Source organism: Theobroma umbraticum, unplaced genomic scaffold, assembly GCF_002168275.2.
Source record: "Theobroma umbraticum cultivar Fairchild unplaced genomic scaffold, ASM216827v3 scaffold_51.0, whole genome shotgun sequence".
NCBI classification, from domain to species: Eukaryota; Viridiplantae; Streptophyta; class Magnoliopsida; order Malvales; family Malvaceae; genus Theobroma; species Theobroma umbraticum.
Genome location: NW_018397260.1, coordinates 1,690,188 through 1,759,098, shown reverse-complemented (window position 1 = coordinate 1,759,098; position 68,911 = coordinate 1,690,188). Strand labels below are relative to the sequence as shown.

At 34.8% G+C, this 68,911-nt stretch overlaps 12 protein-coding genes and 1 long non-coding RNA gene across 20 annotated transcripts in view; 9 read left to right on the top strand and 4 right to left on the bottom strand.

Annotated features, from left to right (window-relative positions):
- Positions 1-94, top strand: part of UGT80B1 (UDP-Glycosyltransferase superfamily protein) — a 9,128-nt gene extending 9,034 nt beyond the window's left edge. For all 3 annotated transcript variants that reach the window (XM_021428373.1, XM_021428372.1, XM_021428374.1), the window contains one exon: positions 1-94. This exon is cut by the window's left edge and continues 368 nt beyond it. The gene's annotated coding sequence lies outside the window, so the exon portion shown is untranslated.
- A 320-nt stretch (positions 95-414) lies between these two features.
- On the bottom strand, positions 415-2,475 carry LOC110416403 (citrate-binding protein-like). Its single transcript, XM_089783538.1, is given in 5 exon segments — positions 415-810; positions 950-1,086; positions 1,089-1,149; positions 1,151-1,300; positions 2,404-2,475. Coding segments are annotated over 5 exon segments (816 nt in total).
- Positions 2,476-2,507: 32 nt separating this feature from the next.
- LOC110417375 (citrate-binding protein-like) lies at positions 2,508-3,662 on the bottom strand. The gene is given in 3 exon segments (XM_089783621.1): positions 2,508-3,213; positions 3,304-3,320; positions 3,323-3,662. Coding segments are annotated over 3 exon segments (753 nt in total). The 3' UTR covers positions 2,508-2,817.
- Positions 3,112-5,947, top strand: LOC110417376 (uncharacterized). The gene is made up of 2 exons (XR_002445309.1): positions 3,112-3,232; positions 3,321-5,947. It is a non-coding gene; the product is annotated as an uncharacterized LOC110417376 (long non-coding RNA).
- Positions 5,948-6,491: 544 nt separating this feature from the next.
- On the top strand, positions 6,492-10,784 carry LOC110416849 (Sphingomyelin synthetase family protein). The gene is made up of 4 exons (XM_021428969.2): positions 6,492-6,983; positions 9,368-9,762; positions 9,891-10,084; positions 10,191-10,784. The coding sequence occupies exons 1-4, from the start codon at positions 6,691-6,693 to the stop codon at positions 10,587-10,589; spliced, it is 1,281 nt and encodes a 426-aa protein (XP_021284644.1). The 5' UTR covers positions 6,492-6,690; the 3' UTR covers positions 10,590-10,784.
- Positions 10,785-11,735: 951 nt separating this feature from the next.
- On the top strand, positions 11,736-13,721 carry TY2 (thioredoxin Y2). Of its 3 annotated transcripts, none has more exons than XM_021428956.2 (5): positions 11,736-12,127; positions 12,336-12,424; positions 12,570-12,747; positions 13,241-13,311; positions 13,423-13,721. In XM_021428956.2, exons 1-4 carry the CDS (start codon positions 11,936-11,938, stop codon positions 13,304-13,306), a joined length of 525 nt encoding a protein of 174 aa, XP_021284631.1. In that variant the 5' UTR covers positions 11,736-11,935; the 3' UTR covers positions 13,307-13,311; positions 13,423-13,721. The 3 variants fall into 3 exon arrangements, with proteins under 3 accessions (XP_021284631.1, XP_021284632.1, XP_021284629.1); XM_021428957.2 differs by having other exon boundaries at positions 11,737-12,127; positions 13,545-13,721; XM_021428954.2 differs by having other exon boundaries at positions 11,737-12,127; positions 13,426-13,721.
- A 154-nt stretch (positions 13,722-13,875) lies between these two features.
- Positions 13,876-17,692, top strand: LOC110416839 (SET domain-containing protein). The gene is made up of 4 exons (XM_021428953.1): positions 13,876-14,938; positions 15,053-15,159; positions 15,908-16,006; positions 16,568-17,692. The coding sequence occupies exons 1-4, from the start codon at positions 14,164-14,166 to the stop codon at positions 17,570-17,572; spliced, it is 1,986 nt and encodes a 661-aa protein (XP_021284628.1). The 5' UTR covers positions 13,876-14,163; the 3' UTR covers positions 17,573-17,692.
- A 2,095-nt stretch (positions 17,693-19,787) lies between these two features.
- On the top strand, positions 19,788-20,757 carry LOC110416868 (uncharacterized). The gene is made up of 2 exons (XM_021428993.2): positions 19,788-20,117; positions 20,312-20,757. The coding sequence occupies exons 1-2, from the start codon at positions 19,890-19,892 to the stop codon at positions 20,492-20,494; spliced, it is 411 nt and encodes a 136-aa protein (XP_021284668.1). The 5' UTR covers positions 19,788-19,889; the 3' UTR covers positions 20,495-20,757.
- Positions 20,758-32,683: 11,926 nt separating this feature from the next.
- LOC110416402 (scopoletin glucosyltransferase-like) lies at positions 32,684-34,124 on the top strand. Its single transcript, XM_021428401.2, is given in 5 exon segments — positions 32,684-32,693; positions 32,861-32,931; positions 32,933-33,055; positions 33,057-33,767; positions 33,769-34,124. Coding segments are annotated over 5 exon segments (1,125 nt in total). The 3' UTR covers positions 33,979-34,124.
- Positions 34,125-34,695: 571 nt separating this feature from the next.
- LOC110416401 (blue copper protein-like) lies at positions 34,696-35,163 on the top strand. The gene is made up of 2 exons (XM_021428400.1): positions 34,696-34,861; positions 34,967-35,163. Exons 1-2 carry the CDS (start codon positions 34,696-34,698, stop codon positions 35,161-35,163), a joined length of 363 nt encoding a protein of 120 aa, XP_021284075.1.
- A 1,146-nt stretch (positions 35,164-36,309) lies between these two features.
- EC1.1 (egg cell-secreted-like protein (DUF1278)) lies at positions 36,310-36,747 on the bottom strand. Its single transcript, XM_021428399.2, has one exon. The coding sequence runs from the start codon at positions 36,730-36,732 to the stop codon at positions 36,310-36,312; it is 423 nt and encodes a 140-aa protein (XP_021284074.2). The 5' UTR covers positions 36,733-36,747.
- Positions 36,748-49,846: 13,099 nt separating this feature from the next.
- Positions 49,847-57,745, top strand: LOC110416281 (cellulose synthase A catalytic subunit 5 [UDP-forming]-like). The gene is made up of 14 exons (XM_021428232.2): positions 49,847-50,512; positions 51,116-51,311; positions 51,398-51,633; positions 51,723-51,825; positions 52,013-52,181; positions 53,117-53,383; positions 53,557-53,902; positions 54,190-54,327; positions 54,439-54,564; positions 54,691-54,903; positions 54,993-55,263; positions 55,549-55,745; positions 55,859-56,209; positions 56,801-57,745. Exons 1-14 carry the CDS (start codon positions 50,432-50,434, stop codon positions 57,380-57,382), a joined length of 3,276 nt encoding a protein of 1,091 aa, XP_021283907.1. The 5' UTR covers positions 49,847-50,431; the 3' UTR covers positions 57,383-57,745.
- Positions 57,746-57,885: 140 nt separating this feature from the next.
- Positions 57,886-67,883, bottom strand: LOC110416280 (uncharacterized). 4 transcript variants are annotated; one of them, XM_021428230.1, is made up of 15 exons: positions 67,610-67,883; positions 64,754-66,953; positions 64,278-64,601; positions 63,733-64,200; positions 63,296-63,634; positions 62,730-63,206; positions 62,336-62,629; positions 61,780-62,256; positions 61,257-61,661; positions 59,983-60,801; positions 59,749-59,904; positions 59,483-59,563; positions 58,967-59,347; positions 58,532-58,858; positions 57,886-58,433 (listed from the first exon to the last, which is right to left on the bottom strand). In XM_021428230.1, the coding sequence occupies exons 1-15, from the start codon at positions 67,721-67,723 to the stop codon at positions 58,147-58,149; spliced, it is 7,149 nt and encodes a 2,382-aa protein (XP_021283905.1). In that variant the 5' UTR covers positions 67,724-67,883; the 3' UTR covers positions 57,886-58,146. The 4 variants fall into 4 exon arrangements, with proteins under 4 accessions (XP_021283905.1, XP_021283903.1, XP_021283904.1 ...); XM_021428228.1 differs by having other exon boundaries at positions 59,749-60,801; XM_021428229.1 differs by having other exon boundaries at positions 59,483-59,560; positions 59,749-60,801.
- Between the last annotated feature and the right edge of the window lie 1,028 nt (positions 67,884-68,911).

The window sequence follows — 68,911 nt, the reverse complement described above, 5'->3', positions numbered from 1 at the left end:
ATTAGGCTTTCTTCTGTCACCATTTGTAAAATTTAGAAGTTATTGTACTGATAGATTAAGCTTTGATAATAAATACCTTCTCGTTGGTTGTTTAGTTCCTTTTCTTTTGGTCATTAATTGCATTGGCATTTCGCCGTTCTTGTTTCCTTACACTAATTTTCTTTCGGCAGTTGCAAAGCCTTTTAAGTTATTATCTGCTTGTAAGTAACTATGATACAAGTTGACCTAAATATAAAAGACATATATAGACTGATGCCAATGATCCAGACGTGAAGTTGCTTGAATTATACTACATATGTATACGATATCATGCTCAAGAAAAAGGTCCTAAGATATATAACAGATTACAGTAATAAACAACCATGGATCAATCTTTGAGTATATATGCGGGATTAGAATATAGCACGCTAGCAATCATTTTTTGAAGAGCTTAAGGTCTCTCCGCCTTGATTCCATGAAGTTGCTAGACTTAGCTGGTGCAGCATAAACACCACGTTTGAAATAAAGGTCACCTGGCCCCTGATCGTTCACTACAAACTTTTCTTCTCCATCAACGAAAACTATCACCTTCCTTTTGCCAACATCATGGATCACATTGACTCTGAACCACTTGTCGTAGAGATCGGTAGCTACCATGTTGTACCTATAGTACCTCATATTCCCGATGTAAATTCGCAATTGCAGAGTTGTGGCTCTTTCTTCTGCACCGTGAATTTGCACTATTGTGACCACAGAGGTTCCTTTTGGTACATAAGCATGGCCTTCAAATTGCCAGACTCCAGATGAATAGTCATCCACCACAGTTGAGTACTTAGAACCCAATTATCAAGTTATTTTGTTGCTCTTCTTAGTACTATCTATTTTCAATAATATTATCGCTAAAAGTGGTGATAGAACATATAATATACACTCATGAACAGGCCTTTCTTGCTTTTATTGTCTGTGTTACCGTTATGCGTATTTCTGTACTCGGCCTGGTTCCGCAGCCACGTTTGAAGGGCTTGTCTTTGTCATAGACCCATAAACTTCGAATTGTGTCAGAGTAATTGTAACGTTGGGAGAGTGGCTTGTCATATGGTTTAAGTCAAAACTCTCATCTGTTAATGGCACAGGAGTAAATCCATATGTAGGATCAGCACCACAAAAGGCAATGATCTTGTAAAGAACAAGCAAGAATTATAAGCAAAAGGCTGTAGCATTCGGAAGCCTTCACTTTGCGGCAGTATCGAAATTCAAAAGTTAATCCCAAGAACAAGTCACGGGAAAGTATAGTTTTGAAGATACCATCGATCTCCAAAACCTGGAACCATATATATTGTCAGATACTGCATGGGATTTGTCACTTACAGAAAGATGCCTTGTCGTTACTTTATTTTTCAGATATTTATTATTGCGGTAAGCCATTAAATAAAAAATTAGATAAAATGCAAGACTTCCAGAGTGGATTTTGTAAAAATTTCACAGCTGGACGTTTATGATCAAAGTAGGAAGAATGGAAATCTGTTCTGATCTCTAAATTGATTACATGACAGCCCTATCAAATTGCCCCTTGGGGCTCAGACTTTGGATTGGTATGTCACTTCACCTATATTGCTCTTCTCAGATACTCAAAAAGGTAACAGACAGCTTCTCCAATGAATATTATGGTGTCCCCTTGTTGACCCTATATTGCTCTATTGCGATCATTTCTTTGTTGAGTGACCTTGGAGTTTGATGCTTGTCTTCTCTAAAATAACCACAATTTCTAAATAAAGTTGCCTCTCATGTCTCATCCCTTCTTGAAATCAAACCCGTGATTGAAAATGTTGCTACCAACTTTGTTTTAATATGCAAGGAAGGATGGCTTTACTTAATTGTATGTTCTATAAGAAATGATGAGAATGTTGAGTTAGTTTTTGACCAACTTCTTCTCTGACGACGTATATTTGACTTAATGACTTTAGTAAGCATTATTAATTGATGCTACATCAGACTTGGAGCATGGTTAGAAACTAGAAAATTTAGTTATAGCTAGGACTTGTTTTCTGGTTGTTGTCTAGTTCTAGGAATCTAGCTGTGGTGGATTACTACATACAATTGTTTAAGTCTAAGCGAAAACCAAATGAAACAGTCAACCAGGGATTCATGGATATTCTCAGGGATTAATTGTCGTCTGTTGTTGCCATCCCCATATTTCCAAAGTAACGTCACAATCGAACATTACATCACATGAACAATTGGTGCCCTACTACGTCAATAATTGCTTTCTTGTTGTCCTAGCTAGCTAATTGACGATTCGTTAATAAGCCCTATTTTCAATATAATTTTAGGCAGTTTGGCTCAAGAAGATTCCAATTGCATTGCAGACGTCAATTCTTGCTCGTCTCAAAAAACTCATTACATACTCTTTCTTTCCCAGCTTACCGTGATAAATATTGCAGCAGTTATAGCACCAAAGAAGAAGAAGAACAACAACAAAGAACTAAGAAGGGGCATAGTCAGCAAGCCGAGGTAGAAAGAGAGAAAAACTGCAGAATATAAAATGTAAAATGACATTGCTGATTGATTATGGGCCTAAAACCAGGAGCAAGCCAGACCTGGACGTGGATCAATTCAACCAAAGGGGTATGGGGCGGGGGCAAGAAAAACCATGACCCCACAAAATTTGGTGAACCACTGCTTTTCAGGATAAGTAGTTGAGGATGCAAAGCGCAACCAACGGTACAAAATGAAAGGCACTCATTCTATAGTTTCAACAATAATAGAGCGAACCTGTATCATTACAAATTATATATGAGCTTTCCAGAGCTTTATTTGTCGCTTCACAACCACTGTATTCTAAGTCCACTTTGACTTCTTGTATATTTTGATGTCTCTCCACCCTGATTCCATATAGTAGCTTATATTTGCAGGGGCTGCATAAACTCCACACTTGAAATATAGATCATCTGGCCCTTTATCCTTTGTCGAATACTCTTGAACACCATCAATGAATACTGTCACTGTGCCTCCATCAACATCGTGGATTACATTTAATCTAAACCATTTGTCATACAGGCCAGTGTCCACCAAATCTCCACTGTAGTACCTCAGATTTCCATTATAGATCCTTAGAATCAAAGTGGTAGCACCCGAAGATGCACCATGGATTTGAGATATTGCAACCCCAGAAGATCCATTCGGCACAAAACCATCGCCTTCAAACTGCCAAACTCCTGATGAATAGTCAAGACCCTGCAACATGAACATAGCGGTTAGCGTTTCTGCTTCTCTGACCTTGGCACATTTATTTGTAAAACACAAGGAAAGGGAAAGAAACAATACTTTTATGCGAATTTCAGTGGCTGTTGGGGTTCATGTGGCTTGTCATCAGCGAAAACCCACAGCTTGTGTATGCCATGCTCATAACTGTAGCACTCCTCAAGTGGCACATTATATGGTCTTTGCAATTCAAAATTTGCTTGTGTTAACGGCACACGAGTGAAACCATCTGTGGTATCTGCTTCGCCTAGATTGAAGCTTTTCAGTAAGCACACAAGAACCAGAAAAAGAAGCATATAGCTAGAGTCAGTATGCATGTTCTCTAACTTTCTTTTACAATGGTGAGAGCTCCATGGAGAAAGGCAAGTACATATAACTGAAGTAGGTGGATTCCTATTATTTTCTTCTTTTTGTAATGTCATCTCTTGGACTTGATGAATGTCGGTTTTTCCAATTTATAAGGTAAATGATTCTCATTAGTATAAACTTAATATATCAAAGAAGTTGGATCCAGGTAAGTCCTTAAAGTTCTAACCTGTTATTCCATTTTATTGGCCAAAAGTTTACTATATTTGGACTGTAACTTTTCCTAAGAGCAATCCGGGAACGAAGCTTAATTTTCAAAGTCATACTCTATTGGTTTTAAACGTTTTTCCTATTTTATTCACAGCATATTGGTTTAAGAACATCAGGTAAAGAAGCTCTGGAACGTAACAGAGATGGAAAGCCTGGCTACGACTAACTCACAGAAGAGCTCAATGAATTCATTTGCAGCCAAATCATTGTGTTCTCTTATAACATGTGCAACCTGCGATTACCATATCAGAGAAATTGCTTGATATAAAAATACCAGAATACGAGGGGTGGCATCTTGACCGGACTAAAGGAGTAAGGCAATGTTGCGCCTCATCTGCTTCATCACCACCACCTTTCTCTTGTTTCTCAGTAGCTCTATCCTTGCTACCGCCATCTTCGCCGCTGTTTTGCTACAATTTGAAGTAAACAAAAGAACTAAAACGTGCTTTATTTGTTATTAAAGAAAATGCAAAGAAAGGAAACAAATCGAGAACCCCAGAAAAGGAAGGCCGAAAGCAAACGAAACGGGAATAAAAAAACCATAAAGACGATTTTAATGGGTTCGTACCATTTGCAGGAGTTGAAGCCGTTGCGAAAGAGAGAAAGAGTAAGCTTCATGGACCTCGGCCCTTGCCCTTGTCCCTGCCCTAGCCCCTAGCAGAAGAGAGACAGACAGACAGACAGACAGACAGTAAGGAAGAGAAGAAGATTATTTAGAAAGGTGGGATTTGCAACGTTTCGATGTGCTTAGAAAGCAAAAAGAAACACTGGGATTTCCCACTCTTCTACCACCGACTTGGCCTGATTTGTGAGACAGCGGTAGCCGTTACGAGATTTGACGCGCGGGAAGAAGAAAACAGAGTCATACGTTGGAAGAATCCGACGTTGTTAGGATTGGAATTGGGCCTAAACTTCTATCCAGAGAAAGAAACCCGTTTGTGAACAGTTAAAGAAAAGAAAAACAATGGCGGTAAAATTCAAAGGATGCTAATTCCGCCCCAACACACATTACTTGGTAAACAGGTTTGTCCTGCAACATTTTTGTAAGAGGAAAAGGATTTGCATGCCCATCTCGATATATAAAGTATAAATCTTTCTCTCTGGTTCTGGCTAATTTCTTGTTAGGAGAGTTCACTGAGAGTGGATTGAGTTTTTGGCGAGCTGAGATCTTCATTTTCTTTCTTTTCCTTCAAAAGGCTTGGGCATTTGACCTCGAAAGAGAGGAATGCTTGCCTATTTCAAGAATGGATTCAAAGCCCCTTGTTACTTGGGAATTGTTCCCTCTAGCCGACACCAGGCTAGAAGAAAAAAAGATCCAGTCGGTGAAGAGAGCAGCATTTCATTAGGATTGCCTCTTTCAGGGGAATATAATTTTATGTTCAAAGGAAAAAGTAATGCAGGTGGTGAAGGGAAGCAGGAGAGGTTTGAAATAGCCGAATGTAGCGATCAATATCAAAGGGAAGAACATGGCATGAACAGCCCCCAGGAGGCGGAGGTTGGGGGTCTTTCTTTGGAACTGAGTCTGGGTGGTTTTAATGATACAAGTGTTTACACTTACAAGGAGAGAGAGAGAATAGAGAATCCGGCAGTGCAAGAAGAGTTGCGTCTCACAGAAACAAGAGAATTAAAGTTGAGAGAGAAGAAGCGAGGATGTTAGTTTTGACGTCTGAACTGAGGCTCGGGCTTGATCCTTGCTGCATTAAAAAGAAGCTTACTGGAAGCGACCTTGGCAACATGTCAAGGCTCATGCTGGCATTAAAGTGCGTAGAATATCATGTCTTTCCATCGTGGAATGCTGAGGAAGGGTTGCCAGTTTCTGTGTGGGATTGTGATACACAGACCGAACATGAGCTGGTTCTCAAGCGGTGGAACAAGAGGGCCAACGTGTTTGTCAAAGAACTGGGTCATGGACTTCGTGGAGAGGAAGGAACTGAAGGTGGGGGATGAAATTGGCCTTTGCTGGGACACATGCAATTCAAGCTTCCAATTTTCTGTCGTTAACCCAGTGGCAACGAATTAGAGATTTTTTTTTAGTTATTTCTAATTTTTTTTAGGGTAATATGATGTAATTAATTAATTTCTTCATCTTCTGGTAATCAACTCTGAGCTAAATATATATAGTTTGTTCAAATTGAATGATTTGGTTGCTTGTGCTTATTTTTCGTTAGTTGGTGATAAATTAAGCCAATCTGATTTTTCATATTGTATTTTATATATGATATGTGAAAAATTAGCATGTATTTAGAACCATACTTGTACGTCAAGGTGGAGTTGATGCCCTCTACATCCTGAAATGAAACTTTTACCGTAGGATAGAATATTGCATTTGATGGTAGCTTTTAGTAGATTCCATAATTGTATTTTTAACACTATGTGATATGAAATGGTAAATATTTATTTAATTTAAAATAAAAGTGTATAAATTTTATTAAATATAATAAAAATAAAAATTTATTGTAAAAAATGGAGTTTATCCTTTTATAGAGAAGTTAGAACCTTCCCAATAAAACAAATTACTTCATTTAATATAAATGATTCATTAAGAAATTTTCCTATGATTAACCCTATGACTTGATAGAATTAATGTGATCATCAGGGAAAATAATTGTAAAGATTAATTGATTAGGTGAGTACTAATTACTTGTGGATAATTAATTGAACAAAATGGTGAGCAAGACAATCCGCTATTTCACGTTAGCTTAGCTTTGCCCCCAAAAAACCAAAAGGGATTAGCTTAGCTTAGCTTTTTCAAAATTCAAGATCCGACATCCTTCGACTTCCCACTTTTAACACCCTGTTACAACCAATCGAACCAAAGCATTGTCCAAACAATAAGCTCTTTCTCTCTCTCTCTTCACCGAATCGGCCAGCTCCATGCGGTGGCCGGCGGCGAATGGCGGGGGTCTGGGGGTGGCGGCGATGACCTACGTGGCGGTAGACTACCTGCGCAACGTCTCCACGACGTGGCACGAGCGTCTTCAACCCTTGCTCTGGTCTTTACTCGCGGTCATCGCCATCACGCGCGTGCCGTTCTACCGTCACTGGAACGCCGAATTTCGAGCTGCACTTCCTTTCCTTGCTTCGATCATATTCATGCTCTCTGCTCTTCTTTATGAAGCTCTCTCAGTTCGTTTCGTTACCGCTGTCCTTGGCCTCGATTGGCACCAGTAAGTTACTTGCTTCTTGTCATTTCCAAGTGTTGAATTAGCTTATATTCGATGTGATTTTATCTGATTTGTGTATTTCTCGGCTTTGTATTTTGTGGGTCGAGTTTGTTTTCTGTTGTTTCTTTGGCTCATTGTCAGTTTTATGGACTGTGCTTAGTGGCTGTGATTTGAGTTAGTTTTGGTGCATTAGGAAAGTAGTTAAAGGTGAATATGCCAGATTTGTTGCTTTCAAAGAGAGTTTTAAGTGCTAATTATGGAAAGATGGATGATTGGAATTACTGATAATAAATGCTGAGTAGTAAGAGCGATCAGCTTTGCTCCAGGTGTTGCAGGCTTGGAAACTTTGGTTCTTGCCTTTTTCAGTTTGTCAACTCACAGTCTGAATCCTGCTAGTTATAATTTGCAGTTTGTAAATCATCTTCCAATCAAACCTTGGGCTTTAGTTGCGTGATAATTTTACTTGGCTTTCATGTGTGATCAAACCATGTCAATGATTTTTTTATGGATTTCTTTCCAAAATGAATGCAATCTTTGTATGGCTGTAATAAATAGAGTTTGAGTTATCAAACCAGATTGCCTCGTGTCACATCCTCCATTATTGATGTTCTACACCATGTGCAAATGACAATTTAAGAATGTTTTTAAACCCTATAAAAAACTGGTAACATAGATAGAAGGATTTACCTTTAGAAAAATAGAAACAGATATTTAGAAGAAAGTTATTTATGGAGGTCTCTGACTCTGTTTTCTGTCAATAGGAACCTTGCAGTATAGTATGAAATTATGAATTTGAAACTTGGGTCCAATTCCGTTTCTATCCCAGGAACTAGAAACTTCCTACTTATACATGCAATTTCTAGCATTTTTCTTTACTCCTCAAATTCCACCATTTTGCAGAACTTAAAAAGGAAAGAGGAGAGACAAATTTGTCACTGACTCTTTTATAGGTAGTATTTTGAATCATATTTGGTTGTTGAGAGAGTCTTGTATGGCTAGAATTGATTCATATGCATGTAGGGGTTCTCCAGCCCTGATATCTAATTTTCCTGCAAGGGCTCTATTGATTTTGTTAACCTAAAAAGAGAATTTTTCTAAACCTTTACTCTTATTCTATTTTATGTTTTCTTTTAAGCCATTCTTTTCTGGTAGTGTGTCTTTTCTGTCTTGATGCACTTGCTAATAGCAGGGAATGGTAGTGTGGGGACACTAGCTATCACATTTGTGCTAGTCATCTTCCTGCACCAAATTTATCTAAAGTGGAATGCATGTATTCAACTGATGCTCTAGTTCATTCTCACTGTAATTTCTGTGAAAAGTGTCCTTTTATAGGACCAGTGGTTTTCTGGGTTTCTAACAGGCGTTCATTTCATTTCCTTCATGTCTCAACTCCTATATTTGAAGTTCTCTCCTTTCACTCAAAGCCAACTATCTTGGGTTTTATCATCGATCATAGAGGTGCTCATAGATAGCAACATGAATTCATAGATGAAAACATTTAATTTCTTGCTTGTTAAACAATGAAGGATTAACAGAGGAAAGAGATTAAGGATTTTACCTCTGTTACTCTTTTCCTGAAATTTGATTTAAGAAAAATCATGTGACATTTGGAAGTTTGAATCAGGACAAGATTTCAAATCTAGGACACCAAGCTGACCCAAGGAGGAGGCACATTTATGACTAAGCTTTGCCAAGTGATGGTTCACTTGTATGTGTTCTTTTTTAATGAAGACACCAAACATGCAAGATCCATAGTTGTTGTAGCTTTTTACACATGCCATCCGCATGTACTTTATTAGAGAATCGATAACATCAAATCATAAAATGATTCTATTTTCTGGATAATTTATTTAATGGGCATATGTTAAGTTTCAGATGCAGTGATTCAACTTTAGCATCCTCTCTGGCACATTAATAGAGATCTGGTACATAAGTTATTCGAGTTGCTAGAATAATTGATAACCAAAGCTAGTTTATTGACAAAATCTGTAGAACCACGTGGAAAGTTATTCTTATGCACCTTATTTAAAATGTTCTAGAAAGTAGGTAGAGTTACATGAACAGGCTCTGAAGAATAATTTGAGGAAAGCATGAGAATGAATCATTTTGTAATCACACAGTTGGTACATACAGATGAACTTAATTAATTAATCATTTTGTTCTTCAATGAGGATCCTCTACATTGCATAATGATTTGAAATTTTATACAAGAAATATAAATCAGAGGTGACACTTTCTCCATATTGCTTATTAATTTATAATATTAAATTTCTGCTTGATTCACATACTCTCTTGGGAACTAAGACAAAACCTTTTCTAAAACACTTCATGTGTAAATATATTTAAATTTTAATGGGACCATTGATTGAATTGGTAATATTTAACAGGGATACACCTCCACTTCCGGATACTGGTCAATGGTTGCTCCTGGCACTAAATGAGAAACTTCCTGAAGCAGTTGTTGAGATGCTGAGAGCTCACATTATTGGCCTGCACCATTTCTTGATGTTATTTATAATGTTGGCCTTCTCTGTGCTATTTGACTCTGTAAAAGCCCCTGGTCTTGGGTTAGGTGCACGATACATGTTTACCATGGCAATTGGCCGTCTTCTTCGTGCTATAACTTTTGCATCTACAATTCTGCCATCAGCCCGCCCTTGGTGTGCTTCAGCTCGATTCCGGGTCCCGGGACATCCTCATCCTTGGGCTCAGAAATATTATGTTCCTTATGCTTCAGATGCAAATGCCATTCGTCAAGTTATACAACAGGATATAGCATATGGTATGTTTTTTTTATATATATATTTGCTACTATGTTATAAGCAGGTCCTTAATTGTTATTGTTTTGTCTATTTGTAATTTCCCTGCCTCCGGGAGTTAGTCTTAAAATTTTCTTTTTTTTTTTTCCAGCTGATACTGGCAGATACCTTGGTGACTACCGTCCAGATTGGGGTTCAATGAGCTTCCTGATTGATTTTCTGCGACCCACCCCATCAGAAGGAACTTCATGGTACAGTCTGCTTAAAAAGGCAGGGGGTGGCTGCAATGACCTTCTATACAGTGGCCACATGCTGGTTGCTGTACTGACCGCAATGGCTTGGACGGTATTGTTTTAATACATTCAGAAACTGTACTGTCTCTTCTTCTAGTGGCTATTGGTAAATCATAAATGACCAAGCCATATTGGCCTTTCTGAATCCTAAATTGCAGGAGGCTTATGGGGGGTTTAGCTCAGCTCTCATATGGCTGCTTGTTATGCACAGTGCTCAGCGTGAAATAAGAGAGCGCCACCATTATACTGTAGACTGTATTGTTGCCATTTATGTGGGTATTCTTCTGTGGAAGATGACGGGTTTTATCTGGTCAGCTAAGGATGGAACTAGAGATAGCAGACTCACGAAGCTTGGGAAAATTCAAGGTAGACTACTCCAAGCTGCCAAGGATTCAGACATGGATGAAGTAAGGGAGCTTCTCAAAGATGTTGAGTTGGGCAGTCAGGATAGCCAGAAGAAAGGACCAAGCAAGGTTATGTGGTTGTTTGCTTGCGGGACTATTTTCTTCTCACTTACCATCGTTGTTCTGGCCTTCACATGGACAAGCGATGGCTGACATCCTCGCATCATGTTGTACCACGGTTTTGAGGTTAGAGATAATAGTGATTGTACACGATTCTTCTCCGATAAGGGACTTGTGTAGTTCTAATCTGTCAGGTTTTTTACTTCCCTGTTCTAACAGGGAAGTAAATATACATATTTTTTGAACATCTAATATTTCTATATTTTTATATTTCAAATACATTTCTCATATTCTTTTTTATTTTTTGATATTAAAAATTAAAAAAAATCAAATTTATAGAAAAATTTAAAATTTAATTCAAAATTTGGTCAAAAGTAATATTAACTTATTGATATAGTAACTTAATTAACATTAAATATATTACTATACTATGTTAGATTACTTAATATCTTAGTAATATACTATATCTTACTATGCTATGGTAATATAGTATAACTTACATTAATATAGTAACTTATTAATATACTATATGATAAATTTTATTAACATTTAATTAAAAATAAGTCACCTTAATCAATAACCAAAGTATAAAATAACAATAATTTATTGTTAACCTTATTTTAATTTAATCTAATCAGTCAATTAAGTCAATATCAATAACTAATTAATTATTGAAACATACAAGATCACTTCTTGTCAACAAAAAATTAACAATAAGGTTATACTATTAAATAAATTAAATTTGTAGAATTCATGTTGAAATCCTTAAAAAAAATTATGATATATATGAAAATGAAAAGGAAAGCTATTGCCAAAAGTAAATTTATATTAATTATAAAATAAACACAATGCCAATAATTTCTAAGCAAATCATAAAATAAATTAAAAAAAGTTAAAATTAGGTAAACTCATATTAACGGTTAAATCGGTTAAGAAAAACATTTAATCGGTTCAGTTAAAACTGTAGAAAAAATCAGTTAAGTCAGATTGATTAGATTTTCTGAATGAATTAACCCGCTTAATTTATTTTCCTTTTCTTGCTTGTATCAAATATGTAAAAGTAGGCCAAAATAGACACCACGTCACCAAATACAATTTTTATTTAGATCCGGTGCAACATTTCCATCAGACACTAATTCGGATCCCATCGGCGAACTCAAATCTGGCCAACATTTAAAAAGTCAAACAAACTAATGATGCTCAATTCTGAGCATCCAACGGCTTTAATCCTGATGCCGTTGTATAATAAAAAACCAATTATCACACCGAATCATCAAGTCGTTGTTGGTCAATTTCTACGTATCTGTCTAAAACCAAACAGATATTTACCTCTTTTTCTATTTTGGAGCGATTGATATCCAAACATCGGCTAAGCTGAAGCTTACATCGCCCAACACTTCTTCGGAACAGTAAAAATCGGCGTCTTCGAAGTCGAGGTAATGGCGATTTCTGCCTCCGCATCAACTCTTCCTGCGCTTAATCGCCAAAACTCAACCAAATTGTCCTCTTACTACTATTCATCGAAACTATCATTCTCTTCGTCTCTTCAATTTCCTCTTCGGTCTCACCCGATTGGAATCGGTAATAAGGCGATTTCTTCTTCCTCGCTGCCTCGGCACCGTCCTTTGGTGGTACAGCTCTTTAAAACCTCATTTCCTTTTTAAAACTTTTTAAAAGGAACGTCCTTTGAATTGAAACATTACTCTTAAACTAATTTACATTATCTGAGCTTTTAGGTTTAGCGGAATTTTAGTGAAATTGTTTGTTCGTAGCATTTTATTCGATTTAATTAATGTTTTTGCTAATATGTATGTCTCAATTTCGGTTACCTTAAAATAGGTTGAAGCAAAGAAGCAAACATTTAACTCCTTTGATGACTTGTTAGCGAATTCCGACAAGCCTGTTTTGGTTGACTTCTATGCTACCTGGTAACTATCTCTTAACTTGGATGCTAACCCTATTTTGTGAATATTTAGAATCGCTTAATTGGTTAAATTATGGTTTTAATTTTTGGGAATTCAGATCCTTTCTTTTTTCAAGGATTGAAATTCCAGGAAATGGCTGTTTTTGTAGGTGTGGACCTTGTCAATTCATGGTTCCAATCCTCAATGAAGTGAGTACTGCTCTGAAAGATAAGATTCAGGTGGTGAAAATTGACACTGAGAAGTACCCTAGCATTGCTGATAAATACAGAATAGAGGCATTGCCGACTTTCATCATATTTAAGGATGGGAAGCCATTTGATCGTTTCGTAAGTTTATTTAGTAGCTCAAGTTTTGCTTGAATGCTCACTCTTTACACCTGTGTTTATGCTTATGAAATTGCAAAAGTATTTTATTAGGCCTTCATAGAAGATTGGTGTCAGTTCATCTTGGCATACAGGGCATGGATTAATACATTGATTTATCATAAATTGTTCGGACTAATATGTTCTTTTCAAGATAGACCTGACTGTTTAAGGTTTATGGTTTCCTTTCTTCTTAGACCCTGTTATAGTCTTTTTGGTATCAGTAGAGCATTCATGTGTTGCATGTAATAGGACGTTCCTTTCGTCCCATCTGAGTAGTTGTTCTTCATGCATTTATGCCATTGTTAGACTGCATCAGTGATATGTGCATGTTTCAATTGCTGAATTCTATATCATTTTTGAATTAATTTTTGGTATTTCTTAATTCATGTGCAGTTGGTCTACATTTTAAGTTTAGATTTTTTTTCTTAACACTTTTAGCTCCATTTATTATCAGGAGGGTGCCCTCACTGCCAATCAGCTCATTCAATGCATTGAGAATTCTTTAAGTGTTAAGCAATAGCTGTGGTGAGCCTTTGATATGTTCCTATAATCGTTTTTTCCCCTTGATCTGCATGCTTAAGAAACACCCTTTACCATATCTTTCTCTGCTTCCTTTTCACTAATGTTTATTTTCAGCAGGTTCGACCATCTTCTGTAACTGAACTGTTGGATTGGAGTAATGAACGTACAGGAGATTGAGACAGCTTTCGTGTCCATGCTTTAGATATTTCTTGATATAAATTATTGTGTATGTGCAGATGAATTTTGTCCCTGCTTCCAAGGATTTTGACGACATAGAAAGACATTGTATGCTCTGCGATTGCCGAATGGTTGCATTTATCCAATGAGCATCTCTTTTTGGCTATTAGTAGAATACATTTATTGAACTCGGCATCAATGATAATGTTGATTTGGATCCTCTATTCTGCACCGGAGTCTACTTTTGTTAACATGATAACAAATCTTTATAATCTTTAAGACTATCAGGCACCTCACGTTCATCAAACTGGCATAGATGCTTTTAGTGTAGCATGGTTTTGTTTCTTCATTAGCATTCAACCCAAGAGTAAAATGGTGGTGATTTCTATGCGTACGGAATCTTCTTATAGTTTTTAATTTGGGAAAAGATGATTTTGAGCCAAATTCTTTGACTTGTCATTTGTGATTGAGTTAAATACGTTAATATTTGCACATACTTTTATCATTGAATCAAATACTTGATATTTAGACATAAATATTGACATTGGCTTTTCCAAGAGCGCTAAACAAAACCATGAGCTTTAAACATATCTCGTCAGTACTAATTACATAGTGGAGGCGAGAGTCCCATTCATTGGAATTTGGATAACAATTGACCTATTGGTAGAGTCATTTACCATGTCCATGACTGGAGTGGGAGGGAAACAAGAGGAAATGGAAATGGAAATGGAAATGAGAGCAAAGCAAGACTTCGACTCTGGACAAGACATAACCCCACCCATTCTTCCTATTTCCTTTTCCCTCTACGATTCTGTCCTCTCTTCCCATTGCTCCTCTTGCTTCTCCCGTCTCCCCCCTACCGTCGCCCATGTTCCCCGCCATGTGCCTCTCTATTGCTCCCCCGCCTGCTACTCCTCCCACTCCCCTCTCCATTCCTCCAGCGCCGAATCCCTCCTACCCCCCACCTGTCCTGACTCCTCCGACCTCCGCACCGCTCTCCGCCTCCTCCAATCCCTCCCCTCCACGCCTCCCCACCTCCACCGCATTGACGGCCTCCTCACCAACCATCATATGCTGACTTCGTCATCTCCCGAAGTCGCAGCCAAAATTCGGCAGGGAGCTATAGCCATGGCCGCCGCGAGGAAATCACGAAACAGAGATAACGAAGGACAAAGCGACGGCTTTTTACTGGAAGAGGCCGTCTTAAGCTTAATCATAACAAACGCCGTGGAAGTGCAAGACGAGAGTGGGCGCTCTCTAGGGATCGCCGTATACGATCTGAGTTTCTCTTGGATCAATCACAGCTGTTCTCCCAACGCTTGTTACCGATTCTCAATCTCGTCCCCCCATGCGACGTCGTCGTTTCGGGAAGATTCCAGTTCCACGCTAAGGATCGTTCCTAGCGTTTCAGGGGAAGAGTGTGATGCTTGTGGCTGTGTTGAGCACACAAAAGGTTGCTCTTTCTACTAATTTTTACTGCACACACTTATCTTTTTCGAATTTTTGTTGATGTGGATGAAATTCTGTTACAAATCTGTCTTTGATTTTGTTGTTTGATTTTATGCAGGGAATAAGGGATACGAATTAGGTCCTAAGATTATAGTGCGGAGTATTAAGAGGATTAGAAAGGGGGAGGAAGTTTGTGTTTCATACACTGATTTGCTGCAACCGAAGGTGCTTTGTTATTTTCTAATACCGTAATCTAAATGTTGATTTCAATATCAAGGCTTGATTATGCGAAATGTGAAATGAACATGTGCAATGTGGTTTGTTTGGTTTCATAATTCAATTGAATCCTGTCGCTTTTATGTGGGAACAATGTGAGCATTTGATTGCAAAATCCATAGCTTAAGAAATTAGGATGTTGAACATGTTTACTTATAGTCTAATGAGGATTCTTCTTGAATGGTGGAAAACTTGTCACAGATTGGGATAAAATGATCATTTATAGAAAATACTTAAAACAGTTAAAATTAATTTACAGTTCTACACTATGGGATATACTGATTTACTGGTTTTATTATAAATTTTTCTTTTGGTTTAATATCTTTTAATGGGAAAATTCATTACCTTCATTTCAAGTACTCCACACCCAAATTTTACCTTTACTGTATCAAAGAAAATATCTTAAATAATTTTAGGCCATTCAAAGATGGAAATTACTGGAATGAATGGAGGAACTAAAATGGTTGGGCTAAACAAGATATCTATTATAAATGTAGCTAATGTCTTAATTATCCTCAGGCTCGGTTCTAGCACCTTCAGTGGTCTCAAAACCAATAGAAATCTTTTCATTACCTACACTCAAGTTAAACTTTAGGGCAAGAAAGAAAAGATATCAAAAGATTGCTGGGTGGCTATGTTGTTGTCCCACATGTTCTGTATTCTAGTTCTAATTTCTTGTTTCACTTCCTTTTTTCAGGCAATGAGGCAATCGGAGTTGCGGTCTAAGTATCAATTTACCTGTTCTTGTAGCCGATGTAGTGCATCACCCACAACCTATGTTGATCGTGCTTTAGAGGTTAGAAACTGCATAAGGATTCTGTTTAATCAAAGTATTTTCTTTGCTGTTTGGACATGTGAGTCTTGTTAAAGTCAGCTTAGAAGCTCATAATGGATCAAGACCTTATTTTCTCTATCTCTTTAGAACATTTATTCAATTGTCTCCTTATGTAGCATTTTGTTTCTTTTGGCTTTCTACACGCTAGGAGGGTTGGATCCACATTTTTTTGGTTAGGGCATACATGATCTCCCTTATTGGAACTGGACACTCCCTTTAGCTTGAATCTGTTAAAAAGATTTATCTCCTAACCTGCCCGTTGCAGATAGGTGATTCACATTGAAATGCTCATTCATGACCTTCATGCTTATGAGACAAAAGATTATTTGGTATTTTATACTTATTCTGTAGAAAGACATTCTCCCTTTTCTTTTTTCTCTTGTTTAGCAGTGAACCCCTTGCAACTGTGGTACAGCAATTTACATCTGTTAATTTCAAGTTCTATATTTGCATCATTATTTGTTTAAGATGTATGAATTTTATAAACAAGAATTTTAAAGAATCATCTGCACTTAATTTCAGGAAATTTCTACTTGCAATCTCAGCTTTTCAAGCTCAAGCTTCGATCATAACCTTTATAGGGATGAGGCATCTAAAAGGGTGTACAGTTACATGGATGAAACTATAACTGAGTTTTTGTCAGTTGGTGATCCTGAATCTTGCTGTGAGAAGCTTGAGAGCATACTAAACCTAGGTCTTCACATTGAACAAGTAGAAAGCAAGGATGGAAAATCACAGCTAAATTTCAAGTTGCATCCTTTTCACCATCTTGCTCTTAATGCTTACACAACTCTCACTTCTGCATATAGAATCTGTTCGAGTGATTTATTGGCCCTCCATCCAGAGATAGATGAATGTCAATTGAAAGCATTTGACACGAATAGGACCAGTGCAGCTTACTCTTTGTTGCTGGCAGGTGCAACTCACCATCTGTTTTGCTCAGAATCTTCTTTGATTGCATCTGCTGCAAATTTCTGGACAAATGCAGGGGAATCTTTAGTAACCCTTGCTAGAAGCTCTCTGTGGAACTTGTTTGTGAAGTGGGGCTTTCCTATTTCAGAAGTGTCTACAATTGCAAAGCATAAATGCTCCAAGTGCTCATTGATGGACATATTTGATGCCAAATCAATCCTTAGCCAAGCACAGAGAGTGAATTTCGAGCATATATCTAGTGACTTTCTTGATTGTGTGAGCAACATGACAGCGAAGATTTGGAGGTTTCTGGCTCGTGGTTGTCATTACTTGGAAATATTTGAAGATCCTTTTGATTTCAGATGGCTTGGACAATCATGGGATTTTCATGCTGATGCGAACCGCAATGATGAGGATTCCAAATTCATAACAGAGGGTAGCTATAAACATCAGGCACAATGGTATACTAAGGAAAGAAGGATACACATGTACGAGGTTGGTATCCATTGCTTACTGTATGGAGGAATTTTAGCACACATTTGTTATGGACAGAATTCCCAATTAAGCACTCATGTTTTGAACATTTTGTATGGTGTAGATAGCATTGTACATTGATTCAGGAGACAAATTAACTTTGTGAACACAAGCAAATTTGGCATGCAAATGTTTGTGAGAGACAAATCTTAGAAACAATTTAATGTTATGTTTTCAGTAATTTAGATTTTTTATAGCAAAGTGACTCTTGCAAGCATATAAATACAATTAGAGTATTGCAGGTATTTGATGCAAGCCCTTCAACCATATTTCTTTATATTTGTTTTGACATACATTAAATTACAATAATATCTTGTGCTTTGAAGTAAAATCAATTTACCTTCTAAACTTTAAATTTCGACACTTAACTATCCGCGTATAATTTCGATTACTTTTCTACTTAACACTATTAATTTTATTTTCAAGAATTTTTTTAAAATATTTATTATTTTATTAATTTAATAAAATATTAAATAAAGTTTAAATCTCTTCTTTTTCAATTATAATGTATATATATATATATATATCTTTTACAATTATTATATTAAATAAGGTTCATGAATTATTCAGAATTGACGAAAATATAAGCGTGTGGGCTTTGAAGAAGGGGCTAAAATTCGTGAAGGAATTGGATTTGTCGTGGAGTTTGGATGTCAAATTGTCCTCAAAAGGCTTATCCTCCTTGCTGTATCTGTTACCATTACTATTGTATTATAAGCAACAAATCACAAAGTAACAACGTGGTCCATCATTTTCAGCATTCATACTCATTTAGATCATACACCTCCATCCCACCATCTAACCCTTTCCTTTATTATATCTTTTATTTCTCTTTTCCTTCATGCATGGCCCTCTCAACTTAAGTTGATGCCTTGTTTCTCGGTAACGCCATTGTTTCTAACTTCTTTATTTGCTTCACCAGATCCAGATCCCTGTTTCATTACATCTTCAACGACCCATCAGTCAAGAAGAGAGAATAAAATATTATGCTAAAGTTTTAATTATAAATTATAAATATTTTATATTTTAAAATAAAATAAATAATCATTTTAAAATTTATTAATAATTTTAATAAATTATCAAAAAAGCTGAAAATCATAAGGTGTACTAAAATGATACCCATTACCCAATTAATATTGCTTTTACTGAAATTGATAAACAATATATGAATTAAAAATGAGTGAGTGGAATATTATCCCCTTGCCTTGCCGACAGAAGATGTGTCTCTCAACTGCCATTCAGCTCTACCATTATCCATCTGTTGGATCAATTTCAGCCTCACCTTTATGGACCACCCCTTTTCCTTTGAAAATCGGATGAAAATCTACTGTCTCATTAATTAATTAAATTTGAAACGTTTCTGGGTCAGCTTCAATTCCTACGCAGGCCACGTTTACGGATTATAAAGGGCAATGGTTTTGTTTGTTATGCTACGTGGATTACCTAATTTTAGGGTCAGGTGTCATCACTCATCATGTTATCCCTTCTTCGATTAATCTTTCTTCAAATGTTATAGCATTAGTTGATCACTTCTTGCTGATACCTTCCTGAGGTATACCGTCAATCGCCAGGATTAGTAAATTCAAAAAGGAGAGCCAAGTCAATCAATTATAATAACCAAGAATGAACACAAAAGAAATATTATAAAATTAAAAAAATAAATAAAACATTGATTGAAAACTTTTCAGCATAATACTCAAAAAAAAAAACCTTAGACTATTTAAGAAAATTGAAATAAATTTTTATTTTATTATTAAGTTCAATCAAGTTTCAATACTTTTATTTTGAGTCTAATAAGCACTTATAAATAATAGTTGACTAATTGTCATTAATGAAAATACATTTATCATTTTATACTCACATGGTATTAATGTAGAAGATAAAAATGACAAATGGTCATGTTATCATACAATATTACCATGCCACGTTATAATAAATTATAACATATCAACATGTCATGTCATTATAAATTATTACGTATCAACATGTCATATGCTATAGAATGATAAGTGACATTTTTATTGAGTCAATTATTAATTATAAAAATTTATTTGATTTAAAATAAAAATATAAAAATTTAATTAAACATAACAAAATAATAATAACTTATTTAAATTTTCTAAATAACTTAAGAACTTTTTAAAGTATCATACAAATTTAAAAGTAAAACCTACCATGATCCATTGAAAGTCATGTATTCCCACCGTCCAACAACATTTATTGTGCAAGCCAGGTCATGGAAGCCTTAATCACCTAATTTTGGGTACCATCACTTATATATAGACCCCTATCATACAACATCCTTCCATCGCATCCCAATCCACCTTAATTAACATCACATTGCCATATTTCCTTCTACTCTCTTTGTTAAGCATACTCAACCAACCACCACGCCAAAATGGCTGAGGAGAAGCACCGCCACCACCTCTTCCACCACCACAAGGAGGATGAAAAGCCTGTTGACACCTCTGTCTACTCTGAAACTGCTTACTCTGGTGATATCTCTGCTGGTTATGGGGCTGGCCCGGCTGAAACGGAAGTGGATTACAAGAAGGAAGAGAAGCACCACAAGCACCTCGAGCACGTTGGGGAGCTAGGGGCTGCCGCAGCTGGTGCTTATGCACTGGTAATGCTTTCTCACGATTTCATTTTCTCATCACTTATTTAATTAAGTTATGCTTAATTAGCAGCAACATCTAACCCTTTCATAGAGCATCTTCTCTTTGTTATTGGCGTGTTAGCACGTACAAAAATATTACCCTTTTCATGGCTTTTGGTCAATCAATTAATAATAGTTACAATTTTATATGTATATTTCAGCATGAGAAGCACAAGGCAAAGAAAGATCCGGAGCATGCCCACAGGCACAAGATAGAAGAGGAAGTGGCAGCAGCCGCAGCAGTGGGAGCCGGGGGGTTTGCATTCCACGAGCATCATGAGAAGAAAGAAGCGAAGAAAGAAGAAGAGGAGGCTCATGGAAAGAAGAAGCACCACTTTTTCTGATTTACTGATACTTTTCTTCTTCTTTACGTCATTCCGTGTGTTGTGTTTGTCACCAGTGAGCAGCTACCCTTAATAAGAACTATTGGTGTGGGCTTCGTCTGTGTATTGTAGCCGCTTTCTGCAATTATTGTGTGTCCCTATTAGATCATGTTATCCGCTTTTCTCAGGCTCTATCTGTTTATAATAATATTTTCGGCTGTGTTTTTGTGAATTAATCTTCTGTAAGGTATATTATCTAATTAAGTTTCTTCTTTTTCACTTAATTTTTGACTTTACTTGCGTTATTATCTAATAACTTATTTTATTAAAATAATCATAATCCAAGTACTTGATCAAGTTCATAGCTTCAAAAGTCAATCTTTTAATTTCTATGTGTGTGAGAGACTTTGAAATTGAATCATTCCGGTATGTGAACTATTGATTGATTAATGATAAGAATTTATATAATTTTTTATTAATTCCTAAAGGTTACTTTTTTATATTTGAGAAATGGAAATTTTGAATCTAACTTTTTGAATGGAAAGAAGTATGCACTAATTATTCAATTTAAAGCTCAAACATATTTTATAGATGTAATTCTTATAAAATTCATAAACTATTCAAAAAAACTTTAAATAAAACTTTTATTATTTTATTACTTCAATCAAATTTTTATATTTTTATTTTAAGTGTTTGTTTTGTGTAGTTTATTTTTAACTCATCTACTTTTTAAAAGTAAAAGTTGAGCCCAACAGTACTCGGTTAGAAGCTTTTTTTAAAAAAAAAAGATTTTTTTTAAAGAATAAATTTTCTTAAAAAAATGAGGTTTGAAAAAAGCTCTTAAAGAGCTTTCTCTTCTCTTTTTTTCAAAAAACATGTCAATTTTTTAGGAAAGTTATTTTTTTTTCAAAAAGATCCTTTTTCAAAAAATATCATTCCCTCTCTCCTATCGATCTTCCTCTTCTCTCCCCCTTTCTATAAATCATACTTTTAAGGTTTGTTTTATTCTTACAAAAATTAAGGAAAAAAAAAATTCAAAATTCAAAACTGTCTTCGAGTATTTTTTTTTCATTTTCATTTTATTTTCTATCATTTTTTTTGTTTTGAAAATTTCTTTATTGTTTGATATTTTTCAATTTATTATTTGATATGACAATTATGTGATATTTATTTGTTGTTAACTTCTTTCTGATGTATATAACATTTATTTATTATGATTGAAATAATTAGTCAAATATATCAATGATTGTTGAGATAAATTATATGAAAATTGAAAAATCAATATTTATATTCATTTATAGTAACTCAGTTTTAAAGAATTTTTTCTTTTTAGTATAACAATAGGCTACACTATAAGAAAATTGAACTAGATTTTAATTCCTTTCACAACAAGAATTATAGAATCCCTGAACTTCTTAGTAGTGAATTCTACATTTAAGCTAATAGTATCCAACAGATGATGTGGTACTCCTTGACAAAATAAATAACCCATTAAAAATTAAAAAAGATATAAAAACTAAGACCTTTTTGTTCATGGAGGGGAACTTTGTTGGTAAGGATATTAAGACCTTGAAAGACTTGCATAGAATTAGCATTGATGATTTTAATAGAAAAATGGGTTGCCAAATCAATGGCTAAATGTGATTTTTCTAACCCAGTTGGATCAATTATTAATTCCACTTTGAGTTCTCTTCCATATATGTTACATCAATTTTGTTCCAAAGGTCATAAATTTCAAGCCAATCTTTAAAAAATAACAATAATTATTTTTTTATCTTTCAGCAATTTATAATATTATAAGAAAAATTATATTTTTTTCACACTCACCTTTTTTTATTTGATTCAATTTTTTTCTCCTGATTTATTAAATACCCTTTATAGTAATTTTAATTAAAATTAAAGTTGATAAAAATTGTTTTGCCAAATAGCTTATCTATAAAAAAGAGCTTATAAAAAGTAAATTCACCAAATAGTTTTAGCTTAATTTTAAAAGCTATTATTTTTCATAAGAACTTCATAATAGCTTTTAAGCTCAAAAAAAGTCATACCAAACATGCTCTAATAAGTTAAATAAGCCTTATGACCAATGATTGACATTAGTCAAAATGTCACTAACATGGTTAATCAAAATGTTACTTATAATTTTATAACACATGGCACTAACATGGTTTGTCTGCATATTATAATTAATGATGACAAAATAGTATTATGACATGTCATATGATATTTTTTACCATTTACATAAATGTCACGTAAATATAAAACTATAAGTGATATTTTAACTAATAACAATTAATCAACTGTTAGTCATAAAAGTCAATCGGTCCAAAATAAAAGTATGAAAACTTAATTGAACGTAATAAAAAAAATAAAAACTTATCTAAATTTTTTAAATAATTTAGAAACTTTTTCAAATATTATACCTTTATTTTATATATTTGCATTCACCTACTTTTAACCTCATTTTATCACAGTTAGTTTAATTTAGATATAATAATTTGGATATAATAATTTAGTTTAAAATCTTTCACAAATCGTTTGTAATATCCGACTAAGCTCAAAAAACTTTTAACTTCGATTACAAATTTCGAGCTTGGCCAATTTTCTACAGCTTCTATCTTGTTAAGATCCACTTGCACCCTTTGTTCAGACATGACATGTCTCAAGAAACTAACTTTACTTAGTTAAAACTCATATTTTGAAAACTTAGCATATAATCTATGCTTTCTTAGGGTCTATAGCACAATTCTTAGATGTTGCACATGTTCCTCCGGACTCTTAAAATACACCAATATGTCATCTATGAACACGACCAAAAATTTATCCAAGTATGACCGAAAGACCTTGTTCATCAAATCCATAAATGTTGTGGGTGCATTAGTGAGCCTAAACGACATCAATAAAAACTCATAATATCCATATTGTGTGCGAAAACTGTCTTAGGTACATCACAGTCCCTTATTCTCAACTCGTGATACCTCAAGCGTACATCGATTTTAGTGAAACACATGGCACCCTACAACTGATCAAACAAATCATCAATCCTCAAAAGTAGATATTTGTTCTTCATAGCGACTTTATTCAATTGTCGGTAATCAATAAAAAATCAAAAGCTACCATCTTTCTTCTTTACAAATAGCACAAGAGCTCCCCAAGGTGAACACTAGGACAAATAAAACCTTTATTTAATAAGTCCTCCGGTTGCCCTTTTAGCTCCCCCAACTTAGCTGAGCCATTCGATAAGGAGGTATCGAAATTGGTTGCATATCCAAAATCAAATTAATACAAAATTCAATCTTCCTTTCAAAAGGCAATCTAGGCAATTCTTTTGGAAATACATTCAGATACTCACCCACTACAAGTACGAAATCCACACTCCCTTCTTCCATTGAAATATCTCTTATCATCACCAAGAACTTTTGGCCTTTTTGCCTCAATATCAGTCTGACGGCTACGCTTGATTCAACTTCTATAGACACTAGGCTACCATGCCCGTATATCACAAATGAGGATTCCCCTAGTAACTTATAGTTCACCAATTTACAGTAGTAGTTTACCTTGGAAAAATAAGATGTTAACAAGTCCATGCACAAAATCACATCAAAATCCAAAGTTTGTAGCAATACCAAATCTGTTAAGATGTTTTTATCCTTTACGGGGACCACAAAAGATTTATATACATACTCCGTAACAAATATCGCCTCCAAGGGGGTAGTCACAATCAAAGGTTCCACCATGTTATTACAATACCGATCTAATTTCGACACAAAGTGCCGGGACACAGAAGAATGTGTCGATCCAGAATCAAACAGGACTAATGCTTCGGTACCTCATATAAGAAGTGTACTTGTGATCACTGCATTAAAAGTCTGATCATATTACGATGTCAAAGCAAATACACGTGCTTGACCTCCACTTTCATTACCTGGTTGTGTCAATCTACCACAAGATGATGAAGCCACACCTTTGCCTTTGTCACCTTTAACATTCCTCCCAACTTGTGCCATTTTAGGTGAGATAGTCGCCACTTGTCACACATATCCGTGGTCACCCTCTGCTATTTGCCTCTGCATAGGGTAATCTTTTATCAATGTCAAAACTAACCACATCCAAAACATAATCCCGCTGTCTTGTGGCACAGTCCACCATGTGCTTTACCATAATAATTACATAAAACACCCTTTTATCTAAAGCCCAAATTAGATGCTCCACTGGATTGCCCTCGACTAAATGGTGAGCTAAACGAATCATTGTTTCTTGATGACGTGCACATAAGGGTAATTCCTTCACGACTTTGATAGCGTAAGAATATGGGACTTTTAGTCACGCTAGATTCTTTTCAATCTTGATGACCTTGTGTTCGAGCTTTTCGACCTTTACCTTTTTCCATTCTAGATTTCAATCAAAGTTATTCAAATTATTCCCCATGACACACTCTAGTCATTACAGTATCACATCAGATTCATCTCATATTTATCTAAGCCTCTCCACAGCTATCTCACTTCATATGCAAATCAAATCAATGAGTGTTCTTCCCCTGGACACAGCCAAATCATGCTTAATGGCCAACAAATGGAAAATCAAATCACGGTCAAGGCAAAGCTGCTGGTAAAGAATAAATCACGAGTCTACAGAAGCAACGGGTGAAGAATAAATCACGCACGACGTTGAAAAAATTGATCGGAGAAATTTTTTGACGTCGACATCACTCGAAATACTCTCAGATGCATGGCATCAAAGCATTGCAAATGAGAATCACAGGTGGGATTAGTGCCACCATCCCTGCTTACCACCATCTTTGCAAGCATTCACATAGTCACAGAGGGATAAAACTCCACTCCACCACAAATCATATCAACATTTGGAATTCATTTCTCAGACGAAAATATAAATTCAAAAATAAGATCATCATGCCTTTATCATTCACATTTCCTCATCGAACCTTAATTCACATTTATCGAGCTTTAGTCATCTTTAAGCTCGATTAGCTTATAAGTACCTTTAAGTCTCCAAGGCATCATTCAATCAAAGTTTCTCAACATATCATTCACAAAAGGCAATCTACTTTTATGGGTTCATCACAGCCTCTAGACATTCTAGTCTAGATACACACAACATAGTCCACCTATTTAGTTTACATCATAGCACACAATCACACACGATTTGTATATATATACACAAATACATGTATTATTTTGTAACCCAGGTTCATTCGTCTAGGCATACATATTTCATTTTAATACCATGGCAGTGCATCTATCATGCATCATGCATTACATACATTTTATTTAAACCCACTCACAATGACAAATTGGAGATAATCCCAACCAAGCTTCGATCCTTAGCCTCCAATTATTGTCTAGCTTGCCAACTAGTTGATTTAATTCTGTTTCCCTCTTCAAACACATCAAAACATTAAAATATTAATTAAACCTTGGCTTTCGAAAAATGCCACCTTCATCACAATTATCCAATTCTTAGCAATCCAACTATTGAAGCTCAAATTTTTCATTCACAAGTTAAACCCATACCTTAGAAGCTAGATTGTATAAGTCTTAACTCCAAAATTCTCCAATTTAAACTAAAAAGGAAAAATTACCAAATTTGGATAAAACCAGATTTTGAAGTTATTAACTGATTAAATTAAAAAATAATCAATAAAAACATTAAATCTTACCTCTAGGATGGTTTCCCATGCTTTGAATGACCTTAAATGGCTTAAAAATTTAATTTGGGGGTTAGGGTTTGTGTTTTTAGAGAGAGAAAGTGAGAGAAAAGAGTTGAGAGAAATGGTTGGGGGAAAATGGCTTGAACTTTTTTTTATTTTTGCCTTTCCTCTTGATGTATTGATACATCTATCCTAATTTTATTTTTTGCCTTTCCTCTTGATGTATTGATACATCTATCCTAATTTTGAAAAAATGTATCGATACATTGAAATAATATATCGATACATTTCGAGAAAAATGATCTTAGGTGCTCTCTACTTTAAATGTATCAGTGCATTAAGATAATGTATCCATACATATTAATCTTTTTTCAAATCTATCGATACATCCTTAAACGTATCGATAGAATTCCTCTAAAACACCTCATATTATTCTTCTTGCCAAGAATGCATTGATAAATCTTCCCCTATAAGTAGTTTTAAGCTCTTAAAACTTCCAAAACTCCAAGTTTAACACCTTAAAATGATTCTCTATTAATATCACACCTCAAATCAGTCATTTAACTTAATCTCTTACACATAATTCACAAACATATCATCAAACTTAGATCAAAACCTCAAACTATGAGATTTATCATATTTTTCCTCAAAATTTACCCAACTGTCAATATATGCACTCTCAGACACTTGACACACATAACATATCATCAAAATCCTTAAGACTTCACATATTTCATAAATCATCTTCAGTTTACTTAATTTACATTGAAAATTGGTGGTGTTACATCAAACATTCATAGAACTCAAAATTCTCACACCTATACTCCAATATAAAATTAAATCTCAATCTAATCATCAAACTTTAGAATTCACCAAGTATTTCCATAAAAATTTGCCTAAATGTCATAGTGTAAACTTTCATACAACTGGCATGTTTAATATATCATTAAAATCCTCGAATACATAATAAAATTCAGAATCGTTCTTTGATCCTTAAGCACATACATCAAAATTTAATCTAAGCCCTAAATTAACTTAGCTCACACCATATAATTCATATCAAAGTCAAGGGTGTTACAAAACCTAACAGTCTTTGGAGGAAGATTTTAGTTGGTAAAATTGGTGTTGATCACAAAATTCTTATACCTCGTCTATGGCAAGGCTCCAAGGCTTCTAGTGTATGGAGAGATATCACTAAACCTTTATCAAGTGAAGGTGACATGGCTACCATTGTCCTTAAAAGGTTGGGCATCGTAGTAAGGAATGGGGAATAGGTTAATTTTGGAGTGAAGACTGGATACATGGTCACATTCTTGAAGTTTCCTTCTTAAGGATCATTGCACCTGCACTTTAAAAAGATGGTTGTGTGGTGAACTTTGGTTCATGGATTAGGGATGAATGGCATCGGCAAGTCGATCTGAGAAGAAATCTTTTTGATTGGGAGAGAGGACTCTAGGAACAATTCATTTGCTTATTGGACAAGTAGTTACTTGTTAGAGACTTCTAAAATACGTTAATTTGGAAGAAAACTCTTAATGATTATTATACCCAAGCTATTTCTATAAGACAATAGCTACTACAGCTGTTGGCAATGTCCAACTTAGGCTTTGGAAACATATTTGGACTAAACTCACACCTTATAAGATTGAATCTTTCTATTAGCAACTCCGCAAAGGCCATTTACTAATGAAAGATGACCTTGCAAAAAAGGAATCATTAGTGATATGGCTGCAACTTGCCTGCTTGCAAGTAGAGATGCAAAATAGTGAGCCACTTGTTTTTTGCTTGTGATAAAGTTTGGCAATGGTGGGGGGCACTTTGGGGTATTGAATGGGTTTCTCATTTTAATCCTATTGCATGTTTTCTTGCATGGTTTGATATTGATTTCCTATTTGAAAGATGACTTGGTTTGTTATTATTTGGGCCATTTGAACTACTAGAAATAAGGTGGTCATCAAAGGTAAAGAATGGGTTCCAGAGAAAATTTTTGAACTTATAAAAGTTTGTGTTGCTTGGTCACTTAATGCTAAGTGGTCATAGCTTAACGTTAGTATTAATGATCTCATTAGGTTCCCTAATCAAGGTATCAACCCTCATGCCAGCAAGAAGAAAAAAAGTATTGCTAAGTATATGAAACCTCTTGCTTGACATCTAAAATTCAACACTGATGGTGCCTCTAGGGGCAACTTTGGTGATTTTGGAGTTGAGGAAGTCTTTTGGAAGGAGGATGGAGTCACACTGATTTTTTCTCGAAGGATATTGGTGTAGTGGACTCCATCATAGCAAAACTCCTTGCCATAAATGAGGCTACTCTTATTTTCATAGCTTCAGTTTGGCTCTCGTATCATTTATTTATTGAATGTGATTCTTAAAATGTCGTCAAATGGATTAAAAACTCTTTGTTGGTGCCTCAAAAATTGAGAAGACTTATTCTGCAAATCACTAAACTGTTGGGTCATATTAATTGTTGGAGAATCCATCATGTATCTCGTTTTGCTACTACTACTGCTGATGAGCTTGCCAGAAGTGGAGTCTTAAGATCCGCTGATCTATTATGGGTTAATGTTGAAGCCCTCCAACCAAGCCACGGGATCCTTGATGAGAACAATAAGAATATCTTGTTTCTTCCTGTTCCAAGTAGTAGTTAAATCTTTAATGTACAGCTATGACCATTATTGTTATCTTGATTTTGTGTAGGCACTATATAGTGACCACCCTGCTGTCTTCTTATGCTTAGTAAATCTATGTCCCCTAGATTTGCTGAAGATGACCAACTTGAGATCTAATTCTCACAAGGTTGTCTTTGGTTGTTATTGTGTTAGCCGACAACCTATTTTTGTATTTTATATCTTTCATAGTAATGAAATTTCAATCATTTCAAAAAAAATTATAAAACAAAATAAGTTTTACAATGTTATAATTTGATACTTCTCTTAACCCTATATGTATTATGAATGGATAACTATCAAAACAGTACAATAACTCTCCATTAATGTAAAGAGTTATAAATCAAATTCGTTTTCCCTTGTGTAATAATGAGGTAAAATTATAACCACGAAGAAATTGTGGACCTAAGACGCTCAATTTCACCTAACGTTGTTTGTCCTGAGGTTGACTTACCTTTCCAAATAACTGTGATTTATGCAAATGCTAATTACTAAATTGTACCGACACAAGTCCAAACCCAGTAGCTTTTTGAGCTTGAACCACGTAGCTCTCAAAAGCTTAAGCTTAAGTTACTAGTAGTAGTGGGTTAGGATTGTTATATAGGTCTTAACAATTATATTCACATCAGATGTAGGATGTTGGGTATCACAATCCCACCCACTCAAATCCTTGATATCCTCAACAAGACCACACATCGCATCCACAGGACCAAGATCTCACCAGAGCAATGTGAAAGCTCACATCGGACTGGCGTAGGTTCTGATACCATTTGTAAAGACCCAAGTTCAACTATTGGTCTAGCAACTTTTTGAGCCTGAACCACGTGGCTTTCAAAAGCTTAAGCTCAAGTTACTAGTAGTAGTGGGCTAAGATTGTTATATAGGTCTTAACAATCATGTTCACATCAAATGTGGGATGTTGGGTATCACAATTACTGAATGACTGTGATTTGTGAAAATGCCAATTACTGAATTAGATTAGATGTTTGAACCTTGAAACCCTACTAAACTGAGTGCTACCAGATATCTTCTGATTATGCCATATTCACTAGCTATAATAAGACAGTTAACGTGGCGCTACATATTTTATATATAATGGCTCAAAATATTACTTTAGAGTTTGATTTTTTATTAGTACTTGTCAAATTTATTGGCTTATATTGTAGATTTTGTGGGCCTTTTTTTTCCAAGACTTTAACCTGAAGGCTTTGAAGTGCAACAATGGTGTTTAGTTTGGCAAACTTTGGAGAGTTCACATGCTTCAAATTTTAACTAAGTAGATACATATATGTAGGCAAATCTATTTATGAAATAAGCATGTAGTTTCACTGCATTTTCTCGTTAAGAATAATCTCATGTATCGGTTTTGATTACATATGGTATGGAGGTTTATTAGACTCAGGAGTATGCAATTAAGAAAGGTGATCTCTTTTATTCTATTTTTCGACTGAAACGGGAGTCGATTACAGGAAGGAAGAGAAGCACCTCAACCCCTCGAGCACCTTGGGGAGCTAGGGGTTGCTGCAGCTGGTGCTTTTGCAGTGGTAATGTTTCCTCACGAGTTCATTTTCTCATCACTTGATTAATAAGTTATGCTTAATTAGCAGTAGCATCTAACCCTTTCATAGAACATCTTCTCATCACTTAATTACCCTTTTCATGGCTTGTGGTCAATCAATTAATAATAGTTAAATTTTATATGTATATTTCAGCATGAGAAGCACAAGTCAGAGAAAGATCCGTAGCATGCCCACAAGCACAATAGAGAAGAGGAAATTGTAGTAGCTGCAGCAGTGGGAGTTGGGGGGTTGCATTCCAGAAGAAAGAATTGAAGAAAGAAGAAGAGGAGGCTCATAGAAATAAGCACCATCACCTCTTCTAATTTACTGATACGTTTCTTCTTCTCTACGTCATTCCATGTGTTGTGTTTGTCACCAGTGAGCAACTACCCTTAATAAACACCATTGGTGTAGGCTTTGTCTGTGTATTGTAATCACTTTTTGCAATTGTTGTGTGTCCCTCTTAGATCATGCTATCCGCTTTTCTCAATCTCTATCTGTTTATAATAATATTTTCGGTTGTGTTTTTGCGATTTTTTTCACTGCTACCTAATCTTCTGTAAGGTATATTATCTAATTAAGTTTCTTCTTTTTTACTTAATTTTTGACTTTATTTGCCTTATTATCTAATAACTTGTTTTATTAAAATAATTGTAATCCAAGTACTTGATCAAGTTCATCACTTCAAAAGTCAATCTTTTTATTTTTGTGTGTGTGAGAGACTTTGAAATTGAATCATTCATGTATGTGAACTGCTGCTTGATTAATAATAAGAAATTATATAAAATTTTATTAATTCATAAAGGTTATTTTTTTTACTTTTAGAAATGGAAATTTTGAATCTAACTTTTTGAATAGAAAGAAGTATACACCAATTATTCAATCTAATGCTCAAACATATTTATGACGTAATACTTATAAAAACTCCTAAACTATTAAAAAAACTTTAAATAAGCCTTTATTGTTTTATTACTTTAATCAAACTTTTATATTTTTATTTTAAGTTAAATAAATCCTATGCTTAATGATTGACTAACGATTATTTGTCAAAATATCACTCATCAGTTTATGACACATAACATACTAACATGTTCAATTTTAGACTAATTAATTTTCATATCAATGTCACGTGAATATATAATGATAAGTGATGTTTTGACTAGTGAAAATTAATCAACCATTAATCATAAAGGCCTATTGATCCAAAACAAAAATACAGATATTTAATTGAATGCAATAAAAAAATAAAAACCTATTTAAACTTTTTTAAATAATTTAGAAGTTTTTTCAAATATTATAACTTTTTTACATATATTTACATTCACCTCTTTTTGACTACATTTTGTCATGTTTAATTTAATTTAGATATGATAATTTGGATAACGCAAGTCTTACTTCTATAGAAACTAACAATCTCATAATTTCTTAATGATTTGAAGCTTTTACATTTGAATATATTCAATGCTAATAGTTTAATCGGAAGAATTCACATACATTGATTTAATATCAATCTAATTTTTCATTATTTCATAACTTTTTTATATCATTTATATTCCGTTAATCCAACTATTAATTAGATTTCGTCACGTAGATGATTTATGCCAAATTAGATTTCAATTTAATTTAAAATGTCTAATTAATTATTTGATATCATAAAATTTAAATTGTTAAATATATAATGAAATAGACAATTCTCTCAATTGATGTGATAAAAATAATTAACTCGAAACTTCATATATAAAATGGGTATCAATAGATTGTTAAATTCAACGATCGATTTGTCATACATAAAATTATAAACCAAAATAAGTTTTACACTATTATAATTTGATTCTTCTCTTAACCCTATATGTATTATAAGTAGATAACTATCAAAATGTAAGGAGTTATTAATGAAATTCGTTTTCCCTTGTGAACTAATGAGGTAAAATTATGACCACAAAGAAATTATGGACCTTAGATGTTCAATTTCACCTAACTTTGTGGTTGTCCCGAGGCTGACCTGCCTTTCCAAATTAGGGTGATTTGAACAAACACCAATTACTAGATCAGATTAGATGTTTGAACCTTGAAACCCCACTAAACTCAGTGCTACCAGTTATCTTCTGATTACGCCATGTTCACTAGTTATAACAAGACAGTTAACTTGGTGTTACATATTATATATATATATATATATATATATATATATATAATGGCTCAAAATATTACTATTTAGAGTTTTATTTTTTGTCGTCGGCTTAGATTGTGTGGGCATCACTCTATCATCAAGCCCTTTGTTTCCAAGATTTCAACCTGAAAGCTTTAAAGTCCAACAATGGTGATCAGTTTGGCAAACTTTCCAGAGTTCACGTTCTTCACATTTTAACTACAGTAGATACACGTACAGTGGTGAAAATAAAAAATTTAATGTTTATGAGGTGAAATTATAATTTTTTTTAAAAAAAATAAAAAGTAAAATTAGAAAATTTGAAAAAAAAATTATTAAATTTAGGGGGAAGGGGGGGCGAGGGCCCTATTGTGGCTGACGTGACGTTTCCATGGCCTATAGATATTGCCAGCAAGTTTTGGGATTCCAAGGCTGGTTTTTCATGGGACAAGCTGCTTTGCTCTTTCTGTCTTTGAAAGCCTAGTGCGCCATGAACGTTACAAAAAGATAGCATCTGATTTTGAACCCTTCGATGTGCCTGGTGCCTGGCCTTCCAGACCAAATAAAGATTACAAGACTCCAGCTTCCAACTTATAGTATAGAAGAAGCAGAGAATGAGAGGAAAAAGCTGATATATCAAGCTTTAAAATCAGACCAGACAAGCTATGTAGTCATCATAAATAGTTTCCATGAGCTGCATCCAGCTTACTCAGAATATTACTCCAAATTCTTGGGAAAGAAGGCATGGCACATTGGCCCTGTTTCACTCTGCAACAATAACGACGAAGATAAAGCCGACAGAGGAAATGCAGCCTCCATTGACAGGCATGAGTGTCTAAGATGGTTAGACTCAAAGCAACCCAATTCAGTTGTCTACATATGCTTCGGAAGCTTATCCAGGTCTTCAGCTTCCCAGCTAAATGAGATAGCCAAGGGTCTCGAAGCTTCTGGACAGCACTTCATTTGGGTTTTGAAGAAGGGAGAGAAACAAGAGTGGCTGCCAAAAGGATTTGAGGAAAAGGTGAAAGGTAAGGGTTTGATGATAAGGGGATGGGCACCCAAGGTTCTAATTCTTGATCATGAAGCTGTAGGAGGCTTCATAACACACTGTGGATGGAATTCTACAATAGAAAGTATCAGTGCTGGGGTGCCAATGGTCACCTGGCCTCTTTATGCAGAACAATTTTGTAATGAGAAGCTGGTTACAGATGTTCTAAAGATAGGAGTGGATGTTGGAGCCAAGGAATGGCATATATAGATGGGTGGATGACACAAAATTTTCAGTGACCAAGGAAGATATAGAAAGGGTAGTAACTCGGATAATGGTTGGCAAAGAAGCTGAGGGAATAAGAAACCGCGCCAGGGCATTGAAAGATATGGCGAGGAAGGCTGCAGAGGGAGGTGGATCATCTTACTCTGATTTGAATGCTTTACTGGAGGAATTGATATTGAACTGCCCTTAAAAAGAGCTATCAGATATCTTTTCATTTTTAGCTACATCACCATGTAGAAAATGAAAAATTACTAAGAAATTAAGGATTAAGATAAGTTTTAGGACAGGTATATAAGGATATTTCAAGATAAAAATCATTTGCTTCGTTTGTACCTCCTTTCCTTCCTCATGTATAAATTTTTATTACATGCCTACTACTTGATGCTTGTAACTGTAAACAATAAATTTTTACTTTTTTTTGCATTAACTCTTTGTTTGGATATGAAAATAATATAATATTATATAAATCATTGTTTACACTACAAGTATGTATCAAGTAGATACATGTTAAAAATTTATACACGGGCAAGGAAGGGGTTTTTTCAATATTTAAAACTTAATTGATGTGAAATTTGTTTTATTATAACTCCAATAAGACCGTAGAAGCAATACATAATCGAAAGAACTGAATGTAGATTACTTTGCCTTTATGAAATTAAACACACTAAACATATTGTAACTTACTTCCTAAAACACTTTCAATTAATTAATGGCCTAAGAAAATACAAGGATAACATGCTATACGCGCAACCAAAAATGGAACAAAACAAGACCAAATAATAACGCAAGAAGTACAAGAAGCATTGTCCAACAACCCCTTTATTCCTGCTCATTATAAAGGCTATCATCCCCTCTAAACCGTTCCTCTCCGTTCTCTTTTCTTTTCTCTCACTTACGCATGCTCATAATGGAAGGCTCCACAGTCAAGTTCGTGGCTCTAGTTCTGATTCTATGTTGTGCACGATCAAGTTTGGCTGCAGAGTACACTGTAGGTGACCAGCTTGGTTGGAGGCCGCTTGTTAAATATTATAGTTGGGTTCGTAGCAAGTCAATTAAGCTAGGCGACACTCTAGGTTTGGTTTTTGCCATATACACTTGGGAATTATTGGGTTTAATGCCTATCGAATCAACTAACAAGCTGTATTTTTTTTTTCTTTTTCTGTCTTTTTATTGAACAGTGTTCAACTATGATGCTTCCCAAGGTTATAGCGTGGCAGAGGTGACACAGTTTAAGTTCATCGCTTGCAATGCAACTAATGCTAAATATTTTGACAACGACGGGCACAGCTCAGTCACTCTCACGGAGCCTGGCCAACATTACTTTATGGCCGCTGGCCATTGCGCTGATCAAATGGTGTTCTCAGTACTAGTTTAAGACAGACGGTTAGAAAGAGATCTTCATTTGCATTACTCAATAAGATATCCTTCTTTAAACTGATCTTCATTTGTATATAAGTTACGTAGAGGCCTGGAAACTCAAGCGGCTGTGTGTTATTCAGAGAAGTTGATGAGACTGATCGTTTTCCAACTCATAAATAAAACCAACTACAAAATACAATGAAAGGTCATTAAGAAATTAGTATGTTGTAACGGACAGCTAGTATCATTATAGATTAAAATTTAAAGTGTGACAAAATTTATAAAAAAAAAGCCAGAGAAATTTTCTTCCATAATTGAGGGGTATATCTTGTTTGATTTCGTTCGTTTTATTGGATTAAAGATCTGGCTCATAAATTTTGTTTGTTAGAATTTCTTTGATAGTCTAAACCTTCTGTTAGCTCTGTCGATGGAGTAACAGCTTGATTGAGGGCTGAGAATCAGTCTACTGCTTCTTGTCAAAGTGAAAGTCCGTGGACATTTCTGGAGTACTTTTTAATGTGAGATTCTGTTAAAGTCAGGATTGTGATGTATGCTTGGAGAATGTCTTCAAGGAGGCTAATTACTTCATAGATTCTCTTGCTAAATTAGGGATGGATAGGAAAGAAATGTTTACGGTCTGGTGATACTCTTAAATCTTCTTTTCCAAATTCTAGCCTCCTATCCACTGGTTTGTATTTATTATCCTGGCTGGGAGCTTTTTAGCTTCTATCAGTTTCGTTATGGTTGTTACGTCTTAGTCTGCGAAATGAAGAAAAATAGTTTCCTATCTTTGATTGATACATCACTGCATTATGGATGCATAAAAAGGACTAGTAGGTAACATTGAACATCCCTTGTTGGCCTTAATCCATACCACCAATCAAGATCCTTTTCCTTTTAGAAGAAACTGAGCAAATTATATAATTTTGGCTGAGACATATATTCAGATCAAGAAAACTCGAAGTTCCAGGTTGTGTGAAGACGTGGATTTTCAATTGTTGAAGGCATGGGACATAAATTTGAGCCACAGAAAGAAACTAATTATCTCATTGATAACTCTCAACTTGCAAACAACTTCAGAAACAAGAAACTGACTCTGACTAAACCATTGCAGACAAGACACATAATATAAAGCATCAAGGCTTGATAAATTTAACTCCACTCAAGGGAGCAGAGTTTTCACTGGATTAACAACCTTGATAGATTTCACAGTTGATGAGGTTGGAGATGGAGGAGACTTGGCAGTTTCATGATCACAGTAGCCTTGGAGAATGTCACCTTCTTCCGCGGTATAGCCAAGGGTTTCCAGCATGTTTGGCCAGCATTTTTGGCCAATGGTATGTATAGCGTGGCAACAGGCATCGCCAAGGTAAGTCTCGCCATTCAGGAAAAACAAGATAACCTCTCCAGTGCATGCTTGAAGCTGGATCAAAGACTCCCAGCAACTTGGTGATTCTTCATCCAATTTCAGTCGAGCTACAAGGCTTGGCTCGGGGGTATCCAATGGTCGGGCCTGGCTTAGCGCTGCCATGGTGAGAGCTAGAAGAACAGTGAGGCAAGAGAAGAGCTTGAAAGTTTCGGCCATTTATGAAGAGCAATGGTATTGCATGACAATGTGTGAAGAAATTTGGTGAAGCCAGATAGATTTTATAGGGATTGAATTTAACCGACTGTTACATTAAAGGGACAATCAAAAGCTATTATGATTAATTGTATCATTAAGAAAAGTTGAAGAGATTGCATAACTTAACTGGTGGCTATAATTAAGGTATAAATTAAGACTGATATATTTTTAAGGGAAACGGTTTCCAAGACCTTCTTAAAGGCAGAATATGTGCTCGAATCCCAGACGGCACAGCACCGACCTTAGCTCAGCTGGTAGAGCGGAGGAGTGTAGTGGGTTGCACCCTTGGCTATCCGGCAGGTCGGATCCTTTTATTTTCTCTTCTCTTGTGGTTCTTAATGGGCTCAGAAGGTCAGTGAAAAACGCCTGAACACTTTGGGCTTAGCCGCTTGCCCCTACATCGGATGATTGCCTGGAATTAGTAATCTGCCAAAGGAAATTAAATCATCCATGGTTCAAAGCCCAATTGCCATCCTTTGACATGCCCACTGCTCATCAAAACCGGCTTAAGAAACTCGCTTTCATTGGCCATAACTTACCATCTAATAATGGACTATCACATAGTCACAGGACCAGCCTGCAAAAAAAGAAGAAGTGGAAATCTTACAAAATCCCAATTAATCAGATGGTTTACCTTAGAGAATCTATTTCAAACTGCAAACCCAAATCTGTGTGTTGCAAACCGATAAATTGTGAGCGGCAGACCAGATGAGTCAATATGTCCTGTTGCAAAACATTACTATAACGTATTCATAGCTTTTCTCACTCGTTTATTTTATTGCGAAAAGGAGTTAAGAGTCCATGAGAATATCGCCCGGAAACAGGTCAGGACAGATTTGATTCAGACTTCACAGGTGCATTGATTTCCATGAAAGCCTAAAATTTTATCGCCATGACCACACCATGTTAGATACAGATTCCAAATTTAGGGACACCGGCTCTGACTGTATATCCACTATCCCACGATCTTTTCCCTACTTCTTTTTCCCCCAAAAAACCCAAGGTTTTATCCTAGTCAAAATTTTGCTCCCTGGTTCAAAGTTTGATTTCTGTTTGGGTTCTCCCAATTAAGAGAAAAAAAATCAACAAACTGCTAGGTAATGGTTTCCAATGGATCATTGGATCATTATCAGAAAGTTGTATCTTAGTCTTAATCCAATAATAATAAAGAAATAGAAAAACCCTTACTATATAAATATATTTAGGTATTGAGAATCAATTCGTTTATATCGCTGAAAAACTAAATTAGTTTTACATTTTATCAATTGAAAAAATTAGAAACAAAATAAAAAGAGTTTCAACATTGTGACTGTGTCACGTGCTCAACTTTAGTGCTTACAACTGGTCCGGCAGCTTCCACGTCTCGTCCAGCACCTCCAACAGCATTCAGAATTGATCCGATAGCTCATATGGCTTGAGCCCACGTGTCATGACCAAAGCTGGAGGTGAGCGGGGCTAGTGGAGCCTCTGCCTCTCCAACAATTATAAAAATTTTATAATTTTTTTATACATGATTAGTTTTTAAAAAAATTTATACTTTTATTTTTTCAATAATTTTTTATTTGATGAGATACCCCACAAGAATAGGTTAATAACTAATTTTAATAAGACTAAAATAAAACTTGTTGCAATATAATTACTCTTAAATCTCATTTTTTTCAAAATCTCACAATCACCATCTTTTGCTCTCTTTTCATTTTATCAAATACTATAGAAACAGAAAATTGATTTTTTATACTTTTTGGTTTCTCAATTTTCTATGTGTAAAAAATTTTTAGTTAATAACTCAATTTCCATATCATGATTATTGGTAAATTTGATTTATTTCTTTATTTTACTTTTAATATTTTTAATTTTAAATTTTTTTATTTAATAATTTCTACTTGATGATTATGATTTAAGATTTACCTTGTTAACCATTTTTTGTTGAAAGCAACGAAGCAAAGATTTGATAAAACACTTAAAGTTAGTTATTACTTATTTATTAAGGGATTACTTAATTGCTTTTTTACAAATTATTTGTGTTTTTTTTACTTAAATTCTTGCAAACAATTAAGTTTTTTGTTCGGAATTGTTACTTCATTTAATTGTTTATTAATATTATATTTAATTTTTATAATTAATTTTAGAGAATTGTTTTCTCATTGAATTGTTTATTGATAGTCCTTAATATTTTTTAAGAAATTGATTCACATTGAAATTTTTGTTATTATATTTGTTAATTTTTGTTTATTGATAAGTTTATCTAAAAATTGAAATTATTGTCATTATCAAATCATTTATAATTATACTAATTAATTTTTTTAAGTAAATAATAAAGATTTTTTTAAAATTTATTTATATAATTTTTATATGAATTTTTTTATCTAATTTGTTTTATATTTTTATTAAATATAAAATTTTTAATATAATTATTTTATAAACATTATATTTAATTTTTTATTTTTAAATATGAAATCTTAACTCCGTCACTTATCATGGCAAATGCACTTTTCACTTTCACTTTCCACTATATACTTGTCTCTTATCTTAAGAATAGATGATTGGTCAATACAAAGCCGAATACGCCTCCTTTCTCTCAGTGGCCTTTTCTCAAGAATAAAGAATATAGTAAAAATCTTAACCCTATTTATTATATTTCTTGTGGGCAGTCATCATCATTGTTAGTTTGTTACTTGTGGCTAAGTGTCTTTTTTTTTTTTTGTAATCTTAATTTAACGAAGACGAAAAGTTGGAATCAACCATGATTGAATGCAATGGAATGGGATTGTGGTTGTAGTTTATCAGAGGTTAATCCCACGAGGACACACCTTTAAGGTACTTGTACTAATTAATTAACATTGACATTATTATAACATGATTCTCGTAATTCACCCACTTATCTTGGAGTTTGGCATTTATTTAATAGTTTTTTAAGCTGCCCACATATGGAGAACGAAGATTGTGCTACAACTTAGAAGGAGAAAATAAACTCACAATATATTCCCATAATAACCATGTATAATGTAGGTTAGTGGTAATTAAAAAACTAAGAATTCCAAAAAAATCTTAGTGCATTGGATCTTAATAGTTAACCTTATCAGTATTATTTTCGTTATTTAATTATGTATTAAGAATCAAGTACAATTTTATACTTAGAACTTCTAATAAATCTTAGATTAATATAAATTAATTATACATAAAAATTAACAATGGTCAAATGTATAATAATCCTATGAAATTAAAACACTTTTGAGGATTTTTCTTTTTAAATTTTTTTTGTAAATATTTAGTCCATTCCAACAAAAGATTAAAGCAAAATCATAGTTTTCAATTAAAATTCTTGAATGTTGTACTCAACAGTCCTTATATTTCTTTGTTCATACTTGATATGACACAATAATTTTTTTTTTTTAAAAATGAAAACAGCTACAAGTATATTTTAATATCAAATTTTTAAAATTTTACTAATAATATTAATTTTCAATAATTTTTAATATAAAAAAGGAAAAATAATCATAAGAAATAAATATGATATATTAAAAAAATTATGAATATTGAATATTTAAAAATAAAAAAATTACATATTTTTTGAACGGTAAAAAAAATATTACATAACTTTGACTTTTTAGACATATAAAAAAAATGAAAATAAGATTAAGGGAGTATAATATATTAGTACTTCATTATCAAAGGATCAATTTATAAATGTTGGACTAAAATAATCAATTTTAACTCTGATAAGTATTTCATTTTCCTTTTTAAATAATGATAAAATAATATGAATAAATTAAAGAATTGATAAAATATTGGACAAAACATACTCTTAATTTAAAAATTGAAACGGAGATGCAATAAATGAAAACTTGGCATAATATTCAAAAAAGTTTTTAAATTATTTAAAAAATTTAAATAAGTTTTTATATTTTTATTACGTTCAATCAAATTTTTATATTTTTATTTTAAATTAAATAAATTATTATATTTTTATTTTAAATCAAATAAACTCTTATAACTAATTATTGACTTAGTTAAAATATCATTTATTATTTTTTATTAGATGGCATTGACGTGATATGTTAATATATCACAATTGATAATGATTTGATATTTTAATATATTTTAATTAATGATTACCTAATATGTTAATTTGACATGATAATATGACAATATTATATTTTTCACTCACCATATCAATGCAATGTTAATATTACGAGGATATAGGAAGTGATTTTTTAAGTAATGATAATTAATCAATTATTAGTTATAAAAATTTATTTATCTCAAAGTAAAATATAGAGATTTAATGTAACACAATAAAAAATAATTTTTTGAAAATTTTTTTTAAATAGTTTAAAATCTTATTTAACTATGATGTTTAAAAATTTTGATTTGGGCCTTTTTAACCCGTTACTGTTTCCCGCCCGTTTGATGGGCAAAATCACAAAAGCCCTCGCGGGCTTTTCTCAAATCCCAACTAAATTTAAACCCCACCGACCAAATAGCTAACTGCAAAGGAATTTTTCTAATTTTAAAAAATAAAAATATCAATTTAGTATTAAATTGAACTGTATAAATTGACATCAGCTAATCCGGAACACTCAGACTCTCAGAGCGATACTTCTGGGTGACAGCTAGTGAAAGCGACAAACAAATGAAGAATCACCTGTCACTAGCGGTCCCTTTGACTTTCTCCCAGAAACCAAAAAAAAAAGAGCATCACGACCCAGAATGATGACACCGTGTCTTCATATTAGCCGCCCGATCTAAAAATATCTTGTGGTCCCTTGATCAGTGATGATGTACGTTAAGCCTGATTAGCTGATTGCATTATTACAAGAAAATTTATTTTTCATGGTTTATTTCCCCCACCGACGGAAGGCATGAGACTGTTATTCCCGCATAATTGTTCTGGGACCCACTTTTCGACGTGTTGTGCTCTTTTTACACGTGTCATAATTGGGTTATTTTGTACTATGATTAGTACCAAGGTGTTAAATCAATGGTTTTAACTCTTTTCAAAAAAAACAAAAACCTGAGAACCATGATTAATAAGCTGTTAAATCAAAAATCCAATCTAATTATCCTCTTCAATTTTTTTCTCTTTTATTTCAAATAAAAAACCACATGATTCACGCCCATGGTTTGTCCTTTTCTCCCAGGTGGAATGCTTTGAGGAAATTGTTCAATCGCTCTCATTATAATTTTGTTACACCTTCTTTCATTGAAGCAATACTTTCATAATACAATGCATGAAATCAAGATCATCCTTTTCATTGTCAATTTGTTGCCTTCAACGAGAAAATATATCTGGTTTAAATATCAATTTAACATTTCATCGTCCCACACTCTTTAATGTTTTGTCTAATTTTATATTAATTGAGCTTATTGTGAGTTAGGTGAGGCCATGATTTGCACATTTGTCACGCATTGAATTCTCAAACACTCACTCATACGTTGAGCCGCTACTTCTTTGCATTTTTTGTTGTTTATGTATTCAAGGTGAATTATGTGATCAGTCGTATAAAAACACCCATTAAGATATTATTATATGGATAAAATATTTTTATTTTTTAATTATAATTTATATTTGATCATTTAATTTATTAATTGATGTATAATCCTCTTATTCATGAAGTAGGATTCGAATTCCTCTTTTTTCAATTATAAAAAAAAACTTTTGTCATAATTCCACGTGAATTTATTAATTCTTGAAATGAATAATGAAATTTAAAAATGTAAAAATCATTAATAAAAAATATAAAAGAATTAAAATATTTTTTTTCTTTCTTTCATTTTTCTCTCTCAAATAATATGGCCAGTTGATGACGCTCGGATTTGTTTGCTAACCACCCCACGACAAGTGCTTCTTAAGGGAGGGGAGCACCCTTGGGAACACTGGTGCTCCCTCCTTTAGGAGCACTAGATTAGTGCTCCCTTCCCTTGAGGAGTACTAAATCGATGCTTCCCTAAAAATTTTATTTTGTAAGAGAAAAAATTTAAATGAAAAATTATAATTTATATAAAGATAATTTTTAAAATTAATAAAAAGTAAAATTATTTTTTTTAATATTGTTATATCATCAAATTAACAAAAACATTAACGATTTATTAACGACTGGACTTATGTATTTAGCAGAAGATATTTTTTTAGAACGAATTGTCCATTTTAAAAACTAACAGATCCGTATAAAATTAAAGTTAAAAGTTAAAAAGTGAGAGTATTTTATCTTTATTATATTTATAAAATAATTTTTATCTTAAACTCAATAATTGATAAGAGTGTAATTCTCATGAATTCAATGAAAATATTATTTTAAAAAGTATATGAAACAATACCCATTTAAGGTTAATTTTTTCATAATAAGGGTGCATTAGCAGGTTGTTATTGTAACACTTTTAATTTACATGAAATATAATTGGCCATTTGTGTTAATAGTAATATAGGATTGTATATGATTTCTATCATTATATGAATATAAAAAAACAAATAAATTAATTCACGTAAATCAAATTGTTAGTACTATTTTCTTTTTGCACATAGGACTAGGAAGTATCTCATGTACGCCCCCACATATGGCACATTCATATCATAGCTATTTTAACCTATGGTTGGCAAACATGAGTTTGATAATTTCAAGGTGCAAATTTTGGAGTTGCATGTTCTCATCCATCTACACGACAAAGAGGGTTCCATCAATCCTAATCCTAATTCCTAGGGAAAATCATGCCACGAAAAGAGGAATTTTTTATGTTCAAAAAGAAATTGTAAAGTGTAATGCTATTACATATGCAAAGTAATTATATTATATTTACAGTCCAATTTTGTTGTCAAATACACCCCATTGTCCTTGTTTCTTCTCAATTGCACTAACAAGTAATTTCCCCCTACCCAAAGCTGATCAGGGGCTCATGTAAAGCCTAAGGACTTGCTATGGGGTAGCTTGGTGGTGATTTGCATGGCAGTGGGCAGGAAGTGGAAATTTGGCATGTGTAAACCAAAATATTTTCTATCGATTTATTGGGATTGAAGGAAGAATGGGAATGATGGATAATGACTTTGGAATTGGGCAATGATGGTAGCCGACATAAGAATTAAGCATCCAATGCAATGCAAAAGCCAAAGTTTCCAATTCCCACATGATTCTTCTTCATATTAGCAGCCAATGTGGTGCTTGCTTTTGGGTGAGATAAAACTATTGGCCCCACTCAAAGTGGGCCTTGACCAACGATTAAAAATATTGCCAACGTAGCTTAGGACGAGTCAAAATACGGAAAAGAAAGACAGAAAAAGAGTTTGGGTACATCAGATAATCTATTCTAGGGTTCTATTTGATTTTTTATACATATTTTATCTTGGAAAGTGAATTTTTTTTTTTTAAAAAAGTGTTTTGATATAGAAGTAAATATTGTTTTGAAAAATATAAAGAATTTTTATTTTTAAGTACAAAAATAATTTTGTTAAATTGTTATTGCCTTCATTAGTCATTTGCTTTTATTTTATACCTGTGTCTTTAGAACAAGTAACAAAGGAGCCAAATCTTAATTTTTCAACTTTAAAGAATGAAATCTAATTGAATATTCACGGTTCAATATAGTTTGGTTTAAATTTTTTTTTTCAACTATGTTTTAATCTTTTGGGTCATCTATTTGATTTTTTTTTTTACAAAAATATCAATTTATATAACTTTAATTAAGTTTAAACTAATTTGATTTTCCATGACAAATCTTGTTTTTTTGGTATATATGAGGGGTATCAGAGAATCAAGAATTTAAATTTTGAACCTCAATTCGTTTAAGAAAAATAATAACCATTAGGTCGAGCCTTACTTTCTCTGTTCAATTGAGAATTACTTTTGTTTCTTGAACAATGTAATTTGAAGCTTCAAACATCACATTCATCGAAGCTTTGAGTTATATCATATATCCAATTTAGTGAAGCAACATTTTTCTTATGTACATATATAAGATTTTTTAATTTATAAAAAATTCACTCTGTGAAACTTGTTTTGCTTATGTAATGCTTACACGTGCATGTTAAAGGGTTGGGTTACTCCTAATTATTATTTCAATATAAAAGAGCAATGGTGATGGTTGCTATCAATCAAGTCATGGACACAAGAGAAACCATTAGCTAAATTAATTGAATGGAAATGGCTTAAAGGGTATTTGGATCCTTAGATTAGTTTATAACTAACACTTTCAAAGCTGTAAGCTACTTAAATTAAATTAATCCCTTGCCCAAAATGGAATGACTTAAAAGAAGTAAGAAAGAGTGGCATATGTAGAAACCACTTGATGATTTATAGATTTCCAAAATAGAGGAAATAAAGTGCATTTCCAATTAACTATTGGTCATCAATATCCTAGGGCTAGAACCAATCAAGTTTTGCCATGCTTCATTTGGGTATTGTTTCCCTTGAAGTAGAAACTACCCCAAGATTTTGGGTTCCATTGTGACCTCAAAGCTCCCCAAAAAAGGTAGAGTGGGAGGGGCAATAATGGACATATGGTGGGTTGAGTTGCACAAAAGAAATCCAAAAGCCAATCCACAGTCTCATCATCCCATCTCCATATTCTTGGCAATTATTAATTTCTTTTCCTTTCGTCCCTTTTTGGTCCTCCTTTTCTTTTCTACTAAGTATATACAATTTAAAGATGACACTCATGTTCCGATTATGGAAAATATGTTGTTGGTGAGTACTATATACCATTTGTGTTAAACTTTGAAAGAAAAAGGGAAAAAGAAACCCATCACCGACACCTCTAGTGACCCAAAGCTGTGGCTGGACCATGTTAGAATATTAAACTTTGAAGGATGACTAGCCACCTAAACTTTTGAATTATCAACTCTAATTTACAAAGCTCATTGTTCCCAAATGAAAGCAGCGGTTTCGAATTTGAATCTTGAAATGAGAGGATTTGAATTTATAAAACAAAACAGGGTTTAAAATTTACATTGATTTTGAATGAGAAATACATGTAACTACTGCTTATTTAACTCTTATAATTAGGTCATTTTTGGCGAATATATAGTTTGATGGAAGGAATAGAGGAAACTTGCGGCACTGCTAAACAATACATGCGTGAGGACTGCAACTGTAACTTATCCGCTTTTAATCATGTCCTAACGACAAGGACTTGGAGTGAATACCTCAATGTTTGGCAGCCAATAGCCGTGCGATGGGAAAAAAATTAAGAAAAAAAGAAAAACTAATTCTATTTCCCGACGCATGATTTGAGTCGAAGAACCGTCGGTGGGTATCGGACAAACAATGAAACAATTATAGGACTACAGTTGTACAGAAGTAACTCACATCTTGAAGAAAATGACAATTCCTGTCACTTGCCAATGCTGTTCGACGGTTGCTTTCATTGCTCATTGACCTCCTTGGCTTATTGCTCATTTCAGTACCACCAGGCAACCTAAAAATAATAATAAAAGTCAAAAGGATAATTAAATGTTAATAATGTCACTTCTTTATAATCTTATCTACCAACAGTCTGAGCAATGTGTTGCTCGTATCTATATATATCATTGTTGTTGTTTTGATCCTGGGATAACTTTCAAATCCTAGAGCTACTTAGCTACAGATGCTCATTTTTCTGTAAGTGTACGCTAGAATATCATCCACTTATTCACTTAACCACTCTATTGAGTTAATTCCATCATTAATTTGTGACTTTTTAATAATATATATTGATATGCACAAGTCATTTTTTTTGTTATATAAAATGATTTTTCAAATAGTTTCAAATTCATTAGTCATCGACACCTTGTTAATTAGAATATAAACAAAACATGTCACGTGTTAAAAAGCAAGTTCTGTCCATGTTTTAACAAAATATGGATGGATTACGAATAAAAATGAAATGTGCAAAATTATTATAATTAACTGTGCAATTAAATCTCAAAAGTTCATCAGATTTACGTCTGAAAATTAACCAAGTTATTCTCTTCAACAACAGATTTCTCATGTTAATTTTTTTCTTAAAAAAAGAAGAAGAAGAAGAAGAAGGAATTAAAGAAGAGGCTACCTGCAGAAGAAGCATCCACAGTTGGCCCACTTGCCTAATATTATTTTTCCCCTCAGAGCTGTCACTTTTAGGCAAAGAGGAAAACTATGCACATGTGATGCATCCATGAACACATGATGTCTACATGTCTTGCTAAATTCCCCCTTGGGCTTTGGATTCTTATAATACAGCCTAGAAAATATTCCCCCCACCCTCCCTTTCTTTAAAGTGTTTGATGCATTATGTAGGGTTAATTTTTTTTATACTATTCCAAAAACCCACACTTTGTCTTGGGCCAATGGGATTTTATTTTGGATAATAAGAAATAAATAAAAAAGAAAGAATGTTTTCCACTATTCTTCCAATTTTACAGAATCAATTGCCTTTGGCTCATCTAAGTTTCAGATGGTCCATCACTTTCTATCACTGGAAACATTTAATTTTTTTTTTGAAAGGCAGCAAAAACATATCATAATTAACTGCAATATATATATATATATATATAAATTATTTTTTTGCAGCAAGAAATTATTATGGAGAGAGAGAAAGAGAGAGGGAGTGATGAGATTTGGTGCTGCAAGAATATCAAAACAATTAATAAAATGCCAACAAGAGCAGGATTGGAACCATTTGATTTCTTTTTTAATATACTATTTTCTGGTCTGTTGGGATATCAACATTACATTTACATCTCTAAGTGCAAGCTGCTGATAAAGAAATACTATGATTTTGATTATGATAGCAATTGACCACCCAAAGATTATTTAATTAATATTAAAAAATAATTAAATTTAAATCTTCTCTGTTGTTTTTCTTATTTGGTATAATATAAGAAAATGCAAGACAGGGTGGAGAGAGAGAGAGAGAGAGAGAAAGACAAAATAATCAAAGACGAAAATGAACTTTCAATACCTAACATTAACCAAATAATATGACTAGATTATAGCATTTTATAACTCAGTCAAATGATCTGGCAGTGATTCACATTTTAACATATTTACACCATGAATGATGGTTTACAATAATTTAAAACACAAAAATTAACATGGGTTTAAAATTAGTATTTAATTGTCACTAATACTAAATCCAAATTGCTCAAGTGGATTTTACCCTTTTTCAATAAGCTACTAGCAGATCTACTTCTAGTCTTTATCACTAAAAATAAAATATAAGTTACTGTCTTATTGTATGTTCCATTTAATTGTTACCTAAATGTTAACCAGCTTGGCATTTTCATTAATCATTATCTATGTTATGTTGAGAACTAAAATTAAGCTAGAATTAGTCTCTCTTGTTTCTGGAAAGATAAGAAGAGATTGACTTGACATACTTTTATGATGCAAATATTTACATGAGAGCCTCTGCCGACACTAACAGAATCAAGAAAAGGAATATGCCTTTGGCCTGATTGTGTGAAGACTATGCATTGCATAAGCCTGCAAATGTTATTCGGGAAGAAAAAGGTCTTAGGTACGTGTCTATATTTATATATATATATATATATACTAAGCTTTTATCCCTACCTATGCCTGCACATTTAGTATATGGGAGAACTCTACATAATGTCTTGAAGAAACGTTAGAGCAATCGACCTTGTAACTGCTTGTTGATTATAGGAAAGGAAAAAAAGCATGGTGGAATTGTTTTCTTACTATAATTAATTAATTAATATAGATTCGTTAGGAATCCAGGAAACTTCACTTTCAAACTTGTCTTAAATATGTTCAATTTAGGGTTTCTTTCTATTTTTCCAAATGACAATGTTGATGGTCAACTAATTAACAGCTGTATCATCAGCTTACGTAATAATGACTCACCGTTACATGCTATTCATGAAACTCTTGAATGTGTATCTTGTAGGGGAAATGTATTTAGAAATTATAAGAACTCACGTTGTTACATAACCCTTTCTGTCACGTCACTTATAAATCCAGCAAAATTAAAGTACATTACCTAGTTAAAACTTATTACATTGAGACATGTAGGAGAACACTTTTCATTAATTTTATAGAGATATCATTTCCCCTTAAGTATATATCATTAAAGAAATTCTTGAATAACTTTTATAACGGAAATGTATTTAAAAATTATTGAAATTTAAATTGTTTCGTAATTTACGTCAATTATAAAATCAGTAAAATTAAAATGCATTGCGGAATTAAAAACTATTGCATCAAGACGTATGGTTGGGAGCTTTTCGTTACTTTTATAGCAATACCATTTGTGTTGGGCAAAAAACTTGTTAGTTAAGTAATTATCCTGAGAAACCAAAGGTGATGGTGCCAGTACGTGTGTGATCCACCATGAGCCTAATACCCACGCCGCTTTTTCTTCTCTACTAAGCTACAAATCTAACCTTATCCCTAAAACGCAGAAGAGATGGGCAACTTTTGGTTGTTATAATTAGTGTAGCTATGTCATTAGCAAGTTTAAAGAGTAAAGTTACGTGAGAGCAATAGCAATAATAAGAAGTTAGGTTATGGCACTCTCATCACTGAATTCATTCAAGACTGTCCCTATCCGTTTCAAGTACAACACAAACTCGAAAAGAACCGTCCCTTGTAAAAAGGAGCTCTCCTTATTGTAATCGATCGGTTTTTCCCATCCCCAAGCTTCCGCTTTATAAATCCTAAAGCCCATTTTGGTCATTTCACAAAACTCTTCCACGCCCCGATTTCTCGAGAGGATCTTGTCCTGTTCAATGTGACACTTGCCTTTGCTAAACTCTGTTCTTTCCTTTTCGTTCCTCCCTCGGACAAGTGAGTGACCGAACAAAACCCTCCAAAATTTTACAATCCAAAAGGAAAAAGGAACACAAAGTATCAGAATTACAAAAATACCCTGTATCACCGCCAAGCAGACCGCCATGGTACGGTGGGGGGCAGCTGCCTGGCCCCACCACCTCCACCTTCCCAAAAATATGAAAAAAAAAAGAGTAAAATATCTGGGTCCCACTCAAAACCTCATTGTAATTTCTTAGTGGCTAGAAACAGATACACCTTTTATATATGTCGACAACTTTACAGATGGGAAGTAGCAAAATTTTCTACATGTAAGAGAAAAAAAAAAACAATGAAATTTGTAAATGTAATGTAATGTAGAGTAGATCTGTATGATTTGGTTTCTCCTCTCTCTTGCTGATCTGTTCTTGTCTGTGTCCCTCTCTCGTCCCTTGAGTGTTAAGAGTTGAATTTTCATTTTCTTTTCTTTCATATTCTGTTGGCTCTCTCTCTCTATAAGAAGCTTTTGATCAGACTCGTGTCACAGAGAGGCCCATTTGTTACCAAAGCTCTCTCTTTCTTTCTCTCTCAAGGAAAGAATCAATCAATAAACGGACACAGTCACACAAAAACAAAATTTTTTTTTGTTTAATAGTAGTATTATACTATTTCTATTTCTTTATTATAATAATTGACATCATATTTTATTTGTAGCTGTATTTCTATATTTGGTTCTCCACCTCTCTCTAAAGCTATGTTCTTTGTTCATTGTATAATGAGGGGGTTGTTGTTCCTTGTAATGGGTGCCTGAGAGAGGGAGAGAGCTAGGAGGGTAAAGCTTGAATCTTTATGTGTTTTGAGTGATGAAGGAGAAAGAGAGAAAGGTATAGTGAAGTTGGTTTCTCTTGTTTTTGAAGCTTTGAGTTGTTGAGGTTGGGAGCTTGATGGATACCAAAGGAAGACTTGTTGCTGGTTCTCATAACAGGAATGAGTTTGTTCTCATCAATGCTGATGAGATTGCAAGAGTAAGTGACTTCAAAGTTTGTTTCTTTTTTCTTTTTTAAGCTTTTTGTCAACTGGCTATGAGCTACACCGACAGTTAGTGTAGGCATTTGGAGGAGAAAGAGCTGGTAAATGAGTTGTTTTGGGAACTTATTTTAGTAACTGAGGCTGTTTTGGGACCCCCATTTGTGGACTTTGGTGAGGGTTATTTTCTTAGTTCTGGTTTGTGGAGTAGTAAAAATTTTTACTCTTGCTTCTATTGGTTGTTTCTTCAGCTTGATAGATTATCACATTCCCGGAAGATTTCTTCTCTGTGTGGGAATTTTTTTTTGGTATAATGTTACATGCAGTCTAGATTCGACTGAACCAATTTTCATTAACCATTCCTTGTTATCCCAACTGAGTAATTTAGTTTATACTTTGTAGATCTCGGAGCTGGTAGATGCATCCAATACAGGGAATTAGCAACTCTGATTTTGCATAAATTTTGTAATTTAAGCTTTTGAAAACACTTATTCGTTGGGATTTAGGGTAGCATAAAAGTCTATCATGCGGTGTTTTGAAATTTGCAATTTTCATGATCTAATGGCGCTTGACATTGTTAGTTATGTAACTATGAGTTGCAGGTGACATCTGTTAAAGAGTTAAGCGGGCAGATTTGCCAGATCTGTGGGGATGAGCTAGAGATTTCAGTTGATGGGGAACCATTTGTTGCCTGCAATGAGTGTGCATTCCCAGTATGCAGACCTTGCTATGAATATGAAAGAAGAGAGGGCAATCAAGCATGCCCTCAGTGTAAAACCAGATACAAGCGCATTAAAGGTGAGTCTTCATAAGTTTATCTTCTAGTAAAAACCCCTAGAGAGCAAATTGGTAATAGTTTTAGCTAACAGTGTGACCTATTCCAGGTTGCCCCCGTGTGGAAGGGGATGAGGAGGAGGATGGTGCTGATGATTTGGAGAATGAGTTCGATATTGCAAACCATGATAGGAGAGACCCTCACCATATTGCTGCTGCCATGCTTTCTGCTCGACTAAATATCAATCGTGGTTCCCAACCTCATGTTTCGGGGATAAGCACCCCGGCAGAGCTAGATGCTGCTTCTGTTGCTGCAGAGATCCCTCTCCTGACATATGGCCAAGAGGTAAATTAGTTATGCAGGCAAAATTTTGTTAGTTTAAATTTGCTATTACATTGGTGATTGTTATATCTAATTAATTATTACTAATGAAGGATGTTGGGATTTCCTCTGATAAGCATGCACTTATCATTCCTCCCTTTATGAGTCGTGGAAAACGTGTCCATCCAATGCCAGTTCCTGATCCTTCTATGACTTGTAAGTTATTTCGTATGATTGGTAGAAATGTATGAGAACTTGTCATTGAATTACAAATGATTAATTGAAATACTTTTGAACTTGTTTGTTAATTTTAGATTATTTGTTGTAATTCTGTGGACTCTACTCTGATTTACATGCTTGTTCAATCTAGCACTTAATATGGTTTCTTTTGTTGATATTCCAGTGCCGCCCAGACCAATGGATCCTAAGAAAGATTTGGCAGTGTATGGATATGGAACTGTTGCATGGAAGGAACGAATGGAGGAATGGAAGAAAAAACAGAATGAGAAACTCCAGGTGGTTAAGCATGAAGGAATTAATGGTGATGAGTTCGAGGATCCTGATTTGCCAATGTAGGTGCATTTTACCATACTGAAATTCTTTATTGCTAGGTCTGAGTATGTTTAAATTATAGAAGCTTGTTCATGCAATTGTTTTTTTGCTAGATTCCTCTTTCTTTTTGGGTTACAAGGATATAGAAATTGTCAATTGATTCAGAACAGGACCTGGCTGGTTAAACTAAAACCTACGTTGCTAATCATTAAGGGTATTCATGGTTTATTATATAACATAGGTGCTGTTTTTCGCTTCTGCTAAAAAATTTAAATAACTTCATTTCTTTATCATTAATTTGTAGTTCAGAAGAATGAAACCAAAATCATCTTCAAATTGTATTATAGGGTCAAATTTCTATTAACAGATTTGAGTCATCCAATGCTATCTTGATGTGACCAGATTCAGCAAGTAACCTTCTGTTATGGTGTGTGCCATTCTTGTAAACACGTAATATGAGAATGTAAATTTAACTGAATTGATCTCTAGAAGATATTTCCACTATCAAAACATCACATGAATTATATTGCTAGCTTGAATTGTTTTATCCTATGCTCTTTTGGCTGCAATCCACTACAGTTAATCGTAAATATGGTTCAAGTTATATCTTGTAGCTATTATATTGCAATGATACGACTATCTGCGTCTTCATTGCGAATAATTTTTTCTCCACTTTCTTTTTTCATAAAAAGATATCAATTTCTTATACGTTTGCTTTAACTAATGTTTTGTTGGCTTTATAGTTTGTTACTGCTTTACATATGTTTTACTTTCACGTTGTGAGCAAATGAATGCACCAGTTTTCTGTGTTGAAAGGTCTGTGCATCAAACATGATAGTAATCAATATCAACTTCAGTAGGCTAATTTTAGAGAAGTAGTTGAATTCATTGACACCAGCTTTTTCACATTCATGACAGTTTCAACTAAATATGTAAAATTTATGTGTTACTGTAGGATGGATGAAGGCAGGCAGCCACTTTCAAGGAAACTACCAATCCCTTCTAGCAAGATAAACCCATACAGATTAATAATCCTGCTGCGACTTACGATCCTTGGGTTATTTTTTCACTATAGAATTCTGCATCCTGTGAATGATGCTTATGTGCTCTGGCTTATTTCAGTCATCTGTGAAATATGGTTTGCTGTATCATGGATACTGGATCAGTTCCCAAAATGGTACCCAATTGAACGTGAAACGTACCTTGATCGATTATCATTGAGGTGATTTCATCTTTGTTTCTTCCCTTCCCTTCCCCACTCTTGCTCTCTGTGCATCTCAATTGCTCTCTCCCTCCCTCTCCTCCCTTCTGTTCTGACTCTAAACATGTGTGCATGTTAGAGAGAATTAGGTTTTAGTTAGTATTTTTATACTTATCTTATTAGTTTTTTTTTAGGTATGAGAAGGAAGGGAAGCCATCTGAGCTAGCTTCTGTAGACATATTTGTGAGTACTGTTGATCCCATGAAAGAGCCACCACTTATCACTGCAAATACAGTTCTGTCTATCCTTTCTGTAGATTATCCAGTTGATAAAGTAGCCTGCTATGTCTCTGATGATGGGGCTGCCATGCTTACTTTTGAGGCTCTCTCTGAGACATCTGAATTTGCAAGAAAGTGGGTACCATTTTGTAAGAAATTCACCATTGAACCACGGGCTCCAGAATGGTATTTTGCTCAGAAAGTTGACTATTTGAGAGATAAAGTAGATCCAACATTCATTAGGGAACGCCGTGCCATGAAGGTTTGTAACTTTTCTCTATTATGTTTGCTGCTGGCTAGTGCCTGCCATTTGATTAGCCTACTTTAAATGATACATGACACCAATTATAGACCGAGAGATTGGATTACTTAAGCATAAAATTAGGAGGCTGAGAGGTTGTGCATTTGTATTATGAAAAAGAAAACATTACTTCGTAAAAATACCATTTCATTATTATTATATGCATGGCATTTTTTGTTAAAAAAGTGTTTTCAATTGGTTTCAAGAAATGATGTTTCATATCTGGTGTTGTTAATTTGTTGATACAGAGGGAATATGAAGAGTTCAAAGTTCGAATAAATGGCTTGGTTGCCATGGCACAAAAGGTTCCAGAGGAGGGTTGGACAATGCAGGATGGGACTCCATGGCCAGGAAACAATGTCAGGGATCATCCTGGAATGATCCAGGTGAAGTGTTTTCTTTTTATGCTGTTTGAGATTTGGTTCAGATGCTATCCATCCTTCTGCTATTTCCACTTATGCATTAACATGGTAAAAATTGGGTACTCTTTACTATAGGTTTTCCTTGGTCATGATGGTGTTCGTGATATTGAAGGTAATGAGTTACCTCGTCTAATATACGTTTCTCGTGAAAAGAGACCAGGATTTGATCACCACAAAAAGGCTGGGGCCATGAATGCTTTGGTACCTCTCTCTCTCTCTCTCTCTCATGCATGCACACACAACACAGCCTCTCAGCCTGGCATGTCCTCTGATCTGTCTGTTGTCCGATTTATCTAATTGTTAATAATTTTTGGCTGATTAATGAAGGTGCGCGTTTCTGCTATCATCTCCAATGCTCCTTTCCTGCTGAATGTTGATTGTGATCACTATATAAACAACAGCAAGGCTCTTCGTGAAGCTATGTGCTTCATGATGGACCCTATTTCAGGAAAGAAAATCTGCTATGTCCAATTTCCTCAAAGATTTGATGGCATTGATCGTCATGATAGATACTCAAATCGCAATGTTGTATTTTTTGATGTATGTATAGACTGGAAAACTTTAATGTTTCACTGACATGTCTCTTTTTAAAAGGAAAAGATGATATCTTTTTATTTTTCTGAAAACAGATCAACATGAAAGGACTGGATGGAATTCAAGGACCTATTTATGTTGGAACTGGATGCGTCTTCAGGAGGCAGGCACTTTATGGGTATGATGCCCCTGTCAAGAAAAAGCCTCCAAGAAAGACATGTAACTGTTTGCCAAAATGGTGCTGCTGCTGCTGTTGCCGATCTAAAAAGAGAAATAGGAAAGCAAAGTCCAATGATAAGAAGAAAAACAACAAGGAGGTTTCAAAGCAGATACATGCTCTAGAAAATATTGAGGAGGGAATTGAAGGTAAGTCTTGTTTTCAAATTGGCTTCTAGCATGCATCTGCAAATTGTCTCACAAATTTTTTCTGATGGCATGTAATCCCTTTCTTAGGTTGTAACCATCAATTATCTCAGAACAGTCTGCTTTGCAGACTTTCTGTCCTCAGCTAAGTTTGACCTTGATATTCCAGATATTTTATAATTAACTGAGAATCAATCCCCTATTTTGTTGTTTTGGATGCATGGTCTCTTGCTTAAAGTAGATATGTTAGACCCTTATCACTTATAGTGCCATCATCACATATTGCAGGTATAGACAATGAAAAGTCATCCCTTATGCCACAAATCAAATTTGAGAAGAAATTTGGGCAATCACCAGTTTTCATTGCTTCAACACTTATGGAGGATGGAGGAGTTCCAAAAGGAGCACCTACTGCATCACTCTTGAAAGAAGCCATCCATGTCATCAGTTGTGGTTATGAAGATAAGTCAGATTGGGGGAAAGAAGTACGTAGAAACTGTTCTGAAGTTAATAATTTGTGTCTTTTGAAGCCTTTTTTTTTTTTTTTGAAATATTGCATGTTTTATAGTGACGCTCACCAATTCCAATCTTCATCCAGGTTGGGTGGATATATGGCTCTGTTACAGAGGATATATTAACAGGCTTCAAGATGCACTGCCATGGCTGGCGATCAGTATATTGCATTCCCAAAAGGCCTGCATTTAAGGGTTCAGCTCCTATTAACCTCTCAGATCGTCTACACCAGGTTCTACGGTGGGCTTTGGGATCTGTTGAAATTTTCTTGAGCAGGCATTGCCCTATATGGTATGGGTATGGCTGTGGACTAAAATCCTTGGAGCGCTTTTCTTACATAGCCTCAGTGGTGTACCCTTTGACATCAATTCCACTGCTCATTTATTGCACCTTGCCAGCTGTCTGTCTCCTTACTGGAAAGTTTATTGTCCCTGAGGTAATCCTAAGCTGCATATCTTTATGACATGCTTACTTCCTAACTATTTTGGTATCAATTAGCATAGAAAAATAATCAGCTAGAACTAGTAAGTTTAGAACTGTTTGTAGGTCACAGTACAAGTAATCATTATCAATTTGCTTTCACTGCATTAAAGGAAAGCTCATATGATGTGGTTTTTTATTTTTCTTTCCTATTTTTTTTTTGGTGGGGTTGTTTAAACTGCAAGCAATAAATTTTGTTGTTATAATTATGAAATTTATTTTCTCTTTTTAATTCTAAGAACAGGTTTCGGAGCTTAAATTCATCTTAGTATTTCAAGATTGGACTGGCTGAGCATGATTAGAACATAATTTAGTTGCTCTAATTAGAGTCATGAATCTTCTTCAGGTAGAGCCTTTGTGGTATTAAAGATCCTGCTAGGTGATGCATTTCAGTTAGTCTGGAACATACTAGCGAGACTCTTTGGGCTGTAGCTATGTTATTCTTAAACTTATTGCAAGACATACCATGGGAATTTCAAAATTTGGATGCTGCACTTAATCTGGCTTGCCGGAATTTCAGCTAATACACTGATTTTCTCTTATGCAGATTAGCAATTATGCCAGTATCCTTTTCATGTCCCTCTTCGTAGTCATAGCTGTGACCAGTATCCTCGAAATGCAGTGGGGAGGTGTTGGAATACATGACTGGTGGAGAAATGAGCAGTTCTGGGTGATTGGTGGTGTCTCATCACACCTATTTGCTCTGTTTCAGGGTCTGCTAAAGGTTTTAGCAGGTGTTAACACAAACTTCACGGTCACCTCAAAAGGAGGAGATGATGCAGAATTTTCGGAGCTGTACATATTCAAGTGGACTTCATTATTGATTCCTCCCATGACATTGTTGCTCATCAACATAATTGGAGTCATAGTTGGGATTTCAGATGCCATCTCCAATGGATATGACTCATGGGGGCCTCTATTTGGTAGACTGTTCTTTGCGTTCTGGGTCATTGTTCATCTTTACCCATTCCTCAAGGGGCTGATGGGGAAACAAGACAGGCTTCCCACCATCATCGTGGTTTGGTCAATACTTTTGGCTTCGATCTTCTCTCTTCTGTGGGCTCGGGTCAACCCGTTTATATCAAAAGGAGGTATTGTTTTAGAAGTGTGCGGGTTGAACTGTGACTAAAAATACTGAAAATGATAGATGTTGTGTTTTGTGAAGAAAGGCTGTCTGGAAATTGCATAAAAATCGTCTGCGTTCTGTGTCAAAAGATGAAGGCATCCCTTAATGCGACATGGTTGCATGGTGTTTGTAGATACATAGAACTGGGATCCAACAATGGTTCTGTTGAAGTTTCATTGATTCTTTCCATACATGTGGATTTTGTGGGTTAGAAAGGGGTTGAATTTTCATAAAAAGTCCCTGTAATCTCCAGAGAAGGGAAAACAGTTTTAGTTTTATCCATAATATGTACATTACCTTCTCAATAAGGGACTTCACATGAATGCCATGGAATTGTCTGCTCCAAAACTTGGATTGGGACTTGTAGGCAGCGTCTCCATTGTCTTTGCCAATAAAGATTGCTGCAGGCTGTGTCGGCAGCAAACCATCACCCACCCCTGGATGTCCACAATGAATGCTTTCTTTCTTTATGTTTTATTTGTTAGAAAGTAAAACAAACCGTAAGCTTAGAAATACATAATAATAAAACAGAGTCTATAAATTAATGTGTCATTGCAAGTTATACATCTGAGCTTCCAAATAATCAAAACAGACTACAAAACCCAATGTGCACGACACAAACTTCAAATCTTTTCACAATTTTACAAACAAACAAAGCATGAGGTATGCTCATACGTAGTAGAAAAATGGGTTACCTTACCTTACCTGTCCCCATTCTCATGGAAATGTCAACCATTCTACAAAAGCAGCACAAAAAACAGTTAGGTCTAATACTTCCAGAGCTCAAGAGGACGCCTCTTGGATGATGCTTTTGGCGTTGTCATGTTGCCTATTTGCTCCCTCTTAGTGCTAACCTCATTCTCCTTCATGTCATGTATTATCAGTCGCTTTGGTGTTCTTTGACTCAAACGAGACTTGCTCTTACTTTTCAGTATGGACGAAGTCAATTGCTTCACACTCACGCTCTTGCTTCCCTCCTTTTTGGTAGTCACATTTTTCTTTTGAGATGATAGCAAGTTTAGTTGGGACCTGAAGGCTTCTTCACGCTCAACAGCTGCAACACAATCAATCAAACAAAAACTGGAGGAATTGGCTCCTGCTGCCTATCACTGAGAATGAAAATATGAACGAAGAAACAGATGTTCTGTTTACCTGTACCAACTTCTGAATTCTTTAGTACGGGAGATTTATCTGCCATTTCTGCATCCAGCCCTGAGACATCTTTTCTCATCTCCATTGTTTCTGGACCACCCTTTTGCACTGAGAATTTTATATCCTCAGCATCTGAGCAGGCAACATACTCCTTTTTAAGGTCACTTGAAATGCATTCTGTGATGGTCTTGTCTAGAGCAGCACGATTACTGTCACCAGCCTTTGCATCTGGTTCTTTAACTTCATCTTCATCCGCCAAAGACAAACTCATCTCCATGTTGGTTAAGATATGTGATTCATCAGGGTTCTCCAAGCGTTCATGTTCTTCTGTTCCATTATAACAGCATCAGTGAATGCAAATTTTGCTGTACTATTCTAAAAGAGCAATTGCTTTCTACAAATCTGTACCTGCATTGAAGGGATTGGAGAACTTACCATCAGAAGTAGCACAAATTGAGGAAATGGATAAGCAATCGACAACCAACTCAGGCTTCACTAAAGAAACAATGTCCACTTTACTGCAGCTTCCTACTTCCCTGGACTCACCAGCTATATTATCATGCAAATGGAAGCCATGTGGTTCCTGAGTCTCCAGACCACAACTCTTGCTTTCATCCAAACATGGAGGCTGACTCACAACCAAACTGTCCTTGCCATCCATGAATGTGGCTGTTTTTACTGAGCCTTCACAATCATCAGACTTTGATTCAGCAATTTCATCAGGATCTCCCTTGATCTTTTCTACTAGGGAACCATCAATTACATCACTAAAACCTCCAGTATTTAGTTGGCACCCATTTCTTTCCCGCCTTTCAACTATATCATGGTCATGAAAGAGCAAACCCATGTAATTAGAGTAACCTCTTCTAAAGGATGAAAATAAAATCTACAACCTTTGAGTATAAAAAACTAAGTCAAGAATTAAAGGCTCAAACCAATTAACAACTATACCTTTGCGGTCAATAGAGATTTTAGTTCCCCCCACATCATCGGCATCATCCATAACTTGTGGATGAAGTTTTTCTTTTTCTGCTGTGCCACAGGAACAAGAAAAAAAAAATCAAAAATCATCTCATTTTATACAAATGCCAAAAAAGCCATCTAATCATACTTTGATGTAATGCTAGTTAAGAGGCATAATTGCATCAACTTAAAATTTCATCAGCATTTAAAGAAAGTAACTGGAACATACAAGTTTGGTTATCTGAAGTACTCACCACATGACACTAGGATGCTCGAGCATAAAAGAGTAGAACTACCTAAACTAGTTTCAGGCTTGCTACAAGGTGAATTAGCATATGATGGGACATCTTGTTTACCGCTGCCTAAAGATCTCTGATGAGAAACAGGTGTTTTTCCACCATCCTCAGACCCTGCTTCTTCAACCATTAAAGCAGCATTAAATTCATTTGCTACATCATGAGTGTTTGCAGAGATGTAATCCAACATACCATATGAACCACTATCATTTACATCAGGGTCTTCAACTTCTGCTCTAGATTGAGGATCGTTACTATTGAAAGTGCTTTCCAGTGTGCCAACCTTTGAATTGTTGTCCAAAATAATGCCAACAGTTGATCTCAAACCATCTAATCCAATGGAAGAGCTACAATCACGTTCGGGTGCAACCTCTTCACTCTGATCATCAAGATCACCACAGTTTGCCTTTTCAAATGGTAGAGTACTTCCAACAGAAGCATTTGGTATCTCTTCTGGAAATTTCGTATGCACCAGCCCAGAAACATCAGTTTCTTGAAATATTGTCTCTAATGCACTTGTATTGGTCTCATACGACGTTGCATTCCCCTTGCGACCACCATGGTCACCAAGCTTAACTTTCATGGCAGATATTGCTATTTCCTCCATCATATTATCATCCTGTCCAACATCTGTTTCTGTACTAGCACTAATTCCATTTCTATCCATGGTTGCAGCAAAGTCGTTAGGCTGATCCATAACTATTTCACCCTCACAATTCCTTCCTCCATCCACAAGCACATGATCGTGAAGCCTCATAGAAAAAGGTTCTGAACTAATGGATGAAGTCAATTCCTCTAATCGAAAAGCTTGACAGGCATTACTAAAAGCATTGACTTCCCCAATTCCATCACCTTGCTTCACTGCCTCACTTGCATTATCCAACTGCTTCAATGCATTTTGAGACCAAAAATGTGCTGGAATTTTGGTCCTACTATTCACATTATCCATACAAACTGGCTCCAATTTTTCTTGCATATCATTCCTGACTGCCAATTTCTCGTTACAAATACCTGAACCAGTCAGAAAGAACAAGTCCTTTTAAAGAAATAATCAACAAAAAAAATGCAGTAATAAAATCCATCTCATTTTCTTTAGATAGTTTAGTACTTAAGGACCTTGAGTGGAATTTTCATCTTTTCTCATAGCACCATTATTCTTAATTGGTGCATTAAATGATAAATTGCATCCCTTTAGCAAATAAGGTCAATAAAATTCCTTTGTTATTTGCAAAAAGAACATCCCAGCCTCCAAAAGTGCAACAACAATACTAGCTTTAGTTGTATTTATAAGTCTTCATAGATTTGAACTGACAAAAAATAAAAGCTCTTGTCAAGAGAACCAGGACCAGCAAGAAAGAGAACATCCAAATAAAAGATCATCTACCACAGAATCAAGCAACAGGAAGAAGTATTTTAACAAAAACGAAAAAAGAAAAAGATTATGCAAGATCCTAATCTGCACTCACATTGTGGAGAAACATCAACATGAGAAGCACTTTCAAATATATCATTATCCTTTTCTTCTGATGAAACAGCATCAGTTCCCTCTCCATCAAAAACTTCACAGATATGTCTCTCCTGTGTCTCAACAGAAACATTGTTAAAGCTTCCCTCTGCAATGTCATTTTGTTTATCTTTTGCACGTTCACCATCTATGCTGCCTGAAAGTGGATGACAAGCACCATCCGCCAAAAATTCTCCTTCATAATCCTCATCAAGTAACTTTTTTTCACCAACAAACAATTCTCTTTCAGTAATTATAGTCTCTTTGTGTTCATTTTGCACTACTTTCACAATTTCTTCGATCTTTTGGAAACTACAGATTCCATATCCTGTATTTCTCACAGCATTTTCAACTCTACTTATTGTACCTGCAAGTGTAAGTAAGAAGATTCAATCAAACAAGTGCCTTGATCTAAGAAATAAACACTCTTATCAGCATTTACTATTCTGAAAAGGTAATAAATATAAAGTGAAATGTAAGCGTACCTATCATATCCTGGCTGCCTACTTCAGGTCTATGTGGACTTATCAAAGTTGTATCATGACCACTCAAGCTCCATTGCATTCCCATAATTATTTTTTCACCAGTTTCAGCAGTAATAGTATGGATTTTGGCAGTGGCATCACTCTTTTCATTAATCTCAATTGAACTTTCAGTGTGAACCATTCCTTTTCCAGAAGAATGATTGGTACTTGTTTCTTCTGCTTTCTTCAGGGAAACTTCAAACTTCTTTGAACCACAACTTGCACAGAGTTCATTCAAGTGATCACAGACAACTATCCCCTGAACTGGTTGAGCTGCAGTCATGGTGGCATGTTCTAGTTGCTTTGAATTCTGATACTCTTGAGCAGGATTGTTGTCATCTTCAACCTCCTCATCACTTTCGTTGTTCACATTTTCACCCGTTGATAATTTTTCTGATTCCAATACTTTCTCCAGTTTTAACTCATTTGAAGTTTCACCTGCACATTATCAAGTACATGTGGGCAATCAAGAAAATGAACATGGTACGGTTCATTTTCACATCATAAATAAACTCACCTGCAAGATTTGCTTGACTGGCTGAAGAGCAAACATCAGCCGGAGAGGCCATCTCAAAACAACTCATGTTGTTAACATTGCTTTCAAATTCAACCATTCTAGGTTCAACCAAAGCTTCATCAAGAGCACCTGTTTTATTTGAAGACGGAAAATGTTGATATTTTACTTCACCCTCAACGGTATCATCCTGGATCACTATCTCCTTGTCATCCTCCACCAAACTGGTTTCCTCATATTGATTGCACATTTCACTTCTGGCTATTCTGACAGAAATTCCAGCATTGCATAGTTTATCTTCAAGTGGAATGAATAAAAAAAAGATCAGACAATGTTCTCACGGAATTAAATGTTCTAAAATGCTTATAACTAAAGAAAGAAAATGAATTTCACACACCTTGGCTTTGTGGTGCAAGTCCAAATGGAGTTCTGCAGGTAGTAGTGTCACTAATTGAACTCCACTTGATTTCTGTAATATTTGGTGTACCAGTTATTTTGGTAACAATATCAATTTCAGCTCTATAATCTTGCTTTTCAGAAGCCTTGGCGGAAGGTTCGGGGAGAGAAATTCCTTCCCCATCAGAAAACTCAGTAGCACTCAATTTTTCAGTTTTCTTCAAGGGAGTTTCTGACCCTCTCTTCAAACCAATAGTTTCACCAAGTTCATTCAGGAGATCATTGAAAATTATTTCCCCAATTGATTCAGCAGCAATTGCATTGGCATCTTCTAATTGCACTTTTATATGATCCTCCTCAGTAGGAGTTCTACTTCTTTCAGCATCCATATTATCATTTATAGAGTTCATGGTTTCCACTGTTAATGGTTCTTCTGTCTCCAATATTTTCTCCTGTTCTATATGACTTGAAGTTTTTCCTGCAAATTATCAAGCACTATGTGAGCAACTAAGAAATTTAGTATTGTATAGCTCACTTCTAACATCAAAAGTATACAAACTCGCTCACCTGCAAAGACTGCTTGGCTAGCTGAAGAGGAGCCATCAGCTGGAGAATTTATCTCAGGACAAACAACCATTCTAGGTTCAACCAAGTTATAATCATCAATAGCACCTTTTCCATTCAAGGACAGACAAGTCTGATATTTCATTTCACCCTCAAAAGTATCATCATCGATCCTTATCTTTTCATCATTTTTCGCCAATCCGGTATTCTCCTTATGGATTAATTCAGATTCACAGACACAATGTGAATTTCCTGGAATCATATCTTCAATCATTTCTTGATTGGACATCCCACTTCCTGAAGTCTCAACAGCAGCTTCAAACCTGCAAGTTTTTTCTTTGACTGCAATGACGAAAAAACTATAAAAAATGTGGTCCTTACAGAATTATATGTTCCAAAGAGCTGAGAGCTAAAAAGGAAAGGAAAGGATTTTCACACACCTTGGGTTTCTGGCGCAGGTCCACATGGAGTTTCTGGGGCAGCAGTGTGGCTATGTGAGCTCTGCTGGATTTCTGTGGTCTTTTGAGCACCAGTTTCAGTGATAGCAAAATAGAATTCACCACTACAGTCCTGAATTTCAGTAGCCTCGTCAGAACTTTCTATGTGTGGAATTCCTTCTCTATCTGAAAAATCAGTAGCAATCATTTCTTCAACTTTCTTGAGGGCATGTTCTGACCCTCTCTTCAAACCACTACTTTCACCAAATTCATTCAGGTGATCCTTAAAAGTTGCCTCCCTGACAAGTTCAGCAGCAGTGACATTGGCAACTTTCAATTCCACTAAGATCTGATCCTCTCCAAAAGAAGTTCTGCTATCTTCAGCATTATCACTCGCAAAGTTAATGTTTTCACCCCTTGGTGGCTCTGTCTCCAATTGTGTCTCTAGGTGCATGGCGGTGGAGGTTGCACCTGTGCATAGGGAACAAGTAACAATTAACATGATACAGTTTCTTCTGAAATCAACACTGAATACACTCACTACTCACCTGTAAGATCCATTTGATCAGCTAATGAAAAACCATTAGCTAGAGAAGTTATCTCAGATGAATCCAGATTGATAACATTACTTTCAAATTCTACCTGGCTAGATTCAACCAAATTTTTGTCATCAACAGCACCTCTTCCAGTTAGATACCAACTTAACTCATGACAATTTATCTCACTGTCAGCAGTATCAACCTGGACCAACCTATCTTTCTCACTTTCCACGGGGCTTCTATCCTCCTTGTAAACAACCAAAGATCCATGCGCAGAATGTGCGTCCATCGCTTTTATATCTTTCTTCATTTCTTGATCAGACATTCCATGCCCTGCAGTATCGACAGAGATTTCAGCTCTAGCTATTATATTGTCTACAGCCCAGGAAGTGAGGAATAATAAAACAAATGAATTCATCAAGTGAATAAAAATTATTTACAAGATTAAATTTTGCAAAAAAACATAATTTGAGCATTTGACCCACCTTGGCTTTCTGCTGGAAAAATCATCCCAGAAAACTCCACCACGTGTTTACTTTCAAATTCTAGGAGTTTGAGGTCTGAGCATTTAGCATCATCCAGTATGCATTTTGTATGGACAGACTTACATGACATACAATTCTCTTCACTCTCAACATTGCCACCATTGGCCAATTTCTCTCTGTCATCTTCCACTAAATTGCTTTCCTTCTCATAAACCACCATAGATTTGTGGGCAGCCTGATGCATTTCTTGGTCTGTAGAAAGGCCTACGAACTTCATGGATGTTCTAATCAGAGTTTTCTCCATATCTCCAGTAGAGTCCTTGAGTTCTTCCAAGTCCAGAGATAGAGGAGAGGCCTCTGCAAATCCATACTGCTTCTTTGCTCCAGAATCTTCCGTCAATCCCTTTCTCTTTTTGTTAGAGCATCTATCAGAGTTCTTGGCTGTCTGTTTGCTGACATTCAAATCAAGATCATATTTGTTCCCTGCACCATCTTCTACAACTAACTCATCCTTACCAGCTGGTAATTCTCCAGGAGCCAGAAGACTCTCAGAAAGTGCAGCTGCTTCTATAATTGTCATTCTAGATTTGCGTTGTTGCTTTTTCTTGACAACACTGGCAGCTGGACAGGGAGGTGCAACAGAGGAACTTCTGGAAGCAATACGATTAGATCTTTTTTGGGCGTTCTGATGCTCTCCAGCAGAAGTCTCTTCTTCCAGAATAGGCCCTTGGCTTTGTTGCTTCACTCCAGAGTCTTTTTTGGAAACAGTAATTTGATCTTCTTTAGAGGCTCCTGGTGAATTATATCTAGAAGCATTTCGACTGGACCTTCTAGGTAATTCTTCAGTCACGTCTTTCCCTACAAATGGTGCTCTGAACTGCAACATTTTGCCAGTATCTGGTTTATTTGCCAACTCAGCATTAGCAGGAGCAGGAGTGTTTAGAATTACAGCATTGCGTCTGCTCCTCCTCAAAGGGGCTTGGTCTTGAGAAGTAAAGGCATACTCGGCCCTCTCAATCTCACCACTATGTTCCACAATTGCATCCAGGTCAGTAGTCCTAGTTCGTTTTTTGGTCCCCCTTTTCATGAGTTCTTCCTCATTGCCCCTCTTAGCACTCTCACGCACAACATTTTTTCCACTGGAAGAATAACTGCTTAAACATTCTGGAGGTTTTTGAAAGGCAATATCTCCTCCAGGAACCTTAGTTACCTGAGTTTCACTTTGCACTGCTTTAGCACTTTTGACACAATCTTTCTCCGCATTACGTTTGGATCGCCTCAAAGACTTCTCTGCTTCAGCACCTTCTAGCACAAGTAAACTGTTTTCATCTCTCACCCTTTGAGGCACAGCATTCTGCCTCAAAGCATTTTTCGCTCTACCTTTCTGAGGTTCTTTGAGTTGAAGAATCTCTTCACATCTTCCCTGCACCTCAACTGTTTTAACTTTACTTTTTACCATGGAAGCTACATTTCTTGATTTTGCCCTTGACTGCCGTGTTACCCTAGAAACAACTTCAGCCTTTTCCACTTCATTGCTCAATGCCACAGACTGATCTTCCTTTCTGGCATTCCTCGTTGGTTGCTTTGAGCCATTTTTGGATTTCACATCCTCACAAACAACACAACTCTCTTCAGAGCTTTCATCCAACAAATGAACCTCATTACCTCCTTTACCCTTCCTTCTCTTCTTTGAATCTTCCTGTGTCACATTCTTCCTACTTCTTAACTGCCTCCTACTTACCCCACCAGTCACTTCATCATTACAATTCTTGACATCATCTCTGTAACCCATTTCTAACACCTCAGATTTACCAATATTAATCATCTCAGCATCTTTATTCTTCATGCCCCCTCTCCCTCTCTTCCTCCCAACAGGAGGCGTAGAAACCATATGTACATCATCTTCAACTGTATTTCGCACTCTAGACCTCGTGACTCTAACTTGGCAGTCCTCAGATTTCCTAATATCTTCACTTTTTGGAGCATTTTCAATAACCTGGGCAGGATTTTTGGACAACATTTGCTTCCTAGACCTTCTTCCAGGCCGCCTATAGACAGAAACCTCATACACAATGGTTTGATTTTCAGGACTAAACCTTACTTTCTTTGCCTTCCTTTTAGCAACCTCAGCTCCAGTTTCACTACCTATTTCTTCCGGATTTGTGCTCAACTTTTCTAATGAAACGAGCTCTTCATTTTCCTGCTCAAGGCATGAAAAGGAATAAGACAATGGCGTTATAATATGATTGAAGTGAATAAATGTACCATAGAGTAGCTATGTTGCTACTTGCTTTTTATCATATATGATTTCTTCATATAAACTCCTATAATAGCAATTCAAACTTTTTTGTTTTTCCATAAAACTGAAAATTTTAATATTTAAAACTTCAAAAATATGTCTGCTTTTCTATTTGAATACACTTTTTTTTTTTTGTTTTTAATTTCATAGAAGGCAAGCAGTAAAAATAACAGCTAACGTGGACGTAAAATTTCTAACGCTTAACTCTCAGTAAAATAGAGAAAACAAGTCAAATTCCATGACCGAAATTTAGAAATTAATGCTCTCTGTTGCTTTTTCTTTCTTCAGAATTCCCGTTTATATAAATTTACTCTCAGATCTACAGAAAAAGAAGGAACTCATAACATTTCCTGTTTTCTTAATCTTCAAAATAATTAAACATACAGAAAATTAACAAAAAAAATAACAACGGAAAGCTGATCATTTTGTCGAAATTCGGTCTTAGTTCACCAATTCATTGCGCATCGGCAGCCAAACGCGCAGTAGCAGAAATTAAAGGGAAACTATATTTGGAAAAAAAATCAAAAAAGAAGACGACTAAATTAGAGAGAAGGTACCTTCAAAGTGGAAGCCAACTGATTCGCCATTTCACGGTTGGTTAAATTTGCAGGGACGCCGTGCTTTTTACACAACGCCTGCAGTTCTTTTCTCTTCATGCATTGAAAATCCATCTCTTAACAACAATCAGGAAAAGAAAATAGAGGGAAATCTAATGGAAATTCAAATAAAACAGCGAAAATCCATTGTTGTTTTCTCCGAAAGTTGTTGGAGAAGAATAGCTTGAGAGATACTCAGCAAAGGGCAATGATGTTCGTTTATTCGGAAGTTGGATGTCGGAGTTGGCTGTTTGAATTCAAAACGGCCAGTTTTGGCGCTCTGTCAAAAATTTGAGGGGATGGGGACCTCAACGTTACTTTATCCACTCGCTTTGTTTACCTGAGTTTTTTTGTACTCGCTACTACTGCTCGACAGATCACGTACCTTAAGGGGTATAATTGTAAACTTAAGAGTGGCGGTTGGTGTGAAAGAATTACCTCCCATGGATAAGACCTTCTCGACTATTGCCACGTGGAAGAATCTCTTTCCTTGGAAGTCTAAAGATTTTAAAACGTGAGCTCTGTACCTTCTTCCTGTCGGGAAATGAAAATCTAAAATTCCATTGCTTTTGAACTCTGAATTTTCGGTCAAAGACCAATTTCAATTTAATTTTTCTAAAGATAAATTTAAATTTCCTTTAATAAGGTTAAAAAGTTTTACAAGCTGTTTCCTCGTCTGAAATAAAAAAGATTTTTATAAATATTTAATATTTTACTAAAAAATTAAAAAAAATTTGTATTAATCAACGATAAATGTTTTATATTTGAAAAAGACATAAAACATAAATCTTGAGACAGATCACACTTAAAAAATATAACTTTCTTCTTCTTATGAGATACATCACACAAAGCAATAAAGTTATAAAACATCATTATTTTTTTATCTCTTTATTTATTATACTACTCTCAACAAAGTATCAGTAATTATTATTTTTAATTATTTCATAATATCATATCATTACAATTATTTTTTCCTAAAATACAATAATTTTTAATATAATATAAAATAATTAAAAGAGAAATTTTATAGAAAATGAGAAATAAGTTTTTCAGTTAAGAAAATCTCACATTTCATTTAATTTTTTATTTTATAATTTATTTACTTAACAAACTAACCAGTATAACAATATGATGAGAAATAAATATATAATAAAAGTTAAAATATTATTTATATATAATATTTTTAATATTGGAAAAAATATTTTGGACATCCTGAATAATTGATAAATTTTGACATTTTTATGGTCTTATGGTAGAAAATTA

Excerpts from the sequence above, each read along its gene's own strand:
- LOC110416849 (XM_021428969.2), top strand. The coding sequence starts at position 6,691 with ATGCGGTGGCCGGCGGCGAATGGCGGGGGTCTGGGGGTGGCGGCGATG. Across the intron at positions 6,984-9,367 it reads CTTGGCCTCGATTGGCACCA|GGATACACCTCCACTTCCGG; the intron begins GTAAGTTACTTG and ends AATATTTAACAG. Across the intron at positions 9,763-9,890 it reads ACAACAGGATATAGCATATG|CTGATACTGGCAGATACCTT; the intron begins GTATGTTTTTTT and ends TTTTTTTTCCAG.
- TY2 (XM_021428956.2), top strand. The coding sequence starts at position 11,936 with ATGGCGATTTCTGCCTCCGCATCAACTCTTCCTGCGCTTAATCGCCAA. Across the intron at positions 12,425-12,569 it reads GTTGACTTCTATGCTACCTG|GTGTGGACCTTGTCAATTCA; the intron begins GTAACTATCTCT and ends CTGTTTTTGTAG. Across the intron at positions 12,748-13,240 it reads GGAAGCCATTTGATCGTTTC|GAGGGTGCCCTCACTGCCAA; the intron begins GTAAGTTTATTT and ends ATTTATTATCAG.
- LOC110416839 (XM_021428953.1), top strand. The coding sequence starts at position 14,164 with ATGTCCATGACTGGAGTGGGAGGGAAACAAGAGGAAATGGAAATGGAA. Across the intron at positions 14,939-15,052 it reads CTGTGTTGAGCACACAAAAG|GGAATAAGGGATACGAATTA; the intron begins GTTGCTCTTTCT and ends GATTTTATGCAG. Across the intron at positions 16,007-16,567 it reads ATGTTGATCGTGCTTTAGAG|GAAATTTCTACTTGCAATCT; the intron begins GTTAGAAACTGC and ends ACTTAATTTCAG.
- LOC110416868 (XM_021428993.2), top strand. The coding sequence starts at position 19,890 with ATGGCTGAGGAGAAGCACCGCCACCACCTCTTCCACCACCACAAGGAG. Across the intron at positions 20,118-20,311 it reads CAGCTGGTGCTTATGCACTG|CATGAGAAGCACAAGGCAAA; the intron begins GTAATGCTTTCT and ends TGTATATTTCAG.
- LOC110416401 (XM_021428400.1), top strand. The coding sequence starts at position 34,696 with ATGGAAGGCTCCACAGTCAAGTTCGTGGCTCTAGTTCTGATTCTATGT. Across the intron at positions 34,862-34,966 it reads TAAGCTAGGCGACACTCTAG|TGTTCAACTATGATGCTTCC; the intron begins GTTTGGTTTTTG and ends TTTATTGAACAG.
- EC1.1 (XM_021428399.2), bottom strand. The coding sequence starts at position 36,732 with ATGGCCGAAACTTTCAAGCTCTTCTCTTGCCTCACTGTTCTTCTAGCT.
- LOC110416281 (XM_021428232.2), top strand. The coding sequence starts at position 50,432 with ATGGATACCAAAGGAAGACTTGTTGCTGGTTCTCATAACAGGAATGAG. Across the intron at positions 51,826-52,012 it reads TCCTGATCCTTCTATGACTT|TGCCGCCCAGACCAATGGAT; the intron begins GTAAGTTATTTC and ends TTGATATTCCAG. Across the intron at positions 54,565-54,690 it reads CTGGGGCCATGAATGCTTTG|GTGCGCGTTTCTGCTATCAT; the intron begins GTACCTCTCTCT and ends TGATTAATGAAG.
- LOC110416280 (XM_021428228.1), bottom strand. The coding sequence starts at position 67,723 with ATGGATTTTCAATGCATGAAGAGAAAAGAACTGCAGGCGTTGTGTAAA. Across the intron at positions 59,348-59,482 it reads AATCTCTATTGACCGCAAAG|TTGAAAGGCGGGAAAGAAAT; the intron begins GTATAGTTGTTA and ends ACCATGATATAG. Across the intron at positions 58,434-58,531 it reads GAATTCAGAAGTTGGTACAG|CTGTTGAGCGTGAAGAAGCC; the intron begins GTAAACAGAACA and ends ATTGTGTTGCAG.